General features: G+C 42.3%; 4 protein-coding genes and 1 long non-coding RNA gene across 6 annotated transcripts; 3 read left to right on the plus strand and 2 right to left on the minus strand.

Moving 5' to 3' along the window:
- Positions 1-2,940: 2,940 nt before the first annotated feature.
- urb2 (URB2 ribosome biogenesis homolog) lies at positions 2,941-25,810 on the minus strand. Its single transcript, XM_055890078.1, has 10 exons — positions 25,742-25,810; positions 24,900-25,039; positions 24,606-24,782; positions 20,658-23,994; positions 20,107-20,267; positions 19,672-19,782; positions 18,530-18,772; positions 6,951-7,047; positions 4,517-4,656; positions 2,941-3,459 (listed from the first exon to the last, which is right to left on the minus strand). Exons 2-10 carry the CDS (start codon positions 25,023-25,025, stop codon positions 3,262-3,264), a joined length of 4,590 nt encoding a protein of 1,529 aa, XP_055746053.1. The 5' UTR covers positions 25,026-25,039; positions 25,742-25,810; the 3' UTR covers positions 2,941-3,261.
- Positions 25,811-27,593: 1,783 nt separating this feature from the next.
- Positions 27,594-34,976, plus strand: abcb10 (ATP-binding cassette, sub-family B (MDR/TAP), member 10). The gene is made up of 13 exons (XM_055890079.1): positions 27,594-28,574; positions 28,804-29,004; positions 29,154-29,356; positions 29,943-30,077; positions 30,238-30,384; positions 30,604-30,739; positions 30,907-31,002; positions 31,139-31,348; positions 31,454-31,533; positions 31,643-31,823; positions 32,040-32,083; positions 32,172-32,206; positions 32,387-34,976. The coding sequence occupies exons 1-13, from the start codon at positions 28,121-28,123 to the stop codon at positions 32,637-32,639; spliced, it is 2,175 nt and encodes a 724-aa protein (XP_055746054.1). The 5' UTR covers positions 27,594-28,120; the 3' UTR covers positions 32,640-34,976.
- Positions 34,977-37,012: 2,036 nt separating this feature from the next.
- Positions 37,013-52,672, minus strand: LOC129828840 (uncharacterized). 2 transcript variants are annotated; one of them, XR_008755307.1, is made up of 4 exons: positions 52,423-52,672; positions 44,998-45,091; positions 39,839-39,996; positions 37,013-37,573 (listed from the first exon to the last, which is right to left on the minus strand). It is a non-coding gene; the product is annotated as an uncharacterized LOC129828840 (long non-coding RNA). The 2 variants fall into 2 exon arrangements; XR_008755308.1 differs by having other exon boundaries at positions 39,839-40,040.
- Positions 52,673-52,775: 103 nt separating this feature from the next.
- acta1b (actin alpha 1, skeletal muscle b) lies at positions 52,776-55,827 on the plus strand. Its single transcript, XM_055890080.1, has 7 exons — positions 52,776-52,857; positions 53,712-53,848; positions 54,011-54,335; positions 54,462-54,623; positions 54,759-54,950; positions 55,049-55,230; positions 55,359-55,827. The coding sequence occupies exons 2-7, from the start codon at positions 53,720-53,722 to the stop codon at positions 55,500-55,502; spliced, it is 1,134 nt and encodes a 377-aa protein (XP_055746055.1). The 5' UTR covers positions 52,776-52,857; positions 53,712-53,719; the 3' UTR covers positions 55,503-55,827.
- Positions 55,828-61,781: 5,954 nt separating this feature from the next.
- ccsapb (centriole, cilia and spindle-associated protein b) lies at positions 61,782-66,717 on the plus strand. The gene is given in 6 exon segments (XM_055889501.1): positions 61,782-61,908; positions 61,911-61,944; positions 61,946-61,979; positions 61,981-62,125; positions 63,488-63,769; positions 66,653-66,717. Coding segments are annotated over 6 exon segments (681 nt in total). The 5' UTR covers positions 61,782-61,787.
- Positions 66,718-71,636: the final 4,919 nt, after the last annotated feature.

Raw genomic sequence — 71,636 nt, forward strand, 5'->3', positions numbered from 1 at the left:
ATGTCAAGGTTATGACTTTGGGAGAACTGAGAATGGGAAAGATACCAGCAGAACGCTAATTTTAGCAAAGTAAGGAGGGAATGTGTAAGGGAGCCAGAAATGCCCTGCTTCATTATTTAAAGCAGAAGTCTTTCCACTTTGCCTGGATGTCACTGGCCTGCAAGTTTTATATAAACTTTTTGCCAACTGTTGGGTGATTGCAGTGGCCCTTCACTCTAATTAAATAACCAGTTTAATTAAATAAATGAGCTTCAGTGAATCTTATAGGAAACCTTGCCAGGCGAGTTGGTAGATTCAGGCATTGTAAATCATGACAGTTGCGGAAAACCGCAGGGAGAAATGGCAGTCCTGCCAGATATCTGACCTGGCTAAGTAAAAGCTTTGGCTAAATAAACAAACAGTCTAAGACTAAAACAATCCGTGTTCATGTAATTACTTCACAATGTGTTTATGAGATTTAAGAGTAATTAAAATGGAAACTACATGACCATGGCGCTACAGAACAGCAAGAGGAACTGCCCCACCCTACCTTCAGGCTATGCTCCAACCCGACACCCAAACCTGAACACTCCGTTCTGCCACCTCAGGTCTCTTAGCCCTCCCACACCTACCCGCTCAGCCCAGTCCAAGCTCTTCTCTGTCCTGGCACCCCAATGCTGGAACCAGCTTCCTCCTGAAGCTAGGACAGCGGAGTCCCTCCCTGCCAATCTTCCAAAAACCTACCTCTTCAAACAGTATCTTAAATAATCCTCCTCACCTCAACCCCCCCTTTCTAACTCTGACTACGGAGGTCTACTTTCTATGCTTGTGATATGCGGTTGTCCCACCTAGCCATCTTAAGATGAATGCACTAACTGTAAATCGCTCTGGATATGAGCATCTGCTTAATAACTCAAATGTAAAATTAAACATTTAAGACTGGCTGCTCAAACTCAAGGTTGGTAGTGGATAACACACACGCACGAGAAATGTCCCATATATTACACGTGTGAGGGAACAAATACTTATTGAGACAAGAGAAAAGGAAAACAACGCTTGCAAAATGAATATATTAAGTCTTACTGAAGGATTTACTCGCATGAGGAGCCCTTTTGGAAAATGATAGCGTTCAAAAACTGTAGTTCCATAATGACTTTCGCCTGTAAAACAGATCTGTCATACTACTCATTATTTATAAAATTATAAGATGTTCGTTATTCGTCTGTGAAAGCCAACCCCAAATACAATACACATTTCCTCTAAGATTTTCTCATCTGGTAGTTAATAACAAATGTATGGCAAATCGCAAGGGAAAGTTTCAGTCACAATGTTTTTATGAGGAATGCGTGTGATAAAGTCAATGACATTCCCCTCCACTATACACTAAGTGTAAAAAACATTAGGAACACCTGCTCTTTCCATGACATAGCTTTCACCTGGTCAGTCTATGATCCCTTATATCACTTGTTAAATCCACTTCAAAAGCAGTGTAGATTAAAGGGAAGAGACAGGTTAAGGAAGGATTTTAAGCCCTGAGACAATTGAAACTGTGTATGTGTATGGGCGGTAGGTAGCCTAGTGTTTAAGAGCATTGGGCCAGTAACCGAAAGGTCACTGGTTTGAATCCACGAGCCAACAAGGTGAAAGTCTGTCGTTGTGCCCTTGAGCAAGGCACTTATCCAGAGCAACTTATAGGAGCAATTAGGGTTAAGGTTTTTCACACTCAACAGTTTCCTGTGTGTGTCACGAATGGTCCACCACCCAAAGAACATCCAGACAACCTGACAGCCGTGGGAAGCATCGGCGTCAACATGGGCCAGCATCCCTGTGGAATGCTTTCGACACCAACAAATTGATGCTGTTCTGAGGGCAGAAGGGAGTGCAACGCAATATTAGGAAGGTATTCCTAATGTTGTGTACACGCTGTATATGCTGGGTTAAACCATTTCCAGAATTTCCAGAATTTGCTTTTGTAATGGTATAGTAATCATTTACTCGTATCCTTTTTCGTCACATCTGAAACAGAGTTCCCAGATAAAGCATACCGTGCCTACAGAGTATTCACACCCCTGGACTTAATCCACATTTTGTTTTTACAACCCAAATTGAAAATTGATTAAAATTGAGATTGTGTCACTGGTCTACCCATACAATACCCCATAATGTCAAAGTGGAATTCCTTTTTTAGAAATGTTTCCAAATTAAAACAAAAAAACATAACATTTTTAGATCCCTTTTATATCATGCTTAAACAATTCAGGAGTTTCAAAAGTTTTTTTTAAGTTGACGTCCGCGCCCCAGTGGAAATCTAATTAGCGTTGGATGCGTTTCAATCCACCGCATCTGCCTATGTCGCACTTCTGCATCTGCGGTGAAACGTGACAGAGCTAGAGCAGTGTTTGTCAGACCATGAAAATTGGTCTTCTCACACAATAGTCTGGAGCATCTGAAAGGTTTTGGATAAAAAGAAACCGAATAGAGCTAAGCGCAGGCCAAATCCTAGAGGAAAACCTGGTTCAGTCGGCTTTCTAACAGACACAAACTCACCTTTCAGCTGGACAATAAACTAAAACAAGGCCAAATATACACTGGACTTGCTTACCAAGACAACATCGAATGTTCTTGAGTGGCCTAGTTAGATTTGATTTAAATCTACTTGAAAATCTATGGCTGGACTTGGAAATGGCTGCCTAGCAATGATCAACAACCAACGTCATTGAAGAATGTTAAAAATAAATGTGCAAATATTGTACAATCCAGGAGTGCAAAGCTCTTAAGAGACTTACCCAGAAAGACTCGCAATTGTAATCACTGCCAAAGGTGATTCTAATATGTATTGACTCAGGGGTGGGAATACTTTATTTTTACGATATTTGATTTATTTTTGTAAAACATGTTTTCACTTTGTCATCATGGGGTATTGTGTGTAGATTGGTGAGCGAAAAAACATTTTAATCCATCTTGAATTCAGTCTGTAACAATTTTTAATAAGTCAAGGTGTATGAATACTTTCTGAAGGCACTGTAAATCAAATCTTGAAAATTGGATAGTCTAAAGTTACAGTAAATTAGCCATCAATACAAGAAAGACCAAACAAGGTATTCAAATAAACACACTTGAGACATCATTTGTTGTCAATTACCTTTTTTTTTGTCCCACTACTAAACCAACACAAACATATATATATTTTTTTTTTTACATGTTTAAACAGTTGTTTAAGAAAAAAACTTGGCTGCTATGAAGAAAAAGTATTTCTGGAAAGCGAGATGGTAGAGGAGAGTGTCAGGCTGTGTATTTCTCCTCTCCTCGCCGCTGGATTTTATGGTAATGAGTATAACTGCCATAGAGATCGTTGAACACCTCTCTGACACCCATCTGGAGGGTGCTGTTCAAAAACTTAACGTCCTGCTCAACACAGAGGTCCAGGATCTTGTAAACTCCCTCTGTCAGGTGGCTCTTGATGTCTGGTTGCAGAGTAACCTTGAGGGCGTGGAGGAGAGTGGAAAGGAGAAGAAGGGAGGCGAGGGTTTCAATTTGACAGAGTGAGGCTGGGGAAGGGGTATTAAAATGGACTCAGAAACATAATGTTGGTGTGATGAGTGAGACGGCTGATCAGTGTTTTGCCTCTTTCTTACACCTTTATTTGTGAATGCAGCTGCGGCAGTTCTGAAAGCCTGGTAGGAACATAATGTACTGACAGCTGGAAACAGGACAGTGCCTCAACAAAACCTCTTAGAGATGCCAAGGCACATACTGAGGTGTGTTTCTTGGCTTAGTTAACCTTGAAAGAACAATGGTAGCGTTGAACTATTGCTTTAACCAATCCTTTGTTTAATTCTTACTCAAACAGTTTGTTATTACAAATCAATCCTCATGCATCTTTGAGTTTGCTAAATGACATGTTAGTCATTTCATTTAGCAGACGCTCTTATCCAGAGCGACTTACAGTAGAGGGCATACATTTTCTTCCCTCTCTCTGCCTGTTCCATGGAAAACGCTGACTATGGCACGCAGTCATGTAACGTGAATGCAGTCTCGTAGACCCTAGGAAAAAATGTGGTTTCTCCACATTGAGACAGTGCCAGATATGCTCAGACGGCATCACAATGAGACAGACAAATAGTCTACCAGAGTCAACAGTAAGTACAGTCCTTTAGAGTACAAGTTGGCACAGGTTGGGACAAGATTATGGCGGAAATGAAAATGTTGACTTCTCTTTCCTTCAAATCTGAGAAGTCCAGAGGACTTGCCTTAGCAGCTCTAAATGCAATACGAAGCATGGTTTAACTCCACAATAACAAACAGCAATGGATCAAATTAAAATCCTGGTATTCAATGTGCAGATAGTGTATTTCCTTCAGATGTAAGAGCTTGTGAGGGATGATAAAGGAGAAAAGGAAGATCTGGAGGCCATTTAAGGCCGAAAATTCATGTTTTCAACCTGCAAAAGTATAATAAAATAGCCTAATCGCCTTTTAAAACTGTGAGCGAAACGTCACGGCCATCTTCCTTGATGAGAGAAAACCAGAGATCTTACCTTCTGTAGCTCGCTGACGTACTGTGCTACCATGAAGGAGGAGAGGATAGTGAAGCCCTCGGCTGTGGTGGCGATGTGGGAGTACATGCGTTCCACCAGACGAGCACACTTCAAAAGCACCTCCGCATTGATCTCAGGGGCTGGGGAATAGAAGAGCAAAGCTTTTTAAAAACTAGACCACACCAAACGCTGAAGGCTAAACATTTATTTCAGCCAGAACTCCAGAAGTGGTACAACTTGTACAAAATGGTGACTGAGTGATGCAGCAGTGTGTGTTCAGAGTGCACTGTTATCCTAAAACTAACTTGGGCTGTATTGCTGATGAAAGCACAGCATTTTCTTTTTATTATTATTTTTTTTTATCCCATTTTCTCCCCAATTTTTGTGATATCCAATCGCTAGTAATTACTACCTTGTCTCATCGCTACAACTCCCGTACGGGCTCGGGAGAGACGAAGGTCGAAAGCCATGCGTCCTCCGAAGCACAACCCAGCCAGCCGTACTGCTTCTTAACACAGCGCGCCTCCAACCCGGAAGCCAGCCGCACCAATGTGTCGGAGGAAACACCGTGTACCTGGCCCCCTTGGTTAGCGCGCACTGCGCCCGGCCCGCCACAGGAGTCGCTGGAGCGCGATGAGACAAGGATATCCCTACCGGCCAAACCCTCCCTACCCCGGACGACGCTATGCCAATTGTGCGTCGCCCCACGGACCTCCCGGTCGCGGCCGGCTGCGACAGAGCCTGGGCGCAAACCCAGAGACTCTGGTGGCGCAGTTAGCACTGCGATGCAGTGCCCTAGACCACTGCGCCACCCGGGAGGCGAAAGCACAGCATTTTAATCAAATCCCAAGGGTTCGGGCTGAGAATTAATATTTTGTGAATGCATTGTGACAGAGCAGTACAATAAGAATAGGGTTTTGTATAAGCTGAGACTTCAAATCACGATAGCTAAGAGCAGAATATGGAGCAACAAGAGCCATTTAACCATTCTAATTGTGTATAGACTAATGTTTATGCTCACAGTCTGCATAAAACAAACAGTTTAGCCCATTAGACAACAAAGGCCAGGTTGGAACAATTTATCCATCCCTTTTTTCCTCTCGTGACTCATTGGATGTACAGTATAGCTATACCCACAGAGGAGAAATATGGCCATTGTCTGGGTGGCAGATATTGCCAAACAACCCAGTCGCCATGAAATATATCCTGTGAGGGTTACTATATTTCACAGAGCCAGCCAGGAACTAATTACATGACGTGCTGAGCCTGACATGCTAGTTAAAACGAATGAGCTGCTCCACTCCATTTTTCCTTCTTGACCCTTCCTCCTCTGTCTGAAACAGGGGAAGTCTGCAGTGGTGGCCTCCTTTGGCTATGGAAGACGAACACAAACAGTCTTATCATTAAGAACGTGTTATCTATGATTTCAAAAAAATTTACTCCACCTGAAGACAATTACTGTTGAATAATTGAGTATGTCATCATTTCCTTTTCGTCAATAATGTCAGGTAAGCTCTGATGTTGAAATCATGTTGCTGTCTTATGTTGTTCCTTTCAGAAACAGGAAAACAATGTATCCTGAATATGCTGATCACTTAGCTGAATACAGCTCCTCAACACTGATTCAACTCATAAGGGATGCATTTAGCAGTACAGGATTACAGGGTTTTAACAAGGTGTTCATCCACGAGCTTGGCTGGGACTCCAGCTGTGCACTGTGCTTTTCATGTCTCCTTCGACAGTTCTGTCACCCTCAGTGGGATTTTTTTTTTTTTGTATTTCCCTCACGTTCTTTTTGATCCAGTCCACGGGGACCAGCAGGGCATACAACCAGCAACAGAAATGTAACATTACTGAAGGAGAAACCATTCTTCTCCTTTCTCTCTTCCCACTGGGTAAGGTCAGCGGATTAAAATAGGCCCAGTTACATGTGTAGTCTGCTTGGGAATGGGGAGCGGGCACGACCACCTCTTACATAGTATAACATGATACGACTCACCTATAACATTCTTCAGTGCCATGAAATACTCTTGCCCGATTAACAGGACTGGTTAGCCTGGCGACAGTATTCTGGCGTCGTTTGACACTGACAGCACATATCTACAGAGGACTCCCTTGGGAGGAACCCAGGCTAAATATGTCAACTTTTAAAACAACAGGTGTCATATTTATCAAGGGGTGTGATGATTAAATGCTGAAAAATACATTTAATACACATGAAGATGGGTGGTCGCTCTTCTTTAAAATGGGAACCAACAGGAAAATATAAACTGCTAAATAATTTATTGGAAGAACACTTAGTCAATTCCTGTAAACACCAATGTCATTCCTGTCACTTGAGGTTATGAGTTAATGGGTGAATACTTAGATTACTGTATGAAGTGGTGGATGGGTGAGTGAATAAATGATTGAATGCATGGACCGATGGCCTTACCTCTCTCGGCCTCGCCCTTCTGTCTCCCCTCATGCATGATTGAGACCACCAGGCGGTAGAAACAGTTGAGGAAAGACGGTGCCGCTTTCAGCATCACCTGGGTACATACCAAAATAGGGCCACGTTACAAAAAGTTCAACTTAGACAACATTGCATTTGCAAGACATTTAGATTTTATCATGTGCCATCAGTCTCTAAACAAGAAAGAGAGAGAGAGAAAAAGAAAACTGGCCCACAATTCTCAGACGCTGCGATATTCCTATGAGTCATCAGTCAGCGAGGTAATAGTTTCCATGCACCCTCCAGTGTTCACGCCAAAGACGTGCCCCTCTCCAGAGCACATCTGCCTCCACTTAAGCACCCCTCTGGCACAGACCAACAGCCCTTTCCAGAAATTGATTCTGAAGTTTGTCTCTGAGAAAAGAAACTGCTTCATTGCCTACAGCGGGAGGCAGTGGGACATTTTCCCTGGTTACCACCCTCAAAATATGTTCAATGTCAGATTGAAACAGGCTAACTTAGGTGCTGGCCTGGATCCAAGGTTGAGGAGAATAATAGTCAAGGCGAATGGGGAAGCTAGTCACTCCCTTGGGCGCTTGTGTAAAAGGCTGAATCAAGCCAGAGAAAGATTCTGGTTGTGTTCCTCTGCTCAGACGTTGCTGATGCATGTCAGATCTTTCAACGTCTGGATAGGTAATTTTTGTATCAGCTAACATCATATGTTACAATAACCTGGTGCCCGAATGGGTTTGAGACTAAAAAACCTGCAGCATAGCTGTTGTCAAAGTCCTGCAAATAGGATCATGTTATTGTGAATTTGGATTCAAATTCTGGTACAGTGAGAATTGTTCTTATTAACCTGAGTTGCCAGACAATCTTTCTAAGGGTCAGTCCGTAGATCAGTGGACACTGAATGCACAATATGATTTCCTGGGTAAATGATAAAACACTAGCAACGGTCAACGACATTGTTAAAAACAATTCTAATGAATGTAACAATTGGACAACGGGTGAAGATTTGTAAAAATGTATTAATCCCCAGATATTGACTGAATTATACAAAAAACATTTTTTTGCTGGTATGGACAAATATAGAAAGTTCAGATATTACTTTTCCCCCCTTAAAATGCACTTGTATATTTTCTTATTGTATCAGGTATTTTTGTGTGTGTGTGTTAAAATAAAGAAAATGGGTGCCTCCCGGGTGGCGCAGTGTGGTAGCTATGCCACCAGAGATACTGGGTTCGGGCTCTGTCGCAGCCGGCCGCGACCGGGAGGCCCATGGGGCGGCGCACAATTGGCACAGCGTCGTCCGGGTTAGGGAGGGCTTGGCCGGCAGGGATATCCTTGTCTAATCGCGCACTAGCGACTCCTGTGGCGGGCCGGGCGCAGTGCACGCTGACCAGGTCGCCAGGTGTACGGTGTTTCCTCCGACACATTGGTGCAACTGGCTTCCGGGTTGGATGTGCATTGTGTCAAGAAGCAGCGCGGCTTGGTTGGGTTGTGTTTCGGGGGACGCATGGCTCTTGACCTTCGCCTCTCCCGAGTCCGTACTGGAGTTGCAGCGATGAGACAAGATTGTAACTATCACCAATTGGATACCACGAAATCGGGGAGAAAAAAGGGGTAAAAATAAATAACTAAAGAAAGAAAACAATACAGTATGTGCGACATTTGCATAAATACACCAAGTGTATTTACATATATGATTAAATTAACAAAGGGGTGGAACAGGGTTGCAACCACCAAACACTTGTCCGTCTACCTTACCTGCGCCGTCTAGACTGCCTCATTAATTACTGTTGTCACGTCCTCTTGCATAATTCAACAAGTTTCAATAGCAGGATTCCCTACGATTACAAATCCTCAATCTTCGTTCTAAATTACAACTATCCCTTTGGGGGGGGGGGGGGGGGGTACAGATATATTATTCATTTCAAATTCTAAGTTTATACATCGTACCCGTAGGCTGCCACTCAAAACAAAAACAGTAAGAATAATGTATTTAGTATAAACAAGAAAAGAAAACAACGTCCAATCCCAATCGCCAACCCCACGTCTCCATTCAGAGGGTGAATGGCCACAGGGTATGGTAGCAGGTGCCAGGCACTCCGGTATGATTGTGTCAAGAACTGCAAAGCTATTGGGTTTTTCACACTTAAAAGTTGCCCGTGTGTATCAAGAATGGTCCACCACCCAAGGGACATCCAGCCAGCTTGACACAACTGTGGGAAGCATTAGAGTCCATATGCCCAGCATCCCTGTGGAACACTTGACCCCTTGTAGAGTCCATGACGAATTAAGGCTGTTCTAAGGGCAAAAGGGTTCATTATTAGGTATTTTGATATTTTAATGGACAATAAAATGTGCTTTTCTTTCAAAAACAAGGACATTTCTAAGTGACCATAAACTTTTGAACGGTAGTGTATATGTATCTATATATTAGAGGTCGACCGATTATGATTTTTCAACGCCAATACCGATTATTGGAGGAGCAAAAAAAGCCGATACCGATTAAATCGGCCGATTTATATTTATTTGTAATTTATTTATTTTACCGTTATTTTACCAGGTAAGTTGACTGAGAACACGTTCTCATTTGCAGCAACGACCTGGGGAATAGTTACAGGGGAGAGGAGGGGGATGAATGAGCCAATTGGAAGCTGGGGATTATTAGGTGACCATGATGATTTGAGGGCCAGATTGGGAATTTAGCCGGGACACCGGGGTTAACACCCCTACTCTTACGATAAGTGCCATGGGATCTTTAATGACCTCAGAGAGTCAGGACACCCGCTTAACGTCCCATCCGAAAGACGGCACCCTACACAGGGCAGTGTCCCCAATCACTGCTCTGGGGCATTGGGATATTTTTTAGACCAGAGGAAAGAGTGCCTCCTACTGGCCCTCCAACACCACTTCCAGCAGCATCTGGTCTCCCATCCAGGGACTGACCAGGACCAACCCTGCTTAGCTTCAGAAGCAAGCCAGCAGTGGTATGCAGGGTGGTATGCTGACAACTACAACAATACTGAATGAACACTTATTTTAACTTAATATAATACATCAATAAAATCAATTTAGCCTCAAATAAATAATGAAACATGTTCAATTTGGTTTAAATAATGCAAAAACAAAGTGTTGGAGAAGAAAGTAAAAGTGCAATATGTGCCATGTAAGAAAGCTAACGTTTAAGTTTCTTGCTTAGAACATGAGAACATATGAAAGCTGATGGTTCCTTTTAACATGAGTCTTCAATATTCCTAGGTAAGAAGTTTTAGGTTGTAGTTATTATAGGAATTATAGGACTATTTCTCTCTATACCATTTGTATTTCATATACCTTTGACTATTGGATGTTCTTATAGGCACTTTAGTATTGCCAGTGTAACAGAGTATAGCTTCCGTCCCTCTCCTCGCCCCTACCTGGGCTCGAACCAGGGACACATCGACAACAGCCACCCTCGAAGCATCGTTACCCATCGCTCCACAAAAACCGCGGCCCTTGCAGAGCATGGGGAACAACTACTTCAAGGTCTCAGAGCGAGTGACGTCACCGATTGAGTTAGGGCGCACCCCGCTAACTAGCTAGCCATTTCACATTACACCAGCCTAATCTCGGGAGTTGATAGGCTTGAAGTCATAAGCAGCTCAATGCACAGCGAAGCGCTGCTGGCAAATGCAGGAAAGTACTGTTTGAATGAATGCTTACGAGCCTGCTACTCCCTACCACCGCTCAGTCAGACAGCTCTATCAAATATCAAATCATAGACTTAATTATAACATAATAACACACAGAAATACGAGCCGTAGGTCATTAATATGGTCAAATCCGGAAACTATCATTTTGAAAACAAAACGTTTATTCTTTCAGTGAAATATGCAACCGTTCCGTATTTTATCTAACAGGTGGCATCCCTAAGTCTAAATATTGCTGTTACGTTGCACAACCTTCAATGTTATGTCATAATTATGTACAATTGTGGCAAATTAATTACAGTCTTTGTTAGGAATAAATGGTCTTCACACAGTTCGCAATGAGCCAGGTGGCCCAAACTGCTGTATATACCCTGACTCTGCTTGCACGGAATGCAAGAGAAGTGACACAATTTCCCTAGTTAAAAGAAATTCATGTTAGCAGGCAATATTAACTAAATATGCAGGTTTAAAAATATATACTTGTGTATTGATTTTAAAGAAAGACATTGATGTTTATGGTTAGGTACACATTCGTGCAACTACAATGCTTTTTTCGCGAATGCGCTCGTTAAATCATCAGCTGTGTGGCGAAGTAGGCTGTGATTCGATGATAAATTAACAGGCACCGCATCGATTATATGCAACACAGGACAGGCTAGATAAACTAATAATATCATCAACCATGTGTAGTTAACTAGTGATTATGTTAATATTGATTGTTTTTTATAAGATAAGTTTAATGCTAGCTAGCAACTTACCTTGTCTTCTTGCTGCACTCGCGTAACTGCCACGCAGTCTCATCGTGGAGTGCAATGTAATCGGCCATGATCGGTGTCCAAAAATGCAGATTACCGACTGTTATGAAAGCTTGAAATCGCCCCTAATTAAATCGTGAAGCATGGAGTTATGCTTGGGGTTGTACTCATCCTTCTTCTTCCTCCAAACACGGCGAGTGGAGTTTAGACCAAAAAGCTCTATTTTTGTCTCATCAGACCACACGACCTTCTCCCATTCCTCCTCTGGATCATCCAGATGGTCATTGGCAAACTTCAGACAGGCCTGGACATGCCCTGGCTTGAGCAGGGGGACCTTGCGTGCGCTGCAGGATTTTAATCCATGACGGCGTAGTGTGTTACTAATGGTTTTCTTTGAGACTGTGGTCCCAGCTCTCTTCAGGTCATTGGCCAGGTCCTGCCGTGTAGTTCTGGGCTGATCCCTCACCTTCCTCATGATCATTGATGCCCCACGGAGGTGAGATCTTGCATGGAGCCCCAGACCGAGGGTGATTGACCGTCATCTTGAACTTCTTCCATTTTCTAATAATTGCACCAACAGTTGTTGCCTTCTCACCAAGCTGCTTGCCTATTGTCCTGTAGCCCATCCCAGCCTTGTGCCGGTCTACAATTTTATCCCTGATGTCCTTACCCAGCTCTCTGGTCTTGGCCATTGTGGATCGGTTGGAGTCTGTTTGAGTGTGTGGACAGGTGTCTTTTATACAGGTAATGAGTTCAAACAGGTGCAGTTAATACAGGTAATGAGTGGAGAACAGGAGGGCTTCTTAAGCAAAAACTAACAGGTCTGTGAGAGCCGGAATTCTTAGTGGTTGGTAGGTGATCAAATACTTATGTCATGCAATAAAATGCAAATTACTTAAAAATCATACAATGTGATTTTCTGGATTTTTGTTTTAGATTCCGTCTCTCACAGTTGAAGTGTACCTATAATAAAAATTACAGACCTCTACATGCTTTGTAAGTAGGAAAACCTGCAAAATCGTCAGTGTAGCAAATACTTGTTCTCCCCACTATATATAAATGGGATGGCGTATCGCTGCAGAATGCTGCGTTATCCATGCTGGTTAAGTGTGCCTTGAATTCTAAATAAATCACTGACAGTGTCACCAGCAAAGCACCCCCACACCACCTCCTCCATGCTTCATGGTGGGAACCACACATGCAGAGATCATACGTTCACCTACTCTGCGTCTCAAAGACATGGCGGTTGGAATCAAAAACCTCAAATTTGGACTCCAGACCAAAGGACAAATTTCCACCGGTCTAATGTCCATTGCTCGTGTTTCTTGGCTCAGGCAAGTCTCTCATTCTTATTGGTGTCCTTTAGTGGTTTCTTTGCAGCAACTCGACCATGAAGACCTGATTCACACAGTCTCCAATGAACAGCTGATGTTGAGATGTCTGTTACTTGAACTCTGTGAAGCATTTAATTCGGCTGCAACTTCAGAGGCTGGTAACTAATGAACTTATCCTCTGCAGCAGAGGTAACTCTGGGTCTTCATGAGAATCAGTTTCATCATATCACTTGATGGTTTTTGCGACTGCACTTGAATAAACTTTAGAAGTTCTTAAATGTCCGTATTGACGGACCTTCATGTCTTAAAGTAATGATGGACACTTGTTTCTCTTTACTTATTTGAGCTGTTCATGCCATAATATGGACTTGGTCTTTTACCAAATAGGGTTGGTATACAGAAGGTGGCCCTATCTTGTTACAACACAACTGATTGGATCAAACACATTAATAAATTCCACAAATGTATTTTTAACAAGGCACACCTGATAATTGAAATGCATTCCTGGTGACTACCTCATGAATCTGGTTGAGAGAATGCCAAGAGTGTGCAAAGCTGTCATCAAGGCAAAGGGTGGCTACTTTGAAGAATATCAAATATAAAATAAATTGTGATTTTTTAAAAACACTTTTTTGGTTACTACATGATTCCATGTGTTATTTCATAGTTTTGATGTCCTCACTATTATTTCACGATGTAGAAAATAGTACAAATAAAGAAAAACTCTTGAATGAGTAGGTGTCCAAAATGGTACTCTGTGTGTGTGTGTGTGTGTGTGTGTGTGTGTGTGTGTGTGTGTGTGTGTGTGTGTGTGTGTGTGTGTGTGTGTGTGTGTGTGTGTGTGTACACAGTTGAAGTCATAAATTTACATAGCCAAATACATTTAATCTCAGTTTTTCCCAATTCCTGACATTTAATCCTAGTAAAAATTCCCTGTTTTAGGTCAATTAGCATCACCACTCTATTTTAAGAATGTGAAATGTCAGAATAATAGTAGAGAGAATGATATATTTCAGCTTGTATTTCTGTTATCACATTCCCAGTGGGTCAGAAGTTTACATGCACTCAATTAGTATTTTGTAGCATTGCCATTAAATTGTTTAACTTGGGTCAAACATTTTGGGTAGCTGTCCACAAGCTTCCCACAATAAGTTGGGTGAATTTTGTCCCATTCCTCCTGACAGAGCTGGTGTAACTGAGTCAGGTTTATAGGCCTCCTTGCTCACACACGCATTTTCAGTTCTGCCCACAAATTTCTATAGGTTTGAGGTCAGGGATTTGTGATGGCCACTCCAATACCTTGACTTTGTTGTCCATAAGCCATTTTGCCACAACTTTGAAAGTGTCTTGGGGTCATTGTCCATTTGGAAGACCCATTTGCGACCAAGCTTTAACTTCCTGACTGATGTCTTGAAATGTTGCTTCAATATATCCACATAATTTTCCGTCCTCATAATGCCATCTATTTTGTGGAGTGCACCAGTCCTTCCTGCAGCAAAGCACCCCCACAACATGATGCTGCCACCCCCGTGCTTCACGGTTGGGATGGTGTTCTTCAGCTTACAAGGCTCCCCCTTTTTCCTCCAAACATAACGATGGTCATTATGGCCAAACTGTTCTATTTTTGTTTCATCAGACCAGAGGACATTTCTCCAAAAAGTACGATCTTTGTCCCCATGTGCAGTTGCAAACCGTAGTCTGGCTTTTTTAATGGCGGTTTTGGAGTAGTGGCTTCTTCTTTGCTGAGCGGCCTTTCAGGTTATGTCGCTATAGGACTCGTTTTACTGTGGATATAGATACTTTTGTACCCGTTTCCTCCAGCATCTTCACATGGTCCTTTGCTGTTGTTCTGGGATTGATTTGCACTATTCGCACCAAATATCTGAGCGGTATGACGACAGCGTGGTCCCATGGTGTTTATACATGCATACTATTGTTTGTACAGATGAACGTGGTACCTTCGGCGTTGGAAATTGCTCCCAAGGATGAACCAGACTTGTGGAGGTCTACAATCTATTTCTGAGGTCTTGGCTGATTTCTTTTGATTTTCCCATCATGTCAAGCAAAGAGGCACTGAGTTTGACAGTTGGCCTTGAAATATATCCACAGGTACACCTCCAATTGACTCAAATAATGTCAGTTAGCCTATCAGAAGCTTCTAAAGCATGTCATAATTTTCTGGAATTTTCCAAGCTGTTTACAGGCACAGTCAACTTAGTGTATGTAAACTTCTGACCCCCTGGAATTGTGATACAGTGAATTATAAGTGAAATAACCTGTCTGTAAACAGTTGTTGGAAAAGTTACTGGTGTCATGCACAAAGTAGATGTCCTAACCAACATACCAAAACTATAGCTTGTTAACAAGAAATTTGTGGAGTGGTTGAAAAATGAGTGTTTACATACACTCCAACCTAAGTGTGTGTAAACTTCCGACTTCAACTGTAATATTGTCTCCTAACATGAATTTATTTTAACTAAATATGCAGGTTTTAAAAAATATACCTCTGTGTATTGATTTTAAGGCATTGACGTTTATGGTAAGGTACATTTGTGCAACGATTGTGCTTTTTTCGCGAATTAGCTTTTGTTAAATCATCCGCCGTTTGGCGAAGTAGGCTTTGATTCGATGATAAATTAACAGGCGCAGCATTGATTATATGCAACGCAGGACAAGCTAGTTAACTTAGTAATATCATCAAGCATGTGTAGTTAATCACTAGTTATGTTAAGATTTAATGTTTTTTTATAAGATAAGTTTAATGCTACCTAGCAACTTACCTTAGCCCCTTGCTGCACTCGTGTGGTCAGCCTGGTGGTCAGCCTGCCACACAGTTTCCTCATGGAATGCAATGTAATCGGCCATAATTGGCATCCAAAAATACCGATTGTTATGAAAACTTGAAAATCGGCCAAGCCAATTAATCGGTCAACCTCTAATCTTGACAAACAGACAATACATCCCTCCCTACCTTGTAGGCTTACCCAGTATTGAAGGCTTGGCAATCTCTGAATGTCATTAAAATTTTGGGTGTTTCGTAACAGATGTCTTTCCATTCATCATTTGGCCTCTATACAGTTTGGATAATTGATTCATTTTATTTATCAATAAAAATAAAATAAAAAGTTTGGAGACCTACTCATTCAAGGGTTTTTATTTTTACTGTATTGTAGAATAATAGCGAAGACATCAAAACTAACTTTGTCAGATGGCTACTGCGTTTGCTATACAGATAGACGTACAGATTTTCTATCCAAATATTTTGTACAAAGATAAGCATAATATTGTTAGATTATAGGTGTAACTCTTGTAGTCTTCCTCACCTGAAGTTCAACTGACAGAGTCAGTTAGAGCGCCCGAGTGGCGCAGCGGTCTAAGGCACTGCATCTCAGCGCTAGAGGCATCACTACAGACACCCTAGTTCGAATCAAGGCTTTATCACAACCGGCCGTGATTGGAAGTTCCATAGGGCAGCGCACAATTGTCCCAGCGTTGCCCGGGTTTGCCCGGTGTAGGCTGTCATTGTAAATAATAATTTGTTAACTCACTTGCCTAGTTAAATATATATATTTTTTAATAGGCCTGCAGTGGCTAAAGCTTAATAATAGCCACACCATACCTTAAACATTTCTAAACTTTATTAGGGTAATATCAAAATTAAGTCAAGCTATTGTTTATAGGGAAAATACAAGCAGGAAAGCAAATGTAAAGCAGGGAAAATAAACGCACTACCATCCCCTGTGCCCCCCAAAAAACACAAACTTACACAAAATAAAAAGTTTGCCCCTCCCCTATTTTGGATCACACCTCGCCCCAGTAAAATTAGATCTCTCCCTAATAAAAATCACACCTATCTAAACATACTTTAAATTGTTTGCGAGATCAAACAGATCATCCTTATAATTCGAGTGTTAATTTTCGGAAGTTGTTTTAATTTCAGCGCATCAAAATTTGTAAAAATTGAAATTGTATGTTTTTAAAATTGCACAAAAAATGAACAGCCATCAAAATAAAGTGATCTTTCTTCTCTTTCACTCTAACATGCTAACTACATCGCTTGCCTCGCATGCATTGCAAAATAAATGTAGACATACATGTTATTCAATTATTGCACCCACACTGCTCGCATGCGCCAATGAGCGTCTGCGTTGTCAAAGGCTAAAATAGAAGTCAGTTCTATTTGTGACGGTGATCGCGCTGCAAGTCCTGCCTCTCTCATCTCCTCATTGGTTTATAGAAGAAGATACCCACGTGCCATCTCCTCATTGGTTATACCCACGTGGGTGACAAAGACGATCGGAGGTCGGTGGTGGTAATACACCTTTTATGAAAGTTAGTTGCCAATCGCCATATAAGTCCAAAGAAGAAAATCCTGGAAGGAGGAGAGATGACTAGAAATAACTCGGTTGACCGTTTTATCTATGGATTAATTGTCGGAGTAGAGGACCTTGTGCATTTCAGGTAAAATAACAACAACGTTTATATCCCAGGACAAATTAGCTAGCAACAGCAAGCTAGCTAAATAGGACAAATTAGCTAGCAACTGCAAGCTAGCTAGCTAAATTGCCATAAATGTTTAATGCTTTTCGACCTGTCCCCAAATTAACATAATTGGTTCAGAGTTTGTTTTGCTATTTCAACCTGCGTGTCTTGATAGCGTTTGGCGTGGGGGGACAAAATCAATTTTCGCACGATGGCATGTGCGAGGCCGGTTTGGGTACCGTGTAAGTGTCGAGACGGTATGTTAAATCCCTGAGAAGCTTCAGCGTTCTTATAGATTCTACAGAAAGACAATGTATTCCATTAAGACCATTTCAGCCATTACCGGAGTGTGTTTGATAGGTCATTACAAACCTTTCGGCGGTTGTAACATTAACGGGAGGAAAAAAACAACAGGAACAAGCAAAAAATATGAAAGTCACAGGATTAAAATGAAAGCAATCAATCGAAATGCGATTAAAGTGACAAGTGGATTTTGCACTCCTTGAGCACAGGAAATAGATGGCTGAAAAAGACAGATCCTCAGGTGGACGGTGCATGTGCGTTGCTAAAAAACACTAGGCATGCCAACTGTTTCGCTTGCCAGGAGAGAAACTAATAGTCCCTTTGCTGCAATGCACATGTCTGCGCCAGCATCTTAGCATGCAACCGTGGTATCTATCTACTCATCTAAGCCTTGCATTCCATTGTTTATGACTATAAAGGAAATGCTGTTTTGTCCGACAGGAACAGCAAATTAAACAAATCAGGCACTCGGTGCATGGACATTTTAAAGTGTTCAGGCTTTCGATTACCGAGAAGCCAGGCTTGAGTTTTTAGCATAGGGGAAGGACGGAAATGGAGCAATCCCCAGCACTGACAATGATTCAGTCTCACACCCTGAGGGTGTCTGGGTGAAAGGGACAAATCAGAAGGCCATATTTGTGAATATGAAACTAATCCACAATGAGAGATTAGAAGAGCACAAAACAGGGACTCTTGTGTTGTACTTCAGAGGGGAAATGTGATGCAAACCCCAGGCAAAATGTGCTCTGCTGTAGTGTTATTCAGCACAAGCCACCCTCCAAAATATATCAAAGAACACGGTGGGCAAAGGCCATATTGAGAGACAAAGGTCTACAGTAGCCTCAACAGCACTCACTTTACTTGAGTCATTCTTTTAAAAGGTATCTTTATTTTCTCAAGCAAGACAATTGGGTGCTTTATCCACCACTGACCATCCGTGTGCCCAAGGTTGAAGTAAAAACATAAAAGATGCATGAAGTGACATTTATCGAACCCAGGCCACTAACCTGCGGATGACACCGGATGACTGCAAACAGAGCCTCGTGAATGGCCTCAAAGGTAGCGTGGTAGACTTCCATCGTCAGGTGCTCAAGGGGGACAAACTGCAGGGCCCCCAGCACCACGGTCACGTGGTGGGGGTTGGAGAGCATCCTCTCCCCCTGATGGAGCATGGCTGTCAGAGTGTCCAACACCGGCACGGTCAGAGCAGCAGTCAGGGTTGGCTCCTTGCCAGCCTCCTTCACTAGAAACTGAGAGAGAGCAGAGAGGACCATGGGAGTTGAACCAGAGATGAATATAACGAGGAATATGGATTTAAGATGGAGGACAGAAAGAGAGAAACTAGCAAGGAGTGAAGTACTACATCCTGTATGGGTTCTCAAAATGTGCTGTCTCAATGTTTTACTATTGTTGTTGACAACAATAAGTAAATAAATGTGGCAATTAAGCAATGAAAGTTTACATTTGGATTTGGCAATAGGGCGAAGTAACCCATAGAGAGCACAGAGAAAAACTGATATACAATTAAGGTGTGAGGCAACATTCCTGTTTGTAAGTGTTGTGAACACAGTGAGGGATTGTAGTTGTGTTGTAACACCTAACGTTAGTTATTCCTGCAGAGTTGCAATGAGGTGAGAAGGGGCAATATTGATAAATGAAAACAGATTCAGCTTGATTAAACGGGACAGTAACAGGGAGGGAGAGACACTTACTGCTGCAGCCCAAAATTGGCTTTCCCCAGCTAAATAAATTCTTCTCCAGTATCAGATCCAAGACCCAGGAGACAGTGCAGCGGAGAAGCGTGACATGCTTTGTAACGGACAGCCAGACTGTGGTTCTAATTACAGTGCTCTCTGCAATGCCCCAAAGGGGGTTTCTACGTTAGATAGGAAACACATTTACCCTTTAAGTCAATGATAAGTCTATGCCAAAGCCAAAGCTTTGTTTTGTCCCTCTTGAAGCATGGACGCAGGTTTTTAAGTGAGAAAGACGCAGGTTTTTAAGTGAGAAGGACACATTGTACCTTCACCATAATTTGGATTTTGAGTGATTCTAGCTCAAATAATATTTTTCAGTGGCATCAATTGATTTGGATAAACAATCCTTGTTTATCCAAATCAGCACATCAAATGTCACAGTGAATACTTACTACTAAGGCAGATATGATCTGAGGTGCAATGAGCCAGAACGCATTCAAGCAGGTTTCTGGAAGCAGACCGCTGGCAAGCAACTTCGTTATCGTCACAGTTGAAAGGACTTCCTGCAAAATACAGTGTGCTCTTTGTAGTGTGTCAACAAAGCCCACATAACCATTTTAGGGAAAATCTCTGTAGAGGAGAACTGAGAAGAGGGAAAATGGAGGGATTCCTGTGCTTAAGTATCTATTAGGAAAAATATATGGCTAGGTTTTAAAGGTGGCGTCAAATACAATTTAGTAGCCCATATAGGAAATGTTATCCAGACTTCAGTGTTTAAGTATTCAGGACACCAAATACAGTAGCTTGTAACTCAGAAAGCATAATTCTACAGTAACTAGTAATATCACAACTTGTACAGTAACACTTGCAGTAAATATAACACTTACCCTATGACAGCCGCTCCTGAACTTGGCGGTATCCAGTCCGTCTCGGAGCAGCAGCAGGAGAAGGTGGAACTGTTCTGGGGTACTCCTGACCAGCAGCTGGTCCAGAAGCTTCTTTACTGGCTCCTCCAGGGACCTCACCTCTGATACTGACAGCCATGGGGCTAACACAGAAGCATTATGGTTAACATTAAATAATAGGCGTGAAGTATCAAGTATCTATCCATAAAGCTATCATTATATTTATCCATTACCGGGAAATTGAGATGGTTTCTAAATGTAGAATTCTTTTGAATAATATTTTTTTATAACAATATGTATTATTGTGTTCAAGAGTAATTCTGTGCAAATTCTTAATTATGTCTGTTTTAGTTATCAATGTCTGTCAGCAATGTCACAGGAAATGTACTTTGACATTTACTTGAGCGCTATTTTACAGATATTATGAGCAGGAGGAAATCACACAACGCACACACAGGTGAGCATCTCAGAATACACTGTACCAAGTCTGATTAAAAAAAAAACTTTAATTGTTGTGGAATAAGAGCGCGTACCTGCAAGCAGTTTGTGGACATTCTGCAGAATTGACACAAAGAGCTCCTCCTGACCTAGGGCATTGGTAATCTCTGCAGCAGCGTAGTACGCTGAGAGGAAGTAAAGCGATGAGACCAGGAAGTCCATAGGGCGCTGGGATGGGCACAGCTCTCTGAGAATCTGCTGGCTGAAGCTCCTGTACATGCCCATGTGGCTTAGACTCTCCTGTGTGATGCCCTCGCTAGGCTCATTTTGGGGGCAAGCACAGGCCAGCTCGCTCCTCAACATCCCGGTCACCACATCCACGGAGAAGGCCTGGCCTAGTAGACTGCCTGTCTGAGCCCTCAGGCTGGCCTGGATGGCAGGGCCCATGACAGCAGTGGTCTTCCCCAGTAATTGACTCAGGGTCTCAGCTAGCTGCTTGGTTGTCCTGAGGCTGGATGTCATGGCCTGGCACAGTGTGTTCATAGACGCAAGCAGGAGCTGTACGGCGAACAGGCCCCCTGTTTCAATGTTTCCTGGGAGAGAAGACAAAGCCATAACGGCCACCTCGCTATTGACCAAGTAGGTGGTGAATTTCTCCAGGTTAAGGCGGACACTGCTCTTTCTGTGGATTATCAATAGGATCAGGGACTGGATGAAATCCTGGACGGTTTTTAGGAAAGTCAGCCAAGCAGAGGTGTCCACGGTTTGAAAGTGGCCCTTATTGCTGTGTGAAAAGAGAGCTGTCAAAGCTGCCTCCAAGAGGCTACTCCCATGCATAATCTTTAAAACATGATGGGAATTATTCCCTGATAGAAGCAACCCCATGAGACTGAAGAGCTGATTCAGCAGATGTATTGTTACGGCAGGCTTCACATCATTATGTAGCTGTGTGTCTGTGACCATGAGGAATAAAAGTAAAAAGAGCCCTGAAAAGTCTTCAGAGGACATTCCATCTGGGTTAAGAGCATTGGTGACTTGAAGTAAGCTTAAAATGTTATCGGCTTGACTTTGAGATAGGGTTATAGAGGCTCCGGTCGTACTAGAGTTCAGTATGTGTTGGGCTATGGACTCCAGTCTCTTCAAAGCAGAATGGGATTCACTGACATCACCATCTGACTGAGTTACTGCACTTCCTTTGTCTCCAGCTGTCGAACAGCTTACTTCACTCAGCTTCATGAGTGCAGGACAGACAGAGGCCATGTCTGGGATGCCGCTGAGAATCCCCACAATCCTTTGAGTGACACATCTGACAACAGCAGAGTAAATAGTGGGTAACTCGACAAGAACAAGGCTCTCAAGCAGATCTTTGGAAATGAGAGAGACAGACAGCCTCTCATTGGTGTCATTTGGTGTCTTCTGAAGTAGGGAGCTGAGGAGAACATCAGCTATACGACACACTTCGTCCTCAGTGAGGAATGGCAAGATCATTGGTAGGTTTGTGGTAACGAGGTACCAATGTGCCACTGGGTACGTGCTGGCATCCACACTACTGACCTGACGGTCCCATAGCTGGTCACTCTGCTGGCAGAGTTGAGGGGCTCCTCTCCCCACAATGTACTGGGCTGCTCTGCGGAGGACATCTGAAGCTCTAGTCTGTGCCAAGAGCTCATTGCTTAGGATAACTTTCTTCATTTGTTGGAGAGTGAGCAGTTTTTGCAGGAGGTGGGTCATGGGGCTCCAGTGCTGGTCGATGGGAGAGGCCTGATCTTCACCTGTCGCCATCACACTAGAGAGAATACCTATGTCGTCTAGTATGTTAACGCTAGCTGGGTCAGCTGGAGATGTGTATTTTGTACAGTGAATCTGAAAGAGGGTGTCCACCTCCACCCAAGTGTACTTTAGCAGAAGGCCTGCATCTTGGACTTTCTGACACCCAGGGACGTCTGGGGCCTGGCCTTCAGCCAGCTGCAGGACTGGCTTCACCACCTGGAGCATCTTCTCCATCAGAGCCTGGGTTTGCCTCACAACAGGAACTGGTGTGCTGTTGTCCAAAGTTTTCAGGCTGAACAACACAGAGTACAAGAGCACACTCAAGGAGAACAACTTCAGGGACATGTCTCTGTTTCCTTCCAGATCCGGGAGTACATAGCTTGTTACGTTCTCTAAAATGAGGCAGCATATTTCCAGACTTTGGCTGGTGGGGTTGTCCAGAAGGCATGTGCCGAGCGTCCTATGCACTGCCTCTGGGAGAACGGGCTGTCGGCGCTCATCCATTGCTGGGCGGCAGATGACAGCCAGGAGCTCCTCGAAGAGCTTGGGGAGCTGCCTCAGCTTGGCGTAGATCTGGAGAACAGAGGAGATGAGGGCCTCACGTGCCTTCCTAACCCGTGGCTCTGTGCAGTCGGAATCAATCCATCCTGCCGACAGCAGCTCGTCCAGGTCCGGCTCTATGATCAGGTGGTTGAGACTGAGCAGGGCTTTTAGACAGCGGTACCATGCTGATATGCTGGGCTGGGCATTGTTCAACAACAGCTTCACCACCTTCCTGTAGAAAATCAACTGAACCTCCTTGTACTTTATCCTGTCAGCCGCCACATTGTAAATGTCTGCCGTCAAGCATAAATTCAAGAGGTTCTCCAAAGTCAGCAGAGCTAAGCTCCAGTTTTCCCCATCAAACAGGTCTTTGAGAGTCACCTCATTTGTGAAATCCAAGGCAGCGATTAACTGTGTTAACATATGAAAGCAGAGTACTTTATTATCTCCTCCTTTACAGTAGGCATCCAGAGAGAACTTGAAGAGCAGTGGGAGGGAACTCGACCTGACCGCAAAATGGAGATCAGTGTCACAGTACCCTTGTGCACAAAGCTTTGAGAGTATCGAGTTGACTGGGGAGAGTAGGCCTTTCCCCGCTGCTCGCTTCTTCATCCCTGGCTCCTCCTTTGAGAGGAGCTCCTCCTTATATGCCTGGAGGTGGTCTGGCAGGAAGAGAGCAGACTGCAGGATGGTGTCCACTTTCCCACGGATGTCCCTACTCAGGTGCTGGCGGACACGAGGGTCATCCTCGGCCATCCAGACCCTGGAAGTCAGTAGGTGTCTGAGTAGGAGGAGGTGCTGGAGCAGGTGTGTTGTGACTTGGGCAAACACGCGGTTGGCGTTGGGCTGCTGCTTTTGGACCGCGAGGTAGCTACTCAGGGTAAGGAGGAGGACCTCAAACACCTGGGGTGTCAGGGGATCTGTGGCTTGCTGCTGACTGAGCTTGGAGCAGCCCAGGGCACACAGCTTGGCCAACAGCTCCACCAGTAGCTCATACTTAGTGGTGAATGTGACAGAGAGGACTGAGGAGGAAAGGATGCCCTGACAGCAGCTCAACACGGTGGAGACAGACACTGAGGAGGTCCCTGAGGCAAACTCCTGAATCCTTTCAATTATAACCTGGAAAGAAAAATCACTTGTCAAAAATTTATACATTCAATAAAACAGGTGTACTTTTTTTTACAATTATTTTACCAGGTAAGTTGACTGAGAACACATTCATTTACAGCAATGACTTGGTGAATAGTTACAGGGGAGAGGAGGGGCATGAATGAACCAATTGTAAGTTGGGGATGATTAAGTGACCGTGATGGTATGAGGGTCAGATTGGGAATTTAGCCAGGACACCGGGGTTAACACCCCTACTCCTTCAATAAGCGCCATGGGATCTTCAGTGACCACAGAGAGTCTGGACACCCATTTAACATCCCATCCGAAAGATGGCAGCCTATACAGGGCAATGTCCCTATATCACGGCCCTGGGGCATTGGAATATTTATTTTAGACCAGAGGAAAGGGTGCCTCCTACTGGCCCTCCAACACCACTTCCAGCAGCATCTTGTCTCCCATCCAGGGACCAACACTGCTTAATTTCAGAAGCAAGCCAGCAGTGAGATGCAGGGTGGTACGCTGTACCATCAATGTCCTTATCTTGAAAAGCATCAAACTAACTTAAGCTGCTAAAAGTGTAGCGATTACATACTGATCATCGGCACTTATGACCAACTTACCTGCGCTACTGCCAAACGAAGGCTGATGGTTTTTCCTTGGCTCAACACACTGTGTAGCTTTTTGCTGTGCAAAATATCATCCAGGTAGATCCACAAGCCTTCCACCACCACCTGTGGCAACTCCACTTTCTTACTGTAAAAGCCTGTCAATGCATGACTTATCCAATCAAAGAGTACCTGTAAGGAGATATAGAACACAGCACTTCAATATAAAACAAATAAGGTTTACAGAGACAATAGGATAAACATGCTGGTATAATTCACCTAATATCTGATGATGGGCAGATGTGTTACCTGTTCTTTGTTAGGAAGTAAGCACTGTGATGAAATCCATGCAAAACGGGCAAGCTTCAGTTTGTCCACCCAGGGTGTCTTGGGGTTTTTGAGCTTCAAGTGAATACCAGAGTACATGGCAGCCATATCTGAAGCCTGGCCTGCGGAGAAATTGAGTCAATACAGTTCTCAGACTAAAGGACTTACCTTATTTGGCCAGTAGAGGGAGACGTTAACTTAAAGTTAAATTCTGACTGCTTAGTATAATGGAGCAAGCTAGTGAATGGACTTGAAACCGCAAGAATCCACATGATTGTGAAATAAAAATGAAATACATTTGTATGTCACATACACTATATACAACAGGTGTAGGTAGACCTTGCCGTGAAATGCACCATGCCTGGAGTGCACTGGTCAAACAAACGTGTAATCAGATTTGTTTTATAGCAAGTAGCATTGACTACATGATGACCTATTACTGTTTTATTACAGATATACACATATTTGGTACTAGCTTTAGTTACTAACTCGCCAAGGTTGTTTCTGCAATGCTAACATCTGTCAAAAATGGCATGTCAAGTCGAAAGAAGTAAATAATACAAGTGAAAGTCATTCATATTTAGTGTCATGAGGTTGTAACAAAATCGAAGGAGACTCTAGAAAGAACAAGCGAGAATCTACTTGATCAACGGCTAGCATGCACGGCTAAGCTAAACCAAGTTAAGCTAATCATGGGTCTTTCCGCTGTGCTTTTAACTAAAAAAATACAAGGCAACGTCTGAACAATTCAAACACTACTCATTTTAATAAAATTATGAATTAATAACCGATTTTGTTAGCAAATTATGTTAGATGTTACTTACTATTTTAACACCAACACGTGTTCCGGGGTTTTCACAGACAAACTTTAACCTTTACCCTTTGAACTTCGCTGTATCCAGACAAAAACAATCGAGTGCTGGTGATTGCTCACTTTAAAAAAAAAACGTAACTTTAATTTAACTAGGCAAGTCAGTTAAGAACAAATTCTTATTCTTAGTTGATAGTTATTCAGGAAACAAATTATGCCAGTTGTCCATATACATTTGAGAAATTAACCATCTTTTTAAAGCACTTAAAAGTTTAACATACTGAGAAATATTGCAGGAAATTATGGATAAGTTACTTTATATAATTTTATATAAATTATTTGGTTACTTTTTCCACTATTAATAATAAACTCAGCAAAAAAAGAAACGTCCCGTTTCCAGGACTTTCAAAGGTAATTCGTAAAAATTCAAATAACTTCACAGATCTTCATTGTAAAGGGTTTAAACACTGTTTCCCATGCTTGTTCAATGAACCATAAATAATTAATGAACATGCACCTGTGGAACAGTCGTTAAGACACTAACAGCTTACAGATGGTAGGCAATTAATGTCACAGTTATGAAAACTTAGGACACTAAAGAAGCCTTTCTACTCACTCTGAAAAACACCAAAAGAAATATGACCAGGGTCCCTGCGTGAATGTGTCTTAGGCATGCTGCAAGGAGGCATGAGGACTGCAGATGTGGCCAGGGAAATAAATTGCAATGTCCGTACTGTGAGACGCCTAAGACAGCGCTACAGGAAGACAGGACGGACAGCTGATCGCAGTGGCAGACCACGTGTAACAACACCTGTACAGGATCGGTACATCCGAACATCACACCTGCGGGACAGGTACAGGATGGCAACAACAACTGCCTGAGTTACACCAGGAACGCACAATCCCTCCATCAGTGCTCAGACTGTCTGCAATAGGCTGAGAGAAGCTGGACTGGGGGCTTGTAGGCCTGTTGTAAGGCAGGTCCTTACCAGACATCACCGGAAACAACGTCGCCTATGGGAACAAACCCATCGTCGCTGGACCAGACAGGACTGCCAACAAGTGCTCTTCACTGACGAGTCGCGGTTTTGTCTCACCAGGATTTGCGTTTATCGTTGAAGGAATGAGCGTTACACCGAGGCTTGTACTCTGGAGCAGGATCGATTTGGAGGTGGAGGGTCCGTCATGGTCTGGGGCGGTGTGTCACAGCATCATCGGACTGAGCTTGTTGTCATTGGGAAGACATCCTCCTCCCTCATGTGGTACCCTTCCTGCAGGCTCATCCTGACATGACCCTCCAGCATGACAATGCCACCAGCCATACTGCTCGTTCTGTGCATGATTTCCTGCAAGACGGGAATGTCAGTGTTCTGCCATGGCCAGCGAAGAGCCCGGATCTCAATCCCATTGAGCACGTCTGGGACCTGTTGGAATGGAGGGTGAGGGATAGGGCCATTACCCCTAGAAATGTCCGGGAACTTGTCGTGCCTTGGTGGAAGAGTGGGGTAACATCTCACAGCAAGAACTGGCAAATCTGGTGCAGTCCATGAGGAGGAGATGTACTGCAATACCTAATGCAGCTGGTGGCCACACCAGATAATGACTGTTAATTTTGACCCCCCCTCCCTCTTTGTTGAGGGACACATTATTTCATTTCTGTTAGTCACATGTATTTGGAACTTGTTCAGTTTGTCTCAGTTGTTGAATATTGTTATGTTCATACAAATATTTACACATGTTAAGTTTGCTGAAAATAAACGCAGCTCACAGTGAGAGGACGTTTATTTTTTTGCTGAGTTTATATGTTTCCGTGGAAGATGACATCGATTAATCGAGTTCGCTTAGCAATGTCTTTCAAAGTTTTTCTTATATTGTCGGCCATTGATTTCCGTCAGGGACTTTAACAAGAAGCAGCTAGGTTATTTTCCGGGGGTCACCTTTTCTATTGAACAGAGCGGTTTTTCTTTTCGTAGAGTTGTGTGTACTTATGACAGTCTGTTACCGTTAGGCTGCCTTGTCGCCTGCAGATTGTGTCGACATGTCACTCCTATCGACAGACATATTGTTGTGACAGGGCGCTCCCAGCGCGATAAAGATAACTTCGCCTAAATGTGGCTGTCACGAACAGATAATGATGAATAACCGCCAGGAACCCACAATGTAATAGACATTATCATTTGTCGTTAGTGTTGGCTGGACACGAAGGAGGACATTGACCTAACTGTGTTTTTATGTTGGAATTCGCTGGCCTCATCGTATGTGAAATGTAACATGCTCGTTCGCACTTTCTTGCTATGTTTTGGTCATTTGGTAGGTAGCTGGCAAGCCAACGGACTTGAGTTTGTTTTTATTGTTTTTATGTGTCTGAGTCGCTCACTAGCTGTCTTGCAGAATGGGACTGTTGCTGTTGCAATTGTCAAAATGTCCAGGCGTGAATATTTTGAAGCGCGAGGTTCACTCCCGTGTACAAAAACTATTTTGGTTAGAACGCCAGACGTCCAGGGGACAACGAAAGGGGCGAGAGGTGAGTGGGAAAAGGTTCGAACCTGTGGCACACTCTTCGCTTTTACACCCGAGGAGATGCAACTCTCTTGTGCCCTGTGTACCACTTAAACAGTTCACCATACCCCCCCATTTGTTGAGGAGCTCATGGACAACAACTGTAAACTTTGCCAACTACAGCTCTTCGACAGACTCAAAACAAGCAACACAACAAGCAACACAACAAGAAGTTGACAGCAAAGATCTGCAGTCAACGGAAATAAAACAATCCCCAACTCGGATACCCACTGAGGATGTCAAAAGGATTTTAGAACTTGCCCACCCTGAGCGCTTGCGACTGTCAGGTAGGCCATGTCATTTAAGGTCACCACAGGGATATCTTCAAAAATGACCAACGTGCCACTGAAATAATGTTATCACCAACTTGTGCCTGTGTAGGGTTGACCAAATTACATAGTTTATTCCTTACTTGGGCCCTATTTGTTGTCATGAAAGTTTCCCTTTTTAAACAATAATACAGTAACGTCACTTGTTTTGATTCTTATATTTATTTTTCTATACCATCCTCCTCAGCGGCTGTGGGCTTCTTAATGGTCTCCAGCGCTGTCACAATGTCGGCTCCCTTCTTCCTGGGCCAAGTAATTGACACCATCTACACCAGCTCTTCAGAGGACTTCAGTGCCTCCCTCCGCTCTCTGTGTATCATGCTCTCAGGGGTATTCCTTTGTGGGGGCGCTGCTAATGCTGCCCGTGTCTACCTCATGCAAATCTCAGGTGAGCGTCAGTTTGCTTTCAGTGCATGCAGAGTGGGTTTACATATTAAACAGATGTCCATCTCTGGATTTTTTTTGTTATTACTACCGTGACTTTGATGCCATACAAAGGAACTAATCAAACATTTCAAAAATATGTCACTCTTACAGGGCAACAGATTGTGAGAAATCTACGTGTATTCCTATTCTCCTCGATTCTGAGGCAGGAGGTGGGTTTCTTTGATAAGACCCGTACCGGGGAACTCATTAACCGCCTATCTGCAGACACGGCACTCATCGGCCGCTCCGTCACAGACAACCTTTCAGACGGGCTCCGCGCTGTCGCCCAGGCAACAGCTGGGGTCAGCATGATGGTGAGAAACGGCTCTCTCCACACATTTGTATGTAAAGGGTGTGTTAGGGTGTTAAAGTCCATTCTACTCTGTACTGGGATCAGTTCTAAGATTTTGAGTCACATGGGAATGCAAGTTGTATTCAGAGGTGAAACTGGTTTGACATTAGGAAGATGTGATTTTTCATCCTTTCATGTACAGCTTTCCTTAGCGGTTCCATTGTTCTGGTTACTGTCATTGTTCTTTGTCATTGTTCTGGTCCCTCTACATATGATCTGGTTTGACCCCAGTTCTTCATGTTACAACAAGTATATTTAGAATTTATAAAGTAAATTCCTTGAGTTTCCTCCTTGGTTACTATATATTCCTAGGATGTCATTTCTAAAACGGATGACCCGTAGCAAAATATCCATAACTCATTTATCATAGTAAATATAGTACAGTTGAATACATTCATGATAAATATGTTCACACATCCTCTCCGGTCATTAGTGGCTTTACAGGTTCAAAATCCCTTTATAAAAAGGTAACCGAGCAGGCTTAAAAGAGTTGGGCTGAATTGCCTCCTCACATTTCCTGGCATCTCCCTCTCGCTCTCTGCCAACAGTTTTACGTGTCACCAAGTTTAGCAGCTTTTGTGCTGCTGATTGTGCCTCCTATGGCTGGCCTAGCTGTCATATATGGGAGATACCTGCGCTCTATATCCAAACGTACACAGGACTCTCTGGCTGATGCCACACAGGTAAGACGAGACCCGTTCTAACTGCACAGCATGAGTCATTACTGAAGCAGTGTTGCGCCGTAGATTATTCTCCAAGCAGAGTACATAGACACCAGGTCTTTTAATCATACATTTTTTTATTGAAACTAATTGATCAGACTGATACTGTGTTGTCTTGTAGTTGGCAGAAGAACGCATCAGCAACATGAGGACAGTTCGGGCGTTTGGTAAGGAGCTGACAGAGGTGGCCAAGTATACGGAGAAGGCCAACTATGTTCTCCACCTGGCCAAACAGGAAGCCGTTTTGAGGGCTGGCTTCTTTGGCGCGGTGAGCATCCAACAATTCAATGTTCCCTAAAGAGAAATGGAGTGGTTGTTAACATTTTCTCAATCAACGTCAGTTGAAATGTAGTCAAGCCCTTTTGGCCTTTTGAAAGACTGGAACCACAGAGTTGTGCGATCTGTGGTGGAAGCTTCTGCTTTTATGACCTGTGTGTTTCTTTGGGGGTCATTGGGTTGTAACTGGTTTTGTATGAGTCTCTTTTAGACTGGACTCAGTGGCAACATCATCATCCTGTCAGTGCTGTATAAGGGAGGGCTATTGATGGCCAGTGAACACATGACTGTGGGAGAGCTCTCTTCCTTCCTCATGTACGCCTTCTGGGTGGGCATTAGCATTGCAGGTAGGGCGTATATAATTGTCTCATTGCCTGTGCATTCTGAGGAAAACCCCCGCTCATTAATCAATGAACAAATCACACTGTTAGAATTTCCATTTTAATAAAAAACAGATTCACTCTATCCCCTAATCTGTCTGAGCAGCTGTTTAAATGTCTGTTTCATTGAACAGGTATGAGCTCGTTCTACTCTGAACTGATGAAGGGCTTTGGCGCAGGGGCACGGCTTTGGGAGCTACTGGACAGGAAGCCCGAGTTCCCCCTCAATGGTCAGCATCAAGCCCTGCCATTCTAGACCACACTGAGAAAGCATTGTACAAAAAAACTTAATTACATCACACTTGTCTAGTAGTCCTCTGCATCTAAACTGGCATGTAAACGTCCATGTTCCTCATTTCTCTGAAGAGGGTATTGTGCTGAGGCCGGAGCAGCTTAAGGGTCAACTGGAGTTCCAGAATGTCTCCTTTGCCTACCCAACCCGCAAAGACGCCCCCATCTTCCAGGACCTGAGTCTATCTGTGCCTGCTGGCTCAGTCATGGCCGTGGTAGGGCCCAGCGGATCAGGCAAATCCACTCTGGTCTCCCTGCTGCTCAGGCTCTACGACCCAGTTGCAGGTGAGGACTACAGCTGAGGTCATCTCTTACAGCAGCGTCATGTCACTGTATGTCTTCCATTTCGTCAACAGTCTTCTGATTTAGAGATCCTTTTTTGCTGTATAGGTGTGATCACTATCGACGGGCATGATGTGAGAGATTTGAATCCTTATTGGCTGAGGAGTCACATTGGAACTGTTAGTCAGGTAATTGGTCACATGACTATAGTAGTAGGCAATATGTTCCCATTGTTGTGGCTAAGCTGTGCTTTGACATGTGGTCTAATCCTGTGGTATTCTCCCTCTGGGTCTGCAGGAGCCTGTACTCTTCTCCTGTTCCATCGCTGAGAACATTGCCTATGGAGCGCCCGACTCTGGCACGGTCACAATTCAGGAAATCCACCGGGCTGCACAGATCGCCAACGCTTATGAGTTTGTCCGAGGTTTCCCAAAAGGCTTTGACACTGTGGTGGGAGAGAAGGGTGTTCTACTGTCAGGTGAGACAAATGCATGCATATCAGGAATTTTCTTTGATTTTGTGATGTGATTACATAGTTGATAGGTGTTCCTAAAAAAAAGAAATTGCGATGGTGTTGGACTTCACTGGGCATTCTCAAACCGGAATGATCTGACTACAGAGTTATTGTTCATAACTAAAACCATCGCTTCTTTAACAGCTTTAATGTAATGACTAGTTTTGCTTTAACCAACAGGTGGTCAGAAACAGAGAATTGCTATTGCAAGGGCTCTGCTTAAGGTAATTTTAATTACACCCGATTACATGCATCAACAATTTTATGTTTTAGGCAAATGTTGTAATGTATGCATTCTCTCCCTTCCCTCAGAACCCCAAGATACTTCTACTTGATGAGGCTACAAGGTAAGACATTGTGCATGGTCTATTCACATTTTACATGAGTTGCTCTACCTCCATTTTGGACAGTTAAGCAAGGTCAATCAGCTGGGTGAAGCAGGGTCAAACAACCCAATGACATGTGAGCTATAACTCATGGACCTCTATTCACTTTTGCCCTCTCTTTTCCATCCCCCTCTTCATCAGTGCCCTGGATGCAGAGAATGAGTTCCTGGTCCAGGAGGCTCTAGAGCGGCTCATGGATGGGCGCACAGTGCTGATCATCGCCCACCGCCTCTCCACCATCCAGAACGCTGACACCGTGGCTGTGCTGGACCAGCGGCGTGTGGTAGAGTGTGGGCAGCATGCACAGCTCCTGGGCAACCGCCAAGGCCTCTTCAGGAAGCTGATGGAGAAACAAGCCTTCCTTCAAGAGGGGCAAAAGCAAGCGTTGCGTTGAAAAGAGCTGTGGTGGGGGAGGGGGCCTTAAATGTAGAGAAACTGCCTTTGGCTGTGTGGTGACGTGCTAATCACGCTGCGCTCTGCTACACTCCTCAGTCTGTCAGTGGTGTGTGTGAATCAGTTTAAGCTATTTGCAAGGGAGCATTTGAATATCAACTGGAACATGGATGATTTTAATATTGCAGAGCCATCTCATAGCGCTGACGGGGATTCATTTTGAGACAGCCAGTAGGTTTGGATTCTCTTCTTTAGGACACCCAATTTATTGAGTATCATTATTCAAGCTGCAATATGTAACTTTTTGGGTGACCTGACCAAATTTGCATAGAAATGTTATAGATCAGTCACTCATTGAAAGCAAGTCTAAGAAGGGGTAAATCTGTTCTATGTGCGCTATTTCTATGCTTCCTGTTAAGTTTCGTTTTTACGTCTTTTACTTTCGGTTTTGTACACCAGCTTCAAAAAGCTGGAAATATATCTTTGATTCTGAAAAATATATTTCACAGTGGTTTAGATGGTATAATGATTCTCTACACTGTGCTTCCTAGTTTTTTCACACAAACTGAAATTAGGCAAACTATCAGTTTCAGCTACCAGGAAATGGTGGCGCGAGTTCTGCATATTGCATCTTTGAGGTTAGGATATGCAGAAAATATGAATGACACAAACTTTGAAGTGCGGCCTATATCAAGTAAATATTATAAATGAGTCACTATGCCTTTTCAAGAAAGCAAAAGCTGTCTTTTGTTTTAAATAACTACTTACCAGACTGAGAAAATATACACTGTGGCAAGTTTCTTAGGTACGCCAACCCATTCACAAAATTGGGTCATGCCTTTAGATGGTGAGTCACGTGGCTGGCTATATAAAGCAGATGGACGGTCATCGAGGCATTCAGTTATTGTTCGATTGAAGGTTAGAATGGGTGAAAAGATTGACCTAAGCGACTTTGAGCATGGTTTGATCGTCGCTGCCAGGCATGCTGGTTCCAGTATCTTAGAAACGGTCACTAATGGCGCTCAACGACATTTTGGAACGCACAACTCATCCGTCCTTGTTACGGATGGGCTATTGCAGCAGACGAGCACACGGGGTTCCACTCCTATCAGCTAAAAACAAGAAGCAGCTCCAGTGGACACGCAATCACCAACACTGGACAATTGAGGAGTAAAAAAAAAACATTGCCTGGTCTGATGAATCTTGATTCCTGTTGTGTCATGCCAGAGTCAGGATTTGGCGTAAGCAACGTGAGTCCATGGCCCATCCTGCCTGGTGTCAACAGTAGAGGATGATGGGGAATGTTAGGTCCATTGATAACGATTGAGCACTGTTTCCATGCCCTGAAGAATTCAGACTGTTCTGGAGGCAAAGGGGTGTCTGACTAGGAACCAGATGGGTGTACCTAATTAACTAGCCACAGTGTCCATTTATTTGTTACAAGTTATCCAAAACGTGAAGCTAGCATTGTCAATTATGTAGGCATATTTCAAAAAGAATGGCAAACATACAGAGCACTGATATACAAGCAACATTGACATAAATGTGGATGATAATCAAATATCTTACATTGTAGTTGATAAAGCAAACAAACCACCACTGATCAGTTATGAAAATGATGTGCATATCCATTCAAATGTTCTGATATTTCACCACTGGCTATTATTTCATTGATGGATAGTATGCTGGATATTTGATTTACATAAAATACTATCACAAAATTAATCTTCAAATATGCTTTTGGGTCATCCATTGGTACCAATTGTACATTTCTGAACAATCTAACATTCAATAGGTAGAATTTGACCAAATCCATGTTATCTTGATAGTATGACTGAAAGACCTTACAGACTTTTTAGTATTTGGATTTAGAGTTCAGCACCATCCTTTATACTAATGGGATATGTAGATCTTTAAAATGTGGCATTATAAGCTCACAGTATCAAATAACATTTATTTTCTTATCTGACACTGATGAATACATTTTTCTCACTTACCTGTGACACTGGATGTACTGTGTCTGGATTGTACTGCAAAGAAACATTCACTGCTCTGTTTTTTGCCATTGTACTCCTCACATTTTAATCTTGGATTCAGTAGTCACCCTTGTGCAATAGAAAAGCAAGAACAAGAATGGTAGGGAGATTTTAATTAACTTTGAGCTTCAACCAATGCCATACCAATGTTCCATACCAATGTAAGTCCTATATAAATGTCCTCTACAGAAGGCTCCTGGGTAAAATCAGTATGTTGTAATAATGTATTCAAATATGATATTTTAATGATTTTGTGTGCTAAATTATTAGGCCTTTGTGAAAAATAAAAGATCGTATTAATATTCTGTGATTTCCTTTTCAAATATAAACCCATTAATACAGAACCTTACAATGCAGGAAAAGTTACATTAACTGTAAAATGTTTTTAATATAATCTCAGACTGTCATATTTCTAATCAGAAAATATTTCCTCTAACCTAATCTCTCGTGGACAGATGAAACAGCAAGAAAAAAAAGAGAAAATTACTAACTTTCGCAAGAGAATTTTACTTCTGGGTAACCGAAATGACCAAAAGAGGGTACTATTAACCTATTGTTTTTTTCTCTCTCCAATCTGTGTGTTTAGAAAAGTTATATATCAACTGAATGAAATTCTAAATGTTCAGTCGAGACAAATCTGGACCATCCAAATCAATTCCTTGGATTTTTTTCCTCATCCATTCTATTCATACACCTTTGTCACCTCTATCAGTGATCAAATAGATCAGTTCAGAGCCCATGACATGCACTGGCGTTGCGTACTGGACACCTGCGCTGCCCCCACAAGGCAGTAACCCTTCAAAAAGTCTGTCATAAAGCTTTTTAATTTCAATATGTACTAGGAAGCTAAGTACTTATTTATTGGCGTCAAATCACATATCTACCGTAGCTTTGATTGGACTGATCATGTCAACATCATAGTTTCAAAATCTTAGCTAGCAAGCTAGACAAGCAGTCATCTTCAAGAATCAAGTCAACAATCTACTGGCGAATCCTGTTCAATCCTTGTCATATGAAGAGAAATTATTGATAAAATGTATCGGTGCTCATCAGCCATTGGACATAAACATTGACAGCATGACTTCTGCCGCATTCAAAACAACTGGAAACTGGGAAATCTCAGACGTCAGTGAGTTCAAGACAACTGGGAACTCAGGGAAAAAATTAGCCCCGACTGGGAAAATACATTTTGACCAGTCATTCAAGTCGGAATTCTAAGTCTGGAACTCATGCCTCTTTCTAGAGCTCCGACCTGAAGATCACTGACGTCATGATTCAACCTTTTTTTTTCTCAGAATTCCCAGGTGTCTTTTTTGTATTTTACCCCCTTTTTTCTCCCAATTTCAATTACGACCTTGTCTCATCGCTGCAACTCCCCAACGGGCTTGGGAGAAGCAAAGGTTGAGTCATGCATCCTCCGAAACTTGACCCGTCAAACCGCACACTTTATCACTCGCCTGCTTAACCCAGAAGCCAGCTGCACCAAAGTGTCAGAAGAAACACCGTTCAGCTGACGACTGAAGTCAGCCTGCCGGCACCCGGCCTGCCACTAGGAGTCACTAGAGCGCGAGAAGCCAAGTAAAGTATTTATCCTACGGTTCTGATTTGTGTACAGGGAGATTACTGTAAGAATGGTCCATGTTCTGATTTCTGTACCTGTACATTTCAAAAGTGCTGAACAAATAGTTATATTGATTACATCCATCCTAGCTCACTCATTAATGTCTTAATCGAAATTACGGATTGCCTCTTATCAACTGACAAATATCTCAATTGTCAGTTGAATCCACATTTACATTTACATTTAAGTCATTTAGCAGACGCTCTTATCCAGAGCGACTTACAAATTGGTGCATTCACCTTATGACATCCACATTTGTTTAAACAAGTCAGCCATATCAGCTATGTTTTTTTTAAAGGCAGTAAATGAGGTTGAATTAACTGTTTTGCTGCTAGAAAAGGCTCCATTCATAGCCAGGTGTAAGGATTCACTCCATGGTGCTGAAAAGACAGCTCTGCTGTTGGGACAGATTTATGTAGTTTGTGGGCACCATTTGTCACCGTTAGAGTGCAATTAATGTATTGTTTAGTGTTGTGCTGTGTTGTGTAGTGGCTTTGCTAGCATGCATCAAAACATTTGGGGGGAGTTTGCCACACCAAAATCTTCATGCTAAAATCGCCACTGCTCAGGCCTTGAAAAAGAAATGGCCTAATTGAACTGATGGAAAGTAAGTGGATTTCGGTGAAGAAATGCCGTGGTTAAGGCTACGATGGTGCCAGTGCAGAGTGGAGCATACTCAGGTGTTCAAAAGCACATATCAGACCGAGAGCCTAAAGCTTTGTTCTTAGGTAGTTCTTTATGAGTTTTAGTTAAGAAAACCAACTCTCCGCAGAAGCGACAGTTACAGGGATGCTAAAAACAGCTTGGTTACCTTAGCAACATCAGGGAAACAGGGCAGAAGGGAGGAGTGCTTCAAATACAGCAGTTCTGTAACATCTTTATTTGAGCCTCTCATACTCCTTAATTCTCCTTAATTCTCCTTAATTCTCCAAAATGTTATGGAAAGAGATTAACTGTAGCCTATAGGATGTTTTGGGACAGGCACACCTGGCAGATGCAAACAGTTTGGCAGATGCAAACAGACCCTCCCCCACCCCGACTAGTAAAGGTCTTGGATCCCCACATAGAAGACAAGGAGTCAGGAAAATGGATAAGAGAGACTGTTACTCTTTTAAATTCATTAGATATGAATAATAATAGTATGATATTTATTGGCTGCTCCCCTCTTAGGATCTTCTTAAGTGCTGTGTGTGTGCCACCTTGTGATTGAGGCTGCTGTGCTTTGCTGCCTGAGTGGTGATCTTTATCAGGTCTGTGTCCTGCAACCAATCAAGAGACCTGGAGAGAGAGAGAGAGAGAGAGAGAGAGAGGGAGAGAGCAGAAGGTACTTGACAGCTTAGAAACAGATTATTCCCTCCACTTTTGATATTTAACCCTTACATACACCTTACACTTATCTTCCATCGTTATAAAAACAAATTATAGTTACTTTACTTTACTCTAAAGTTGTTAGATACAGAGCAAGATATACACAGAGAGATTCAGAGAGATACAGCGAGAGAGATACAGAGAGTGATAAAGAGGGAGAGATACAGAGCGAGATACAGACAGATACAGAGAGAGATAAAGAGAGAGATAGAGAGAGATACAGTGTGGCAGGTAGCCTAGCGGTTAAGTGTTGGACCAGTAACCGAAAGGTCCTTGGGTTGAATCCCTGAACTGACTAGGTGAAAAAATATACACTGCTCAAAAAAATAAAGGGAACACTTAAACAACACAATGTAACTCCAAGTCAATCACACTTCTGTGAAATCAAACTGTCCACTTAGGAAGCAACACTGATTGACAATACATTTCACATGCTGTTGTGCAAATGGAATAGACAAAAGGTGGAAATTATAGGCAATTAGCAAGACACCCCCCAAAACAGGAGGGATTCTGCAGGTGGTGACCACAGACCACTTCTCAGTTCCTATGCTTCCTGGCTGATGTTTTGGTCACTTTTGAATGCTGGCAGTGCTCTCACTCTAGTGGTAGCATGAGACGGAGTCTACAACCCACACAAGTGGCTCAGGTAGTGTAGTTCATCCAGGATGGCACATCAATGCGAACTGTGGCAAAAAGGTTTGCTGTGTCTGTCAGCGTAGTGTCCAGAGCATGCAGGCGCTACCAGGAGACAGGCCAGTACATCAGGAGACGTGGAGGAGGCCGTAGGAGGGCAACAACTCAGCAGCAGGACCGGTACCTCCGCCTTAGTGCAAGGAGGTGCACTGCCAGAGCCCTGCAAAATGACCTCCAGCAGGCCACAAATGTGCATGTGTCAGCATATGGTCTCACAAGGGGTCTGAGGATCTCATCTCGGTACCTAATGGCAGTCAGGCTACCTCTGGCGAGCACATGGAGGGCTGTGCGGCCCCACAAAGAAATGCCACCCCACACCATGACTGACCCATCGCCAAACCGGTCATGCTGGAGGATGTTGCAGGCAGCAGAACGTTCTCCACGACGTCTCCAGACTCTGTCACGTCTGTCACATGTGCTCATGTGCTCAGTGTGAACCTGCTTTCATCTGTGAAGAGCATAGGGCGCCAGTGGCGAATTTGCCAATCTTGGTGTTCTCTGGCAAATGCCAAACGTCCTGCACGGGGTTGGGCTGTAAGCACAACCCCCACCTGTAGACGTCGGGCCCTCATACCACCCTTATGGAGTCTGTTTCTGACCGTTTGAGCAGACACATGCACATTTGTGGCCTGCTGGAGGTCATTTTGCAGGGCGCTGGCAGTGCACCTCCTTGCACAAAGGCGGAGGTAGCGGTCCTGCTGCTGGGTTGTTGCCCTCCTACGGCCTCCTCCACGTCTCCTGATGTACTGGCCTGTCTCCTGGTAGCGCCTGCATGCTCTGGACACTACGCTGACAGACACAGCAAACCTTTTTGCCACAGTTCGCATTGATGTGCCATCCTGGATGAACTGCACTACCTGAGCCACTTGTGTGGGTTGTAGACTCCGTCTCATGCTACCACTCGAGTGAGAGCACTGCCAGCATTCAAAAGTGACCAAAACATCAGCCAGGAAGCATAGGAACTGAGAAGTGGTCTGTGGTCACCACCTGCAGAATCACTCCTGTTTTGGGGGGTGTCTTGCTAATTGCCTATAATTTCCACCTTTTGTCTATTCCATTTGCACAACAGCATGTGAAATTTATTGTCAATCAGTGTTGCTTCCTAAGTGGACAGTTTGATTTCACAGAAGTGTGATTGACTTGGAGTTACAGTGTGTTGTTTAAGTGTTCCCTTTATTTTTTTGAGCAGTGTATAACGGTGTGCCCTTGAGCAAGGCACTTAACCCTAATTGCTCCTGTAAGTGTCTGTTAAATTACTCAAATAGAGAGATAAGAGATAGATGCACTCCTGTCATCAAAGACTGTAGAAGGACCAGATAGTCCACATCCTTACACATTTATAATTATAATAGTTATTTTACTTTACTTCTAAAGTTTTGAGTTTTATTGGTCCTAAGTGATGAGAAGAGAGAAGTAGAGGAGGAGTGGAGGAGGGAGACAATCATTTAAATACAGGATAAGGTAGGATGAAGGAGTACTCACGCTGGTCAACGAGCAGAGGCAGCAGGTCTGTGAAATAGCTGAACTCTAGGAAGGCAGTGTGTGGGCCACCTTCACAGGCTGAAGGGTCATGGAGAGGTCCTGGACAAACTCGGCCGTCAGGCTCTCCTCCACCAGGGTCATGTTGGCAGTGACCTCATCTGGAAGGAACAAACATACTGACATCATCCTGCATCCAAACAATCTGCAGGGAGAGAGTGAGGGAAAGAGAAAGAGGCAGGGAGAAAATGGAGAAGGGGAGAGATCAGATCAATTGAAAAATATGTTCCTGAACAACAGGAATAACTTTTTATACCAGGCTGTATATTTACTGTTCAGCCCAGTTTCACTGGTGAATGGTTCTGGGTCATCATGACAATGTGGGTGAGTGCCTCCCCATCTGGCTGGAAGTCCTCCATCCCTCTAATTTGACTGAACTGAGTTATCCATCTATCTACACACACACGCAAATAAGAGCCGATAGGTTAAAGGTGACAACAACTCAGGAGATGAAATAAGGACTTGAACCCCTGCCCTCTAGTACCTTTGAAGTAGACAACACCCAGAGCAACCAAGGCAGCACTTCTTCACACGGGCTTTGTCCGGATACAATCCACCTTGCAGCCAGTCTGGTTGATTGCATTAATGGTTGTGCCTGTTTTCAATCTTCCGCAAGATAGTGCCAACTCTCCATGTTTTGTAAATGCTCAGTACAACGCTCATGTGCTTTCAAAATGGTCCCGTATTCTTCCACTAACGAAAACCATCACTGCTCAAATGAGTCTCTTTTTCCAAAAATGCGACAACAAAAACAAAAAACGGCATCAGATAAAGTTGAATACACAAGCTATGTCCGTGTAATTTTTTCTCAGTTTTTCATACATTTTTCATAGTTGTCACTAAATCTCAGAGGGACTGGATCCCCACTTTGAGGGAATACAATATCTCTGATCTGTTTTGACCCTTTTGGACAAGATGTTTGTCAGACGGGGCCTCTGACAAACACATTCTGTAGTAGGTCCACAAACTGGTCTTTTTGTGACTCTGGAACAGCAAGGGCTGGGGGTGAATCAGACACTGAATCTGAATTTGCATCTTCCTTTCCGAGCTCTCGATCTGGTTCGACATCAGCAAATGCTGTGCTGCTGCTAGTGATGGCCGGTAGTACTGATGATGATGAGCCACTGACAGCAGCAGAGGCAGTAATGCTACTGGTTGAAGTGCTAGCTAGGCTAATGCTAGTGGTTGTTGAAGTGCTAGCTAGGTCCAGTGGTAAAAATACTTGAAAGTAGTACTTAAGTAATTTTGGGGGGGATATCTGTACTTTGCTTTATTATTTATATTTATACTTTTACTTTTACTGCACTACATTTCTAAAGAAAATACATTTTCCCTGACACCCAAAAGTACTCATTACATTTTGAATGCTTAGCAGGACAGGAAAATGGTCCAATTCACACAGTTATCAAGAGAACATCCCTGGCTATCCCTACTGCCTCTGATCTGGCAGACTCACTTAACACAAATGCTTCATTTGTAAATGATATCTTAGTATTACTTTTACTCAAGTAGTATTTTACTGACTCACTTTTACTTGAGTCATTTTCTATTAAGGTATCTTTACTTTTACTCAAGTATGACAATTGGGTCCTTTTTCCACCACTAGCTAGGGCCTGTCTTTGGGCTTGTCGTCATCATGTCCTCTGCCTCAACCATGATGGCAATTATTATCAGCCAGACTTGTCTTTTTACTAAAGAAATATGTTCATTTAGGTCATTTTTCTGTTAAAATGCAATCTTATTTATTTGTATTTCTCTGCCGCACTCTTCTGAATGCGTCTCACCACAGAGATTTTGCTACAGCTTCGGAACAGATCAAAATTGAAGGTGTCCAACTCAAGGTGTCATAAATAAAATGCACCCCCCAACCCCAATGTTAAAAATATTTTCACATGACCCTCCCCTTGTATTATAAAATAAATTGAACACCCTCCCCCCTCATATAATTAACAAAAAATGATGTTTTTTTAGCACAAATAACAATAACTGTAGTGGCCCTGTGTTTATAAATGTTGATATTGACTTTGCTTTGTGGCACAGTTGATGCCACACAGGGCTACGGGCCAGAAGGTTGAGGGTTTGCTGACCACCACAGGTGAGCTCACTTTTCCTGCCTGTTTCATTACACTACGATCAATGATCAGTTTGGGGGATATCAGATTTTCTACATTTTGATCCCATATTTATAGTTGTATAAAATATATGCAACACATTTTCCACCAACAGGTTTCTGTGCCAATGCACCATACAACCAACTAACAAAGCATTCTGACTTCGGGGATGGTTTGCGTGCTCAACACCACAATAATAGACTATTTCAATCTAGACAAACTGAAAATACATCCCTCCCTACTAGGGCTGACCCATTTTGATCGACTGAGATTTCTTTAGTTGACCAGTCACAAATAAATATATATATATTCATAGTGCACAAGACGCCAGTATGACTCGCGCCTGTCTCAGTGGACTAATCCATTTCAGAGGCTGTGGGGAGGGCACAGTCCATCACTCTAGGACACGTGCTACTGAAATTGTATATGGGTATAATGTAAGAACAATGGTGTGCAACAATAATAAAAAATATATTATTTTATATGATATTTTATAGCGGTCGCTGTTTGAGGTTCTGGAACATAGCCTAATCTTCAGTGTCATTGAATTGGCGCCTTTTCCTAGCAAATGTTACTATGTGCATAATAGCAAAGTTAACCAGCATATTGCTGTTGAGAACAATTCGGCAGAGGCAGCAGCAGAGTGAGAAGAGAGAACAGCCCTTACATTAATTCTCCAAGAAGAAAATTGAGAGAGGAAACCCCAATTTGTTAGGTCTGTAATCAACAGCCTAACTGTTAAATGTGCCTGGCTTTATACATCATCCATATATATATATATAGAGAGAGAGAGAGAGAGAGAGAGTTGAAGTCGGAAGTTTACATACACCTTAGCTAAATATATTTAAACTCAGTTTTTCACAATTCCTGACATTTAATCCTAGTAAAAATTCCCTGTTTTAAGTCAGTTAGGATCACCACTTTATTTTAAGAATGTGAAATGTCAGAATAATAGTAGAGAAAATTATTTATTTCAGCTTTTATTTCTTTCATCACATTCCCAGTGGGTCAGAAGTTTACATACACTCAATTAGTATTTGGTAGCATTGCCTTTAACTTGGGTCAAACGTTTCAGGTAGCCTTCCACAAGCTTCCCACAATAAGTTGGTTGAATTTTGTCCCATTCCTCCTGACAGAGCTGGTGTAACTGAGTCAGGTTTGTAGGCATCCTTGCTCGCACGCGCTTTTTCAGTTCTGCCCACAAATTTTCTACAGGATTGAGGTCAGGGCTTTGTGATGGCCACTCCAATACCTTGACTTTGTTGTCCTTAAGCCATTTTGCCACAACTTTGGAAGTACGCTTGGGGTCATTTTCCATTTGGAAGACCCATTTGCGACCAAGCTTTAACTTCCTGACTAATGTCTTGAGATGTTGCTTCAATATATCCACATAATTCTCCTTCCTCATGATACCATCTATTTTGTGAAGTGCACCAGTCCCTCCTGCAGCAAAGAACCCCCACAACATGATGCTGCCACCCCTGTTCTTCACGGTTGGGATGGTGTTCTTCGGCTTGCAAGCCTCCCCCTTTTTCCCAAACATAACGATAGTCATTATGGCCAAACAGTTCTATTTCATCAGACCAGAGGACATTTCTCCAAAAAGTACGATCTTTGTCCCCATGTGCAGTTGCTAACCGTAGTCTGGCTTTTTTTATGGAGGTTTTGGAGCAGTGGCTTCTTCCTTGCTGAGCGGCCATTCAGGTTATGTCAATATAGGACCCGTTTTACTTTGGATATAGATACTTTTGTACCTGTTTCCTCCAGCATTTTCACAAGGTCCTTTGCTGTTGTTCTGGGATTGATTTGCACTTTTCGCACCAAAGTACGTTAATCTCTAGGAGACAGAACGTGTCTCCTTTCTGAGCGGTATGACGGCTGCGTGGTCCCATGGTGTTTATACTTGCGTACTATTGTTTGTACAGATGAATATGGTACCTTCAGGCATTTGGAAATTGCTCCCAAGGATGAACCAGACTTGTGGAGGTCTACAATTGTTTTTCTGAGGTCTTGGCTGATCATGAAGCTGGATGAGAGAATGCCAAGATTGTGCAAAGCTATCATCAAGACAAAGAAGAATCTCAAATATAAAATATATTTTGATTTGTTTAACACTTTTTTGGTTACTACATGATTCCATATGTGTTATTTCATAGTGTTGATGTCTTCACTATTATTCTACAATGTAGAAAATAGTAAAAAGAAAGAAAAATCCTTGGATGAGTAGGTGTTCTAAAAGATTTGACCGGTAGTGTAGCTGATATTGCTGACTTGCTTAAACAAATGTGGTTTCTACTGACAACTGAGATGTACAAGCTATGGCATAAGGGGATGACAAGTGGATAAGAGGCTATCCGTAATTTCGATTAAGACATTACTGAGCGAGCGACGACGGACGTAGTCAATATAACTATTTGTTCAGCACTTTTAAAATGTACAGCGACAGAATTCAGAACATGGGCCGTTCTTACAGTGTACTCCCTGTACAACAAGTCAGAACCATAGGATAAATAAAGGGGGCATATAGACAATGAAAGCTCTTCCAATATTCGATGATTACATTTCTCTAAAACAGGTTATAGGCTACATGTGCACCCCCAAGTTAGAACAGTAGGCAAAATGAAGAGGTGAACATATACCAAATTGTTAGGGTGAGGCACATTGAACGCCGTTTGGGTCTTCGCGTGTCAAAAAACATATACGTCATATAACACTATTTGACACGCTAAATAAGCTTTTAATTTGACACGTCAAATAACACAATTCTATTATAGAATGTTGTGTGTGCTGAATTTGCACGTGCAAGCCAAGCGCCCCCACTACTATCAGTGGCACTGTCAAAGCTGTACAAAAACAGTTTGCTGACAAGGACACACCAGGCCATGAACGATGTGTTTACAATACCGTATTACTTTCTTAGCTACAGTATACATATCTCCCTTGCATATTACATCATTTATGTAGCAACATACAAGAAATGTTTGGACTCACCTTGTGAAGGTGGCTCGGCAGGCCTTTGTGGGCAAATTTTGGCATCAAACTTTGGCATCAAAGTCTGGCATTCTCTGGATTTATGGTGGGAACTCTGGGGAAAAAAACACAGCCACTCCATTGAATAGCAGGCTAACATTAGTGGTTGCTTTGCAACGCTTGCAGTTAGCCACTGATTCCTTCCAAACGACTCATTGTTGAATTTGTTGTGTAATCTTTATGTCTAGGACCGATACATTTTCGCTATAATTTCTCTTCATGATTTCTCTTCATATGACAAGGATTAAAAAGGATTTGCCAGTAGATTGTCGACTTTATTCATGATGATGACTGCTAGCTAAGACTTTGAAAGTAAGATGTTGACATGATCAGTCCAATCAAAGCTACTGTACATATAATGTGATTTGACATAATTTTATCTGTGGCCAATGACCTTGAGCCTTCTTGGAAGGGCACTTGTAATATAACTCTATGGCAGCACCCAAAGGGCTGAAATTTTGGATGTCTACCCTTACTAAGGACTTAAACTTGGTGATGACGTACTGTCCCCATGAGTGACAGAACACTGAGCCAATCAAGGCGCAGTGATCCTATTTTCTGCTCGTTCGCCCCACCGCCACAGAAAGCACTGAGCTAGGCTGAAACACCTGCATTTCGGAGCTGCTTTACTCAAGAAAACAAAAAAGAGACCATGTGTGTATGCAGCTTTATTAACTGAATTATATATTATTTTTTTTACATTGTTTGCAAACTGATATGTGACACGTATTAATGCCAAAATAACATGCAAAATAGGCAAGCCCCCCAAAAAAATACATATGTTATTATTATTTTTTGTTAAAACGTGGGGCTCAAAACATGAATGAGGGGCCGCCACTGGCTTTACACCTCTCGCAACTGCAACATGTTGGATAATGCAATTTCACAATTTCGGCTGTTTTGAATCTTTGCTATGCTGTAATAAAGGCTCTCTGGTATTACTTACTTTACTTATTGTTATTTACACTGTTCCAAACAGTCAGAAATATAATAATACTGCAATCTAAAAGCACCTGTTTATCACACCTAATAAGCTGCCCACTCAGCTCTTGCTCCTATACACAAGTTTTTTTCTTGATCTCCTTCTTATTGTTATTATTACAATTATGATTATGATCAACAATATAATACTAAGTCATGTCATTATCATTCATAGGCTTAGCATAGTAGCCTTGTTTTACCACCATCGAGCTGAAGGCCTAAGAGTGCATCCTATTTAGCTGCCTTAATACCGTAATTTAGGCCAATATTTCAATATAGCCTATAGGCTACAGTGTCAATAAATCAATCATTAATTTGTGCATGTCATCACACAGCATACAAGTCATTCATGTTTTGAAATGCCATTAAGCTTTTTTTGTTTTAAAATGAAATAAGAAAGGGAGCCTCGAATAATTAGCCTAAACAATACATCTACTACAACATGTCAGCAATTGCATTCACAAATCCATGACTGTTTTTAGTCTTTGCGGTAATAAAGGCTTTCAATTTTTTTTGTTAGAATAGACTCTCTGGTACAGTTATAATTTATTAAATGTTGTTTACACAGTTCCAAAAGGTCAGAAAAAAATTGATATTGTAATCTTCCACACCTAAGTCAAATGTCTTCCACACATTGGACTTCCCCTTTGCCCCCTGAGCAACCAGTAAACATTCCCCATTCGGAGTTAATTTGTCACATCCTCTGCATCCATTATACTTTAAAATGTGTTATGGTGTTCGGAGTTTGCTATAACCAACTTATTGATGTGATTATGATATGCTATAGGTCAGGCCTTATTGGTCACGTGCATACGATGCATAAAGTGCATTCGGAAAGTATTCAGACCCCTTGACTTTTTCCACATTTTGTTATGTTACAGCCTTATTCAAAAATGTATTTAAAAAAATGTTTTCCCTCATCAATTTTCCCCTAATGACAAAGCAAAAACTGGTTTTTAGACATTTTTGCATATTACATACATTTACATACCTATTCAGACCCTTTACTCAGTACTTTGTCGAAGCACCTTTGGCAGCAATTACAGCCTTGAGTCTTCTTCGGTATGACTATACAAGCTTGGCACACCTGTATTTGTGGAGTTTCTCACATTCTTCTCTGCAGATTCTCTCAAGCTCTGTCAGGTTGGATGGGGAGTGCCGCTGCACAGCCATTTTCAGGTCTCTCCAGAGATGTTCGATCGGGTTCAAGTCCGGGCAACTCAAGGACATTCAGAGACTTGTCCCGAAGCCACTCCTGCGTTGTCTTGGCTGTGTGCTTAGGGTCGTTGTCCGTTAGAAGGTAAACCTTCACCCCAGTCTGAGGTCCTGAGCGCTCTGGAGTAGGTTTTCATCAAGGACCTCTTTGTACTTTGCTCCGTTCATCTTTCCCTCGAGCCTGACTAGTTTCCCAGTCCCTGCCACTGAAAAACATCCCCACAGCATGATGCAGCAACTACCAACCTTCCCCTTAAGGATGGTGCCAGGTTTCCTCCAGACGTGACGCTTGGCATTCAGGCCAAAGAGTTCAATCTTATTTTAATCAGAACAGAGAATGTTGTTTCTCGTGGTCTGAGAGTCCTTTATGTGCCCTTTGGCAAACTCCAAGAGCTGTCATGTGCCTTTTACTGAGGAGTGGCTTCCATCTAGCCACTCTACCATAAAGGCCTGATTGGTGGAGTGCTGCAGAGATGGTTGTTCTTCTGGAAGGTTCTCCCATCTCCACAGAGGGACTCTGGAGCTCTGTCAGAGTGACCATCAGGTTCTTGGTCACTTCCCTGACCAAGGCTCTTCTCCCTTGATTGCTCAGTGTGGACGGGCGGCCAGCTCTAGGAGTCTTGGTAGTTCCAAACTTCTTCCATTTAAGAATGATGGAGGCCACTGTGTTCTTGGTGACCTTCAATGCTGCAGGTATTTTTTGGTATCCTTCCACAGATCTGTGCCTCGACACCAGTCTCGGAGTGCTGGACAATTACTTGGACCTCATGGCTTTGTTTTTGCTCTGACTTGCACTGTCAACTGTGGGACCTTATATAAACAATAGCCAATCAATTGAATTTACCACAGGTGGACTCCAATCAAGTTTTAGAAACATCTCAAGGATGATCAATGTAAACAGAATGCACCTGAGCTCAAATTCGAGTCTCATAGCAAAGGGTCTGAATATTCATGTAAATATTTTATTTATTTTTATGTGCTAAAATTTCTAAAACCTGTTTTCACTTTGTCATTATGGGGTATTGTGTGTAGATTGAGGCATATTTGTATTGTTTTATCAATTTTAGAATAAGGCTGTAACATAACAAAATGTGGAAAAAGGGAAGGAGTCTGAGTACTTTCCGAATGCACTGTAAATATGAACCAGTCCGTGGGTGATTAATGACACTTGTTTCTACTATTATGAGAAAAACATGGATTATATGAATATTGATATGAAATGTATGTATATGTAGAGAAATACATTTTTGATCTATTATTAATTATTATTCGGTTGTAAGGATTAATTTACTTTTCTTTAGGTATTGTTTGTCAACAATATGACCTCATTAACCTGGGCGCAGGCTCATGTCATGCAGGTTCAGGTAGGCTATACAGGACAGTTGTATTTTTTGTTAATAAACAACATTTATCCATTAGCTAAAGCAAAGCCATAGGCTACATTCCCTGGCACCACAGAAAGTCTATCATCGAGTTGATAGGCAGCTGTATAGACATACCACAATTTCAGCACCATGGACACAAATCAGTAGTCTAAACTTGGTGAGTGGCTGTCTGGCTGACAGATTTTGTTTTATTTTAGGGAAGGTGGTGGGAGAGGAGAGCGAACTCTGACCTTGTGGGGGTCCAGAGAAACTGCATTACGCCAGTCATGGCGTGTAGCCTATCTGTCATGAAAACAGAGGAGTCAAATGCATGTGACTAGAAGAGGCCTCTGAACCTCATTAAAGCTGTAATCCTTAATTGAAACAATAACAAAGTGGGCAAACCGCCTCTGTTTTGGTAAAACGCTGAGGGATGGGCTTGGAGAAATGTAATCACTCAAATTTATAAAAAGAGCTATGGATGCAAGGACTGACCATCCATGAAATCAAAAGTATAGTTTTAACCATGTTTTGAGGCTGTTTGTTTACAGTTACATTGTTTACAACCATTGGAGTTAAACAAGCTTATATTTTGGGTTCTGATGGGGTACGACAGTTGAACTAAGCTCATGAGGCGATCTGATTGAATCCCGGCCTTAGTCTATTCTTGTCCTGTTACACTCTTAGAAAAAAAGGTTCTAAAAGGTTTCTATTACTTGCGTCATATATGCCACCCCTAAAGGTTCTAGGCTATTCAAGAAAGCGGTTAATTTGGGTTCTATATAGATATAACCTTTAAGCGTGCCATCATATATGAAACAAAGTATAGAAAAAACATATATATAGAACCAAAAAGGGTTCTAAGAGTGTAGGGTTCTCCAGCTCAGGCTGAAGTGGTCTTCTGAACGACTAAGCTGCTTATTTTCCCTTGGTGACAGGGGGAGGAGTAGTAGCAGTTGCCCCTCTTGCTTCCTCCCCTCCTACCAAACTGACACGTACCCCACAGACATCACCTGCTGGGACAGACAGTGGAGTGGCAGCAGCTGGGCAACAGACCCTGTCAAACCAAACAAGCCTCAAATGTAGACCTACTAAAATAAATGCTTTATGTACTGTATTTTGTACAATACATAAGATCAAGTTCATGGAAGAACTGTGATTTACACCGAATTTCAATGGAAAAAAATTGCTTTGCAGCTTTTCATTTTTTTTTTAACACAGCATTAGAAGGTTGTATATGAGGTTCTTGGATAGCTTATTATGTCATATGTTCAGGATACACAGCTGAACGTTTGAGACATGGTCCTCATGCCAACACTGAGTTAACCCTGGGCTCCGGTTGTCTCTGTCAACAAATGATTTGACTTGGGTGTTGCTGTGAGCATATGACCTGGCCACTATGTGTTGAAATGTCTAAAGTATATGAGAAGTAAAAAGTCACATTCTCTATGTATTTGACCAACTGGAACTTGTATGTTTTTTAAACAACCCTAATTTTAAATATTGCCTGTGACAATACCAACAATAAATAGCCTATAAGGCTAGCTGTTATCAGCTGTTTCAGAGAATCTCTCGGATGCTGGCCATATGATGATAGAAAAGAGATCAGTCTATGGATGCACAATGATGTAGGCTAATAATAATAATGCAATCTTTATTGGGTCTCGCCACAAAATAAAAATGTCAAAATGTTTAACTTTGCATGCAATTAGCACCATGCAAATAGTTGTATTAAACGTAGCCTATGCTATGCCTGAATCAATGCGGCATCTGTTATTGTTTGGATAACCTACGGCTACCCCACAGTAGGTATGCACGGGGTTCTAGAGCTCTAAACTGAGTAAAACCCTAAGACCCCAAGCAGCAACGATTACAGAGCACAATGGCAAAAAATTACAGACCAATCCATTGACCTGTTGGGGATGGGGGCGCTGTTTAGACTATTTATGCTAATGTGGCTAATTTTTTAAACGGCTTCCCACAAAATCCTTGATCGTACAATATGCATATTATTATTATTATTGGATAGAAAACAGTCTATAGTTTCTATAGGAGTTGAAATTTTGTCTCTAAGTGGAACAGAGCCCATTCTACAGCAATTTCCCTGACATGGAGTCAGATTTGAGAAACGTTGGCCACTTTTCTGAAGTCATTTAAACGGGCACTGTCGTTGCTATGACTATACGGACACTTCTTACGTCTTCCCCTGGATGCCTTTACGTGATGACGATTCCAACGGGCTCGATTGCTCGTTCACAGGCACTACAAATGAAAAAAACCTTTAGCTAGCAAGTCTTTTCTTGCTGCGTAACGCGCGTGGAAGACACCGACCCTCTCCTGTTCCAAGCATTAGTTTAGCCTGTTATATTTCTCCGGTCATCTTTTCACTCGTTATAGGAGTTACAAACATCACAAAGTAGTTAATTTAAAGCGTTTTATAGCAATTTATATCCGTTTAGTGCGATTTTGGGACATTTATTTTTGCAACGATGTGAAAAGTTGGGAACGCTTTTCAGTTCATCCCGAACGTAGTTGACATTTCCACATGGCAAGAGGACAGCTTTCCACCAAAAGACGATTTCTCCCAAGAAAGGATCCTTTGCCCAAGATACTGATGGAAGAACAGCTCAAGGTAGGACATTTTTATTATGATAAATCGTGTTTCTGTCGAAACATTTTAGTGGCTTAGGACGCCATGTTTTTTGACGTAGCTTCGCTTGGCGCAAACTGTATTGAAAAGTAAGGATAAATTAAAAAATGTAATAACGCAATTGTATTAAGAATTAAATTGTCTATCAATCCCTGTCCACCCTATATTTTTTAGTCACGTTTATGAGTATTTATGTATAAGAGTAGATCACTGTCTAAGTGGCGCAAGGACAAATTCTGACCAGCTGAGTTACATTTCACATTGTCTAACCATGATTTTGGTGGCTAAATATAAACATTTTCGATCAAACTGTATATGCATGTTGTAATGTGATGTTACAGGAGTGTCATCGGAAGAATTCTGAGAAGGTTAGTGAAAAAATTAATATCTTTTGGCGATGTTGACTTTTATCGCTCACTTTGGCTAGAATCAATGCTGGGCTGCTAATTGCTATGTGCTAAGCTAATATAACGATTTATTGTGTTTTCGCTGTAAGACACTTAGAAAATCTGAAATATTGTCTGTATTCACAGGATCTGTGTCTTTCGATTCGTGTATGCTGTGTATTTTTACGAAATGTTTGATGATTAGTAGTTAGGTAAACACGTTGCTCATTGTAATTATTCTAGTCCATTTGTGATGGTGGGTGCAATTGTAAACTATGCCATATACCTGAAATATGCACTTTTTTCTAACAAAACCTATCCCATACCATAAATATGTTATCAGACTGTCATCTAATGAGTTTTTTTGTTGGTTAGGGGCTATAAATATCTTAGTTTAGCCGAATTGGTGATGGCTACTGGTGTTGGTGGACAAATAAAAGATGGTGGAATATGCTAATGTGTTTTTAGGTAATAGATGTACATCTTTACATATTGTGTCTTCCCTGTAAAACATTTTAAAAATCGGAAATGTTGACTGGATTCATAAGATCTGTGTCTTTCATTAGCTGTATTGGACTTTAATGTGTGAAAGTTAAATATTTAAAAAAAATATTTTTTTTGAATTTCGCGGCACTGGTTTTTCAGTGGGGGGGGGGGGGGTGTGCCGCTAGCGCCACGCTGATCCTAGACAGGTTAACACGGCTGTGCAATTGCAAATCCAAGCTCAAAGGAACATTACTATGTTTGTAATCAACCTGCAGTAGTATGACAGAACAATAATTTAAACTACCTTCTTTCCTTCGTGTTGTCGTTCCTATATGGCTATACAGTTGCGCTCCTCGATAAGGGCTTCCCAACTGGGATCCCGTATGCAGTTGTAGTTTGCTGTGCCACGAGGGTGTCTTACAAATCACAGGCTCTCCATATACGGCCCTGGAACCGTGGCTTCGAATCAGGACCACAGTCCCATACATGGAGAGCCCTGCTCACTTTTAAACCGGGGAGCCCTTTAGCCTGCCTGCGAAGTTTCCCCGTCACACCGAAGAACCTAATATGGATGACGGCTGGGAAAATGTCCAATGGAAAACGTAGACATTCTCAATGGTGGGTAAGGGAAATAGGCCGAACGCGGTGAGTATATAAGGTTTGAAGTGCCACTATAGCTCGATCCAGCAGCAGTTGCTTTTCGCCTTCTGAGCTTAATCTGAGACAGACACCACCAAAGGTAAGAAAAATGGAATCAACCCAAACCTCAAAGACTGGATCTACTATTCATGGACTGATATCAAAGGATGTACCCTTATTTTTATTTGACATCTGTGGAGCCAATTAATATTATAAAATACACAGATAGTGATGTTACAGTCTCTTCACCTGAAGGAATTGCGCATGCCAATTACGCATGGATTTATTGTATAGGCTACAGAAATTTAACAAATTGTGGAAGAGTAGAAGAGAGATAAAATACACATTTTCCTTTCTGTCAGATTACTTGATAAACCCTTGGCCTTGTTTGTAGACTTAATTGAAACAAACAACTGGCCAAATTGCCTGGGCTTGGCTACCTAACGATTTAACAGCCCATTGACATTGTGTTATTGAAAGAAATTAGAGTGGTTTCATGGAGTTCAGAAACAATGCATTATAATTGGATAGATAATTTCACTCATACAACAAATGAGTGTGTAACATGCATGAGATAACATTTCCAGTAGGGTATTCAACAGGTGACAATATCAATGCGTAAATCTAACCAAATGTAGACTCAACTCAAATGACTTGTGCCTAAACTCAATTCAATATAATATCGACATAGTAGCCTATTAACTTGCAACAACTTTTTGAGTAAATGCAATGATTTTCTCACTCAACCAGGCTTGTGTGTTAAATTGTCATCCGTGGTTTGCACAATATTTAATGTCAATCGCTCCATAGTGTATGTCTGTGTCTCACCCTACTTGTCTTTTTAACGTTTAGGTGTGCATCGTGCGTTATGTTGTTCTGATGTTTCACAGCTCCAGCATGTGTGCGTGCACCCTGCAGAAATATGACAGTTATTTGTGTATGTGTATTATTAAGAACTCAAGATGTGTGACGACGACGAGACTACAGCTCTTGTGTGCGACAACGGCTCCGGCCTTGTGAAGGCTGGGTTCGCCGGTGATGACGCCCCCAGGGCTGTCTTCCCTTCCATCGTTGGTCGCCCTCGTCACCAGGTATGATCTGCACTCCGAAGACGTCTGCAACAGGCCCATATTACGCAATTTGCCCCGTAAATCCTTTATTATCCATTATCTATCTATGCGTTCCCACGTCATGTTTTGACTGGGATTAGGCTATGCCACCATATAGGCCAATGAGTCTCGTCTTTCCTCCAGGGTGTCATGGTCGGTATGGGTCAGAAGGACTCCTACGTAGGAGATGAAGCTCAGAGCAAGAGAGGTATCCTTACTCTTAAGTACCCCATCGAGCACGGTATCATCACTAACTGGGACGATATGGAGAAGATCTGGCACCACACCTTCTACAACGAGCTGCGTGTGGCCCCCGAGGAGCATCCCACTCTGCTCACTGAGGCCCCCCTGAACCCCAAGGCTAACCGTGAAAAGATGACCCAGATCATGTTTGAGACATTCAACGTCCCAGCCATGTATGTTGCGATCCAGGCTGTGCTGTCTCTGTACGCCTCCGGTCGTACCACTGGTAAGGAATGCAGCGTTTACTCATAAACAATTAAACTAAAACAACGTGTCGGCTACGTGTGGCCTACCATGTGTCTATACTATGAGTTATGTCAACTGAATATTTACGTTTTTGTTTGTGTTAAAGGTATTGTGCTGGACTCCGGTGATGGTGTGACCCACAATGTACCCATCTATGAGGGTTATGCTCTTCCCCACGCCATCATGCGTCTGGATTTGGCTGGTCGCGATCTGACTGACTACCTCATGAAAATCCTCACCGAGCGTGGCTACTCTTTCGTCACAACCGGTGAGATTTCATTTGCCTTGTTTTACTCATCATGAAAATACCATGCATAATCTGTAAAATGCGCTAAAACGCACAAGACGTGCGTAATTGCAATGATTTGTTCCATGTTCTGAGCAAAATATTTATTCATTACAGCCGAGCGTGAGATCGTGCGTGACATCAAGGAGAAGCTGTGCTATGTGGCTCTGGACTTCGAGAACGAGATGGCCACCGCCGCCTCCTCCTCCTCCCTTGAGAAGAGCTATGAGCTTCCCGATGGTCAGGTCATCACCATCGGTAACGAGCGTTTCCGTTGCCCAGAGACCCTCTTCCAGCCTTCATTCATTGGTATGTAATAATAATATAACGAGTCATGATAATTTATATGCCTATTATATTGGCCAAAATAGAGACATGCTGTTTCTAATACGTTATAATCCGAACAGGTATGGAGTCTGCCGGTATTCACGAGACCGCCTACAACAGCATCATGAAGTGCGACATTGACATCCGTAAGGACCTGTATGCCAACAATGTCCTGTCAGGTGGTACCACCATGTACCCTGGTATTGCTGACCGTATGCAAAAGGAAATCACCGCCCTGGCTCCCAGCACCATGAAGATCAAGGTAATTATATGACAACCCAATAACACTATTCGTATTTATACCTTCCAATAAACATTTATTTGTCAACAATAACATCTTAATAATAATATGTAATGGTTTTTACTCATACTCAACTTCTTTCTCTATAGATCATTGCCCCACCTGAGCGTAAATACTCCGTCTGGATCGGTGGCTCCATCCTGGCTTCCCTGTCCACTTTCCAGGCTATGTGGATCACCAAGCAGGAATACGACGAGGCAGGCCCCAGCATTGTCCACCGCAAGTGCTTCTAAATGTATCATCTCCTGCGTCTGTTTGCTCTGGATCCACAAGAGGAACAACACAATGTTGTCACTGGACTGTTTTTGTAACCATTTTTTTGTAACCATGCGTTATCTGGAAAGAAAATCTGCAAATGTGAACCAGCATAAACAAGAACGAGACATGACATGTTATTATTCAACATGTGAATGTAAATGTACATAAATACTAAGTTATTAAAGTCCATTATTTGGTATTTTCATATATGTCTGTTTTATAATCATAATGCCGCAATATGTAGGCCTATGTTGTAAAGCACATAACATGATCATCACACAATAAACCAATAGGCCTTCAGTCCAATAGTCGTGGTCATTAGAATGCATGGTATGTTGAGGATTTCCATGCTGAATATGGTATGGTACTGTAGGATAATGTTAGAGATAATACGCTATAGTAAATGCAAAGGAATTATCAAAGCATTCAAACATTGTCATCAAATGACACAAATGCAGGATTATAATAGGCTACTGCTATAGTGCATCCTGATTTGCGTCGAGTCTACTACAAGAGATTTGACTCTTGATTTGGCATGGCGAGAGTGAAAGGTGACTGTCGAGCATGACTTCGCTGGAATGTGCCATGCTTGCTCCTTCACGTCTACTTTAAACTTCGTAACAACACAGATTTGACATTTGATACCAATCTCATATTCCAAGGACAGCCTGAAGAAGCCTTGTATAGAATATATTGCAGGGGCAAAAACACCTTGCACACTGAGTCTAGGGTAATAGTAGCTGCTCACCAGGACCTTGTTAGTGCAGGGTTGGAGCATTCTTCTGACATACATTTTAACAAACAGATTATTGTATTCTAACCAACATTTACATTTACCATCTGAATGTACAAAACATTAGGAATACTTGCTCTTTCCATGACATAGACTGACCAAGTGAATCTAGGTGAAAGCTATAATCCCTTATTGATGTCTTCTGTTAAATCAACTTCAATTAGTGTAGATGAAGAGGGGGGAGACAGGATTTTTCAGCTTTGAGACAATTGAGACATGTATTGTGTATGTGTGAAATTCAGAAGGTTAATGGACAAGACAACATATTGAAGTGCCTTTCAAACACCTGTTAGGAGGAAATTGACTTTTAAGTGCATCTCAACTATGGGCGGGGCTAAAGCGTAGCCAGCCTATGATTACTATTACACAAAGCACCATCTGTTGTGTTTTGCTTGTGAAAACCGAGCCAGTAAATCTATATGCTGTAAGTATAAGACATTAGAATGTTCAAACCTGCAATTTGCAATACATTTTGAGACACACATTCTGTAGTTCTGTGCAGAATAAAATCGGATATAGGCTACACTATGCATAATCTGGTTCTCTTGCACATTTAGCATTCATTGCAGTGTAGACATTAGGCTACATATTCGTTTAATTTTCTTAGATAGTGTATTCTGACAATAGAATATGGAGAATGATATGCTATCACTTAAATAGTAGGCCTATGGCAGCATCATGTTACAATAATACATGTTACAATAAACATGTCATAACAGTTTAATAGTCAATTAATAATCAATCAACATTACACATCCAAGTATATCTGATAAAATTATGAAAGACAAGCATTGTAAATATAGAATTTCGTAAGAAGTGGAAGAAGTGTGGAAGAAGTTAAAAAAATATTGTTGTCTATCAACAATGACAAGTCACCGGGGTCTGATAACTTGAGTGGAAAATTACTGAGGATTTTTTATTTTTTATTTTATTTCACCTTTATTTAACCAGGTAGGCTAGTTGAGAACAAGTTCTCATTTGCAACTGCGACCTGGCCAAGATAAAGCATAGCAGTGTGAACAGACAACACAGAGTTACACATGGAGTAAACAATAAACAAGTCAATAACATGGTAGGAAAAAGAGAATCTATATACAATGTGTGCAAAAGGCATGAGGTAGGCAATAAATCAAATAATTACAATTTAGCAGATTAACACTGGAGTGATAAATCATCAGATGATCATGTGCAAGAAGAGATACTTGTGTGCAAAAGAGCAGAAAAGTAAATAAATAAAAGCAGTATGGGGGTGAGGTAGGTAAATTGGGTGGGTAGTTTACAGATGGACTATGTACAGCTGCAGCGATCGGTTAGCTGCTCGGATAGCAGATTTTTAAAGTTGTTGAGGGAGATAAAAGTCTCCAACTTCAGAGATTTTTGCAATTCGTTCCAGTCGCAGGCAGCAGAGAACTGGAAGGAAAGGCGTCCAAATGAGGTTTTGGCTTTAGGGATGATCAGTGAGATACACCTGCTGGAGCGCGTGCTACGGGTGGGTGTAGCCATCGTGACCAGTGAACTGAGATAAGGCGGCACTTTACCTAGCATAGCCTTGTAGATGACCTGGAGCCAGTGGGTCTGACGACGAACATGTAGCGAGGGCCAGCCGACTAGGGCATACAGGTCGCAGTGGTGGGTCGTATAAGGTGCTTTAGTAACAAAACGGATGGCACTGTGATAAACTGCATCCAGTTTGCTGAGTAGAGTATTGGAAGCTATTTTGTAGATGACATCGCCGAAGTCGAGGATCGGTAGGATAGTCAGTTTTACTAGGGTAAGTTTAATAGGGTAAGGATAATAGCGGACAATATTTCCACTCCTATTTTCCATATCTTCAATCTAAGCCAACTAGAACATGTGTAGGCTTGGAGGGAAGCAAAAGAATAGTAAAGCTATTTTTCTGTAAACAAATTAACAACAGACTTTCAGCACGCTTATAGAGAAGGACACTCAACAAGCACAGCACTTACAAAAATTACTGATGATTGGCTGAGAGAAATTGATGCTAAAAAGATTGTGGGAGCTATTTTGTTAGACTTCAATGTGGCTTTGACATTGTCATCATAGTCTGCTGCTGGAAAAACATATTTGTTTTGGCTTTACACCCCCTGCAATAATGTAGATAAAGAGTTACCTGTCTAACAGAACACAGAGGGTGTTCTTTAATGGAATCCTCTCCAACATAATCCAGGTCGAATCACGAATACCCCAGGACAACTGTCTAGGCCCCTTCATTTTTTCAAACTTTACTAATGAGATGCCACTGGCCTTGAGTAAAGCCAGTATGTCTATGTATGCGGATGACTCAACACTATACAAGGCAGCTACTACAGCGAGTGAAATCACTGCAACACTTAACAAAGAGCAGCAGTTAGTTTCAGAATAGGTGGCAATGAATAAGTTCGTACTAAATATTTCAAAAACTAAAAGCATTGTGTTACGCACGCCTCTGAGAAGAGGGAACGCAACTCCCTGCTACAACTCAACTCTCTGAAGTGCAAGAGGTATGGACTGTAGGTGCGAGTAAGGATGACACAAAAGCAGAATTTACCGTTTACTAGAATTTATTTTCTTACACGGTAATATGGGGAAAAGGGGCTGGACGGAACCAAAGCAAAGAAAGTAAATATCAAAGTTCCCCCTCTCCTATCTAACCTGCCTACCCACTTAACTTACCTAACTTAACACCGCCTGGTGCCCTAACCAAAATACAGGGGGTGGTCCGCCCAGGTCTTACCTAGTGTGCCTAGACAGTAAATATACTACGGGTATATGTATGCCCGCGGGCCTCTTGCCTAAGCACTCCCAAAGTGCCTTCTCCTTCCCCCCTGGGAACAAATGAAACAGAGTAATTATTAATGATTTCACAAACACAGGACATAGAAAAACTGCTACCAACAACAACAGTACATACCACACTTTCTGATACACAACCCACACTATATCACAATCAAATTTTTCTCTCTCTCAATCTCCAAATCTCTACTCCTTATCTCATCTCTCTCCTCTCTCTCCCCTGGGAAGAACACTGGCTTTTATCTTCAGGTGGCAATGGTGATTAGAGTCAGCTGCTTCTTGACGAGGGGGCGGGGTCAGCTCCAATCACCAATTAGTCTGGGGTCGACCAATCAGCTGGTTGGGGAGTATTTCAGGAAGCCATCTCCTGAAACACACACACTAAAATACAAAACAGAACACAGAAACTGGGGAACGTAACACATTGTATTTGGGACAAATCATCCACTAAACCCTAAACCTCAACTAAATATTGTATTAAATTATGGGGAAATTGAGCACCAAGTTAAGGTGACTAAATTGCTTGGAGTAACCCTGGATTGTATACTGTCATAGTCAAAACATGATGATACAACAGTAGCTAAGATGGGGAAAAAGTCTGTCCATAATAAAGCACTACTCTGCCTTTTTAACAACACTATAAACAAGGAAGGTCCTACAGGCTCTGGTTTTGTCGCACCTGGACTACTGTTCAGTCGTGTGGTCAGGTAACACAAAGAAAGACCTCGGAAAATTGCAATTGGCTCAGAACAGGGCAGAACGGCTGGCCCTTAGATATACATGGAGAGCTAACATTCATTATATGCATGTAAATCTCTCATGGCTTAAAGAGGGGGAGAGATTGACTTCATCATGTTGACATGCTAAAAGCACCGAGGTGTCTGTTTAAACTACTAGCACACAGCACGAACAACCATGCACCACAAGACCAGAGGTCTCTTCACAATCCTTCACAAGTCCAGAACAGACTATGGGAGGCGCACAGTAGTACAGTGCCTTGAAAAAAATATTCATCTATTTTGTTGCATTTACAACCTGTAATTTAAATTGATTTTTATTTGGATTTCATGTAATGGACATACACAAAATAGTCCAAATTGGGGAAGTGAAAAAAATTACTTGTTTCAAAAAAAAAAAAAAAAAATTAAATGGAAAAGTGGTGCGTGAATATGTATTCACCCCCTTTGCTATGAAGCCCCTAAATAAGATCTGGTGCAACCAATTAACTTCAGAAGTCACATAATTAGTTAAATAAAGTCCACCTGTGTGGAATCTAAGTGTCACATGATCTCAGTATAGATATACCTGTTCTGAAAGGCCCCAGAATCTGCAAAACCACTAAGCAAGGGGCACCACCAAGCAAGCGCCATCGTGAAGACCAAGGAGCTCTCCAAAAGGTCAGGGACAAAGTTGTGGAGAAGTACAGATCAGGGTTGGGTTATAAAAAAATATCAGAAACTTTGAACATCCCACTGAGCACCATTAAATCCATTATTAAAAAATTGAAAGAATATGGCACCACAACAAACCTGCCAAGAGAGAGCCGCCCACCAAAACTCACAGACCAGGCAAGGAGGTCATTAATCAGAGAGGCAACAAAGAGACCAAAGATAACCCTGAAGGAGCTGCAAAGCTCCACAGTGGAGATTGGAGTATCTGTCCATAGGACCACTTTAAGCCGTACACTCCACAGAGCTGGGCTTTACGGAAGAGTGGCCAGAAAAAAGCCATTGCTAAAAGAAAAAAATAAGCAAACCCGTTTGGTGTTCGCTAAAAGGCATGTGGGAGACTCCACAAACATATGGAAGAAGGTACTCTGGTCAGATGAGTCTAAAATTGAGCTTTTTGACCATCAAGGAAAACGCTATGTCTGGCACAAACCCAAAACCTCTCATCACCCTGAGAACCCTATCCCCACAGTGAAGCATTGTGGTGGCAGCATCATGCTGTGGAGATGTTTTTCATCGGCAGGGACTGGAAAACTGGTCAGAATTGAAGGAATTATGGATGGCGCTAAATAGAGGGAAATTCTTGAGGGAAACCTGTTTCAGTCTTCCAGAGATTTGAGACTGGGATGGAGGTTCACCTTCCCTCAAGACAATGACCCTAAGCATACTGCTAAAGCAACACTCGAGTGGTTTAAAGGGAAACATTTAAATGTCTTGGAATGGCCTAGTCAAAGCCCAGACCTCAATCCAACTGAGAATCTGTGGTATGACTTAAAGATTGCTGTACACCAGTGGAACCCATCCATCTTGAAGGAACTGGAGCAGTTTTGCCTTGAAGAATGGGCAAAAATCCTAGATATATTTTTTGTATGTTTTAGTATTTTCTTGTTAATACCTGTGTTTTTGTTTTGTTAGGCATGTTTGAGGTCGCGATGTAAGTTGTTGATTTTTGTATTATGAATTTAAAATAAAAATGTATTATTAAAAGCTCACTGTACATTACTATTTACTATTTTTTTTCATTGGAGTGGCACATTTAAAAAAAAAATGTGAGTTTATAAAAAAAATAAAAATAAAGAATAAAAAAACTCTTCTCTGCCCTTATATTTTCAGTGTAGGAGAAATTGTTGGTTTTGTCATTCATCCTTATTTGAAGCTATAGCCAATTAGCCATAAAACTCGTTGTAATTGAATTGTTATAGTTATTGCATTGTATTCACTATTAAATGTTGTATTTATTACGGCTCCCCTGGCAGCAGCTACTCTTCCTAGGGTCCAACAAGGACCCAAAATGGGAAACATACACCAAGTGTTATAAGGAGATGGTAAAGTACAGACTGACAAGAAGGCTTTAGAACAAACACATCATCTGTGGTTTTGGAACTGACAGTGACTCGAAATCCAGCAGGTCCAATCCTCAAAGTACAAAGTAATAAAGTTGAGCCATTGGTCTTAAAACAACTAGAACGTGAGAGAAAGATTCCACCTAAAGAACCATTGAAACAGAAGATCCTCATTTCAGAAAAACTACACAAAGTTGCATCTCCTGAGACCTCTCCACCTAAAGCAATTTTAAAATGTTTTATTTAATAAAAATACTAAAATGACCCCCTTTTTCTCCCCAATTTCGTGGTATCCAATTGTCTCATCGCTACAACTCCCGTATGGGCTCGGGAGAGATGAAGGTCGAGAGCCATGCGTCCTCCGAAACACAACCCAACCAAACCGCGCTGCTTCTTAACACAGCGCACATCAAACCGGGAAGCCAGTTGGAAAAAAAATTCCTAGATATATTTTTTGTATGTTTTAGTATTTTCTTGTTAATACCTGTGTTTTTGTTTTGTTAGACATGTTTGATGTCGCGATGTAAGTTGTTGACCGGGAAGCCAGCCGGTGATGGGATTGCAGCCATAAGAAGATATGGTAGAAAGAGTATCTGGCCTTTTCTGTAGCCTACAGGCCGTAGATAGTGACAATGTAATGAGACGGACACTCCTTTATCATGCAGGTTTCTCGATCAAATAGCCTAACCTAAAGGGTAGTCAATCCCCCCAAAAATGAGCTGTCATGTTAACAAACAACATTTATGATAAACAGAGAGTAGCAGCAGCATAAAAAGAGGGGTTGGGGGGGGGGGGGGGACAATGCAAATAGTCCGAGTAGCCATTTGATTACCTGTTCAGGAGTCTTATGGCTTGGGGGTAAAAACTGCTGAGAAGCCTTTTTGTCCTAGACTTGGCACTCCGGTACTGCTTGCCATGCGGTAGTAGACAGAACAGTCTATGTATGACTGGGGTGGCTAGGGTCTTTGACAATTTTTAGGGCCTTCCTCTGACACCGCCTGGTGTAGAGGTCCTGGATGTCAAGCAGCTTAGCCCCAGTGATGTACTGGGCAGAACGCACTACCCTCTGTAGTGCCTTGCAGTCAGAGGCCGAGCAATTGCCATACCAGGCAGTGATGCAACCAGTCAGGATGCTCTCGATGTTGCAGCTGTAGAACCTTTTGAGGATCTCAGGACCCATGCCAAATCTTTTTAGTTTCCTGAGGGGAATAGGCTTTGTCGTGCCCTCTTCACAACTGTCTTGGTGTGTTTGGACCATTCTAGTTTGTTGTTGATGTGGACACCGAGGAACTTGAAGCTCTCAACCTGCTCCACTACAGCCCCGTCGATGAGAATGGGGGCGTGCTCGGTCCTCCTTTTCCTGTAGTCCACCATCATCTCCTTAGTCTTGGCTACGTTGGGGGATAGGTTGTTATTCTGGCACCACACAGCCAGTTCTCTGACCTCCTCCCTATAGGCTGTCTCGTTGTTGTCTGTGATCAGGCCTCACTGTCTGTTGACAGTTTCTACAACACTTGCAGATATAAAAATCACAAGGTATACTAATAAAATTCTAGAACTCATAAGTACTCCTCATCCCTTCCTAGATGTACAGGGTGCTGTGGACGGAGGCTGCGGAGAGTCAGAGGAAGAGAAGCTGGGAAAAGGATTAACTGCTTCTGAACCAGGGAGGAAGCCAGAGGCTCAAACTAAAGCCAAACAGTCCAGAAAGCCCCCCAGGGCGAGGAGCCAGATACAGAAGCCCAAAGAAACCGACAAGGAAAACAGGCACCCATTTGCCATGTATGGATGGGGTGAAAGGCAGGCTGAGATGGCTAGCAAGAATATCCACAATGTGGGTCCATCAATCATTCAATCAATCAAATGTATTTATAAAGCCCCTTTTAAATCAGCAGATGTCACAAAGTACTTATTAAGAAACCCATCTTTAAACCCCGAACAGCAAGCAATGCAGATGTAGAAGCATTTCAAGAGTACATGGCCATTAAGGCCAGATCGTTCTTCAAGATGTTCAAACGTTCATAGATGACCAGCAGGGTCAAATAATAATCACAGTGGTTGTAGAGGGTGCTACAGGTCAGCAACTCAGGAGTAAAAGTCAGTTGGCTTTTCAACGCCGAGCATTCAGAGGTTGAGACAGCAGGTGCGGTAGAGAGAGCGAGAGAGGGAGAGTTGTAAACAGCAGTTCCAGAACAAGGTAGCATGTCCGGTGAACAGTTGAAATGAGCAGCAGTACAACCAGGTGGACTGGGGACTGCCAGAAGTCATCAGGTCAGGTAGTCCTGAGGCGGGAGAGAGGGAGAGAGAAATAATTAGTGGGAGCACACTTAAGTTCACACAGGACACCAGATAAGACAGGAGAATTTCACTACATAGGACAGACTGAACCTAGTCCCCCGGCACATAGATTATTGCATCATAGATACTGGAGGCTGGGGACATTGTGGCCCCGTCTGACGATACCCCCGGACAGGGCCAACCAGGCAGGATATAACCCCACCCTCTTTGCCAAAGCACAGCCCCCACACCACTAGAGGGTTATCAACAGTCCACCAACTTACTACCCTGAGACAAGGCTGAGTAAAGCCAACGAAGATCTCCTCTACCTCACAAGCCTGAGGGGGCGCAAGACCGGACAGGGTGATCATGTCAGTGACTCAACCAACTCAAGTCGAGTATAGTGCAAAAAAGCCTGGCACGACGTGACGCACCCCTCTTAGGGGCGGCATGGAAGAGCACTAGTAAGCCAGTGACTCAGCCCAGTGAGTAAATAGGGTCAGAGGCAGAGACTCCCAGTGGAGAGAGGGGAGCCTTAACAGGAAGCCAGAGTATAGGCTAGCACTGGAGTAATATGATCACATTTTTTGGTTCTAGTCAAGTTTCTAGAAATCGTATTTAGCACTAACTAAAGTTTATTTGGTGCTTTATCCAGGTAGCCGTAGAGTAGAGCATTGCCGTAGTCTAATCTAGAAATGACCAAAGCATGGATTAGTTTTTCTCAATTTTTGGACAAAAAGTTTCAGATTTTTGCAATGTTACGAAGATGAAAAAAAGCTCACCTTGAAATATTCTTGATACTTTTGTCAAAAGAGAGATCAGGGTCCAGAGTAATGCCGAGGTCCTTCACAGATTTATTTGAGATGACTGTACAACCATCAAGATTAATTGTGAAATCAAACAGTAGGCCTCTTTGTAGAACTAGCATCTTTGTTTTGTTCTAGTTTAAAAGTAAAACATTTGCCGCCATCCACTTCCTTATGTCTGAAACACAGGCTTCCAGGGTTGGCAATTTGCTTTTACCCCCTTTTTTACACTGCTGCTACTCACTGTTAATTATCTATGCATAGTCACTTTACCCCAACCTACATGTACAGTACATACAGTATTACCTCAATTACCTCGATTAAACCTGTACCTGCGGACGTTGACTTAATACCGGTACCCCCTGTATATAGCCTCGTTATTTTAATTTTATTGTGTTACTTTTTATATTAAATGTAAAAATGTAGCAAATATTTTGTTACGTACATACAAAAAAAGCTCAGCATTGTTGATTAAGGGCTTGTAAGTAAGGATTTCACGTTAAAGTTAAATATTCTTCGATATTAAAAAAGACCCAAGCCGCTAAATAATAACAACGCAAGTCTATAGATACACTTTCCTACTCATTCATTACTGCTGCAGTGCTTGTTGTAGCGCTGAGTGGAAATAGGAAGAAGGTGCATTTTATGGCTTATAAAAGTGTTGAATACAAAGTGCTGAGTAAGAACTTCAACATGAACTCTGTCATAAAAACAGCAGCCCTTTGCTGTATTCATTGACAGTCTCTCTCTACTCAAGGTTTTAAACATTTTGAAATCTCCAGTGGCGTGTATTCATGGATGCCACGGGAAGCCAGGATTCCCCAAAAACAGACCAAAAATGACTTTAAAAAATATATATTTTGTCTCTCAGTGTTTCATAATGTTCCTTCAAGAGGCTGAACGTATCTCACAGGAGAAAGCATCCGTGCGAGCAAAACAGCGCCCCTCTGTATCTCTACGTGTAGGTCATCTATCTGATACTGTCTGGTCCAAACGAGTATGACATTGTTTGTTGCTGCCTGTTGCATTGAAGGCAAGGGAAGCCAGCAAGCATCTGGCTTCCCTTGACAAAAAAAAATATAAAAATTAGCCAATCAGTGTTGAGCTAAACTGAGCGATCTCAACAGTGAAGGGTTTTTCTACTTGCACAAACGCACACAGAAATCAGTATCATGGACAGCCAGATCATTTTTAGCTTATGTTGATTGGACTAAATTGTTTTTGGTATATTTTAGTTGTCACTGTATTAGACTAAGCAGAGGTGATTTGATGATGTTGAAATGTTGAAGTTGAAATGATACTGGAATAGTGGAGGCAGCACCTGTTTTCTTTGTGACTTGCGTTAACTCTCTGTGGTTCTAAATCAATAGTTGTTAAGTGGTCCAAAAATGTCAGAAACATTATCTTGCTTGACCATGCTGTAGGTCATGTAACTGTGTTACTGTACATGCAATATGCTTTGTGGACTTCACTGGACAGGGGTTGCTATCCGGTTATGTGATAAAACAAAAGGTGTGGTTAAATTTCTACCACTGTTTCATCTTATTGTCTCGGCCTTTAGGTCTATATTTCACGGTCGCAAGACATATGAATTAACAGGTTATAGAGTAAACAACGCAATTATCACAACACATAGGTTGTGATATGGTTTGGTGATTTCCCCAGTGATTTTACCCATGCACCGCTACTTGAAATCTCTCAGTAACAACTTTGCTGTAGCTTTCTTTTAAGCCTGCTACATGACTGCAGACAAGGTAATCCAAGCCATGCGATTGGCCAGCAGTAGTAGGCTTATAGTGCAATTTGCCGGGAAGGTAGAGTTTGTATCTTCAGACACATGAAATGGTTCGATATGGCAACAGTTGCGTACCCAGAGCACAGCTGAATTGGGTGTAACTACCGTCAACAGCACGAGACGAATACAAATTTACAGAAATGTTTGGCAATCGACTAGGAATGCCTTGGAGATCGACCAGTTTATCTCCAAGGCAGTATGTACTGCCTGAAGGGGCAGTGGCCACTAAATGGCATAAGCTGCTCTACAACAGTAATGTTGGGCCCAGGGTTGTAAAACAAGGGAAGGCGGTCCACCCACTTGTCCCACAATGACCTGATTGTAGCTAGCTTGTCTCTCTGCCGCAGAGCTGGTCTGTTGTCTCGGTTATCGAAGCGGATAATCCTGGAAATAGTGTGGAACGGAAAAGTTGTATGGAAAAGTTCTCTGCCAGTTTCTGCATCCCATAGGGATTCTGTGGATTCCCCATTGGATCTGAAAACACCAGCAAGGAAAAGAATCCCAAAGTATGCGTGTAAATTAGTTTGATCTATCTCCTTCCATCTCTCTCCAAAAGCACACCTTCCATCCAAATTAGTACAGTCCAGAATGATTTTCTGGATGGTGTCTGGGATGAACAGTTCAAAAGAAGACTTTATGTCCTGCACATGAGTAACCACCATCCGCATCAGCCCTGGTTGCATCCTTATTATATTGTCAGCCATGCGGGGTGGCTCATTCCTTGGGCAAGAAGACCAGGTCACCTGCAGGCTGCTGACAAGCTGGCTGAGGGTCAATCACATCCTCTTCTTCCAATTCACTGTCAGACTCATCCAATTGACAGACATCATCCTCATATTAAGAAAAGTATTAATCTCCAAAGTGGAAGACACTCCTTCCACACTAGCTTCTCTCTCTGCAAAATTAAGGCCCTCTGAGCAGAGATTATTTTTCCATACTGATTGATTGTGGTAAGGAGCTACAAAGCTGCAAAGCTATTTATTTGTTGTGTCCCTCCACAAATTTGCACCTGGCTGGCGTAGTGTGGGATTTGTAATTATTATTTTTTTTTTACAGTGTATCAATATGTTTTGTAATAACATTGCGCAGGTTCCCGCAAGACATGGTGTTGTTTCACACATTAAAACGTGGGAGAAAAGCGGAAGACAGATAGCACCAATAACCTGTCTGTCTCCCTGCCTATGTTGAAACAGCAGGCCCAGGGAGGAGGAAGACAGAGTGAAAGCACAGAGCAAACCTTTTTTTTCCATTTTTACTTGTTTTCACCTACACACACACGCACACACACACACTTTTATTACCCTCTGGTCCAGTGGAGCCGAACACCACATTTATTTATTTAACTAGGCAAGTCAGTTAAGAACAAATTCTTATTTACAATGATACAATTTTACAATTTTACGGCCAAACCCGGACGGCGCTGGGCCAATTGTGCCCCGCCCTATCGGACTCACAATCACGGCCAGATGTGATACAGCCTGGATTCGAACCGGGGACTGTAGTGACACCTCTAGCACTGAGATGCAGTGCCTTAGACCGCTGCACTACTCGGGAGCCTACATATGTGATTTAAACATGTAGGGGGTGCACAGTGTGCACTCAATGAAAATGTGTTATTTTGCATGTTCTTCACAGAAAATGAGCCAAGGCCAATGAATCTCAGGTTTAAAAAATAAATCATTGTATCATTTTTCTTTCGGTAAACATTAAAAATGGGTCCCACAGACCCAAACAATGGTTAAATAAGTAGCAATAAATAGATGCAATAAGTCATAGATAACTTGTACTTCTTCTTAAACCATTGTTGACAGTTTATGCAATATTCTGTTTCAAATAGCTGCAACCGGGCCAATGCTTACAGTGATCATAGCCATGGGATGTGTGCATTAATTGTAATAATCTACCTGCTACGGATAACAATTTATTCACTGACATGTGAAAGCTGCAGTACACAAATTGTTATTGTGAAGTATGGCACAATAAGAATTTTACTTCAGTCATAACATTAAGGCCTTTATTCATTAAAATCTTTGGAACATCTTCCTGTCAGTGTAATGGCTTGTCAGTGCTATAGTAAAGTATGTTATTGTAAAACTATAATGAACAGAAATAGAAAAGCAACATGCAACAATTTAACTGAGATACAGTTCATATAAGGAAAGCAGTCACGTGAAGAACATTTATTATGCCTAATCTATGGAGTTCACATATGGGTTGGCCTGGGAGGGCATAGGCCCACCCACTGGGGAGGCAGGCCAAGCCAATCAGAATGAGTTTCTCCCCACAAAAGGGCTTTATTACATACAGAAATACTCCTCAGTTTCATCAGCTGACCAGGGGGCTGGTGTCAGACGATCCCACAGGTGAAGAAGCCGGATGTGGAGGTCCTGGGCTGGGCTGGCGTCGTTACACATGGTCTACGGTTGTGAGGCCGGTTGGACGTACTGCCAAATTCTCTAAAACAACGTTGGAGGAGACTTATGGTAGAAAAATGAACATTCAATTCTCTGGCAACAGCTCTGGTGGATATTCTTGCAGGCAGCAAGCCAACTGCATGCTCCCTCAAAACTTGAGACATCTGTGGCATTGTGTTTCGTGACAAAACTGCACATTTTAGAGTGGGCTTTTTTAAAATCCCCTGCACAATGTGCACCTGTGTAATAATCATGTTTAATCAGCTTCTGATATGCCACACCTGTCAGGTGGATGGATTATCTGGCAAATGAGAAATGCTCATGAACAGGGATGTAAAAATGTTACATTTGTTCAAAAAATTTGAGAAATAAGATTTTTGTGCATAAGGAACTTTTCTGGGATATTCATTTCAGCTCATGAAACATGGGACCAACACTTTACATGTTGCATTTATATTTTTGTTCAGTATAAATTATTTAGAAAAAAAGTCTGTAGGAGTTGAGTTGTGGATCACAGTCAACATGAATTGCACACTTGTGTGGAGGGAGCAAATATCCAGCTCCAACTGATAAAAAATATCACTATTTTGTATGATTAAATGTTTACGCTTTTACACATTCAAACGGAATTTGATGTACAAGTATTTTGACATTGTGTGCTAGGCTTAACAAAATTCATAAACTACTTTTTACTAAATCGTTTGACTTATTTGATTGATTTACCTGTCGAAACACACGCCAGTAAATATCTACTATAGTAATGAGATTGAAAGGCATATTTCACCTGGATACACAAATCAATTCTTCAGCACGACAAATATTCTTAAAAATAAAATCTGTTGTAGCGTGTCATTAAACTAAAATACACTGCTCAAAAAAATAAAGGGAACACTTAAACAACACAATGTAACTCCAAGTCAATCACACTTCTGTGAAATCAAACTGTCCACTTAGGAAGCAACACTGATTGACAATAAATTTCACATGCTGTTGTGCAAATGGAATAGACAAAAGGTGGAAATTATAGGCAATTAGCAAGACACCCCCAATAAAGGAATGGTACTGCAGGTGGTGACCACAGACCACTTCTCAGTTCCTATGCTTCCTGGCTGATGTTTTGGTCACTTTTGAATGCTGGCGGTGCTTTCACTCTAGTGGTAGCATGAGACGGAGTCTACAACCCACACAAGTGGCTCAGGTAGTGCAGTTCATCCAGGATGGCACATCAATGCGAGCTGTGGCAAAAAGGTTTGCTGTGTCTGTCAGCGTAGTGTCCAGAGCATGGAGGCGCTACTAAGAGACAGGCCAGTACATCAGGAGACGTGGAGGAGGCCGTAGGAGTGCAACAACCCAGCAGCAGGACCGCTACCTCCGCCTTTGTGCAAGGAGGTGCACTGCCAGAGCCCTGCAAAATGACCTCCAGCAGGCCACAAATGTGCATGTGTCTGCTCAAACGGTCAGAAACAGACTCCATGAGGGTGGTATGAGGGCACGACGTCCACAGGTGGGGGTTGTGCTTACAGCCCAACACCGTGCAGGACGTTTGGCATTTGCCAGGTCTCAGGAACTATATTAATATGACACAGCAATCTTGCTCTAGCAAACGGTCAATCCTGCCATTTCACACAGGCCGCCAAATTCTGATATTCTTCCCACAAATTGGTATTTTGACCAATCACATCAGATCTTTTTCAGAGCTGATCTATATGATTGGTCAAAAGACCAATAATAATCAATCAATCAATCAATCAATTTTATTTTATATAGCCCTTCGTACATCAGATAATATCTCGAAGTGCTGTACAGAAACCCAGCCTAAAACCCCAAACAGCTAGAATGCAGGTGTAGAAGCACGGTGGCTAGGAAAAACTCCCTAGAAAGGCCAAAACCTAGGAAGAAACCTAGAGAGGAACCAGGCTATGAGGGGTGGCCAGTCCTCTTCTGGCTGTGCCGGGTGGAGATTATAACAGAACTATGCCAAGATGTTCAAAAATGTTCATAAGTGACAAGCATGGTCAAATAATAATCATGAATAATTTTCAGTTGGCTTTTCATAGCTGATCATTAAGAGTTGAAAAACAACAGGTCTGGGACAGGTGGCGGTTCCATAACCGCAGGCAGAACAGCTGAAACTGGAATAGCAGCAAGGCCAGGCGGACTGGGGACAGCAAGGAGTCACCACGGGCGGCAGTCCCGACGCATCGTCCTAGGGCCCAGGTCCTCCGAGAGAAAGAAAGAGAGAAGGAGAAAATTAGAGAGAGCCAAGATTTTCAAAATGTTCATAAATGACAAGCATGGTCAAATAATAATCAGGAATAAATCTCAGTTGGCTTTTCATAGCCGATCATTAAGAGTTGAAAACAGCAGGTCTGGGACAGGTAGGGGTTCCATAACCGCAGGCAGAAGAGTTGAAACTGGAATAGCAGCAAGGCCAGGCGGA

Source organism: Salvelinus fontinalis, chromosome 30 (assembly GCF_029448725.1).
Source record: "Salvelinus fontinalis isolate EN_2023a chromosome 30, ASM2944872v1, whole genome shotgun sequence".
Classification (NCBI taxonomy): domain Eukaryota; kingdom Metazoa; phylum Chordata; class Actinopteri; order Salmoniformes; family Salmonidae; genus Salvelinus; species Salvelinus fontinalis.

Excerpts from the sequence above, each read along its gene's own strand:
- urb2 (XM_055890078.1), bottom strand. The coding sequence starts at position 25,025 with ATGGCTGCCATGTACTCTGGTATTCACTTGAAGCTCAAAAACCCCAAG. Across the intron at positions 20,268-20,657 it reads TGTCCACAAACTGCTTGCAG|CCCCATGGCTGTCAGTATCA; the intron begins GTACGCGCTCTT and ends CTTCTGTGTTAG. Across the intron at positions 18,773-19,671 it reads AGATCATATCTGCCTTAGTA|TTTCTAGTGAAGGAGGCTGG; the intron begins GTAAGTATTCAC and ends GCTCTCTCTCAG.
- abcb10 (XM_055890079.1), top strand. The coding sequence starts at position 28,121 with ATGGGACTGTTGCTGTTGCAATTGTCAAAATGTCCAGGCGTGAATATT. Across the intron at positions 29,357-29,942 it reads CAGCTGGGGTCAGCATGATG|TTTTACGTGTCACCAAGTTT; the intron begins GTGAGAAACGGC and ends CTCTGCCAACAG. Across the intron at positions 31,824-32,039 it reads GAAGGGTGTTCTACTGTCAG|GTGGTCAGAAACAGAGAATT; the intron begins GTGAGACAAATG and ends TTTAACCAACAG.
- acta1b (XM_055890080.1), top strand. The coding sequence starts at position 53,720 with ATGTGTGACGACGACGAGACTACAGCTCTTGTGTGCGACAACGGCTCC. Across the intron at positions 54,336-54,461 it reads CGCCTCCGGTCGTACCACTG|GTATTGTGCTGGACTCCGGT; the intron begins GTAAGGAATGCA and ends TTTGTGTTAAAG. Across the intron at positions 55,231-55,358 it reads CCAGCACCATGAAGATCAAG|ATCATTGCCCCACCTGAGCG; the intron begins GTAATTATATGA and ends CTTTCTCTATAG.